The sequence below is a fragment of the Mus caroli genome, unplaced genomic scaffold (assembly GCF_978045245.1).
Source record: "Mus caroli unplaced genomic scaffold, Mus_caroli_1 scaffold_2, whole genome shotgun sequence".
Classification (NCBI taxonomy): domain Eukaryota; kingdom Metazoa; phylum Chordata; class Mammalia; order Rodentia; family Muridae; genus Mus; species Mus caroli.
In genome coordinates, this window is record NW_028227257.1 from 6,804,434 (window position 1) to 6,876,522 (window position 72,089).

Consider the following 72,089-nt stretch of genomic DNA (forward strand, 5'->3'; position numbering starts at 1 on the left):
CCTGGCCACTGAAGTCAGCAGCAGCATGCTGGTCTTTTGTTTTTGTTTTATGACAGGGTTTCTCTGTGTAGCCCTGGCTGTCCTGGAACTCACAAGACCAACTTGGCCTTTGAACTCTGATCCACCTGCCTCTGTCTCCCTAAGTGCTGGGGTTGAAGGGGTGCACCAGGCCCATATGTCCTCTTCTTTCCCAGATTGTCTGAGCCACCCCACCTCACCGTATGACCTGCTACTGGGTGGTACCCTCTAGGTTTAAACACTAATAACAGAGACGTCTCCAGAGGGCAATAATTCAACAACATAGCAACAAACAACAACAACAGAACATGCAGTGTGACTTTGGCTTTGTTATTTAACCTCTCTGTGCCCCACTTTCTTCTACAGAAATGGGAGCGATTAGAGTGCCCACACTATGGGTTGTTGGGAGGTTTTGGTATAACCTGGCTATAGGTGACACCACAGGGCTGTCCCCATGAACAGAGTGGAGTTTGCACATCTGCCCTCTGTATCCTCTCGCCTGTCTAGCACCTGACTCTTCTGGGATGGGCAGACAACCCCTGCCTCATCCACTCAGGCTGTGGTCAGAGAGCGTGTTCAAAGCTATCTTCCTTTACACCTTCTGTAGATGCTCTGAGTGAGTTCACAGAGATGCCCCAAACCCAATTCTCTAACAACTAATGCTCCCTGATTCGCTATGTGTGCGTGTGCCTGTGTGTGTATATATATTCGTGTATACGTGTCTATGTGGGTATGGGTGTCTGTGTGTGTGTTTGTGTGTGTCTATGTGTGAGAGCAAGTGCATATGTATGTGTGTGTGGGGTGCCTATGTGTCTCTGTGTGTGTGTCTATATCTGTGTGTACAAGTCTGTGTAGGTGTATCTGGGAGGGGGGGAGGCCTGTGCATGTGTATGTGCCTGTGTGTCTGTGTGTGTCTGTGTGTTTGTGTGTATGTGTGTGGGGTACCTATGTGTCTGTGTGTGTTCACGAGTCTATGTGTTTCTGTGTGTGTGTGTGTGTGTGTGTGTGTGTGTGTGTGTGTGTGTTGAGGGCTGTGCACTTGCATGTCAGCAGTGGTACAGTCTTCTTCAGTCTCTCTCAGCATCATACCCTCTAGCCAGGGTCTCACACTGAACCTTAGGGCTTGAAGTTTGGGCCACCCTGGCCTCCCAGCACACACACACACACACACACACACACACACACACACACACACACACGCGGTGCTAAGGCAACAGGAGCACACGCAGCCACACCCAGCTTTTCTGTGGGTGGTGGGACTGAACTCAGGGCCTCGAGCTGTGTGGCAAGCACTTTCCTGACTGAGCTGTCACCCGAGCCCAGCTGACCAGGAAATTTAAATTATTTACGCTCAAAACCAACCATTTTGCCTAAGATGCCCTCCAGGCCCTGGGATGCAAGGTGCTCTCTCTCCTGCTGGCAACAATCCGCAGCGCCACCTTCTCATTAGCACCGAATAACAAAAGTCTAACAGCAGCGCCCCTCCCCATCGCTCACAGCCTGCCACCAGCTGAACGGTGTGAAAACGGCTCCGCTCCTGGGACAAGCAACTTCGTCCTTTTTTTCCTTCCTATTTCAAATAAAACTTGCCCACCCAAGCATACAGGCCAGAGGGAAGTGGGGTGGGGTGGGGGTGGTCTGAGTGGCAGGTCCCGTCCAGGACTTGGGGGGGGGAGGAACCTAGAGGGCTGGATATCTTGATTGTCCCTCCTCCTGTTTTCCCTCCCCTCCCCCTCTCCTCCTTTCCTCCTTTTCTTCCCACCCCCTTCTCTGGAGAAAAGGCTGCAGACTTACCGAGTCACACAGAGAGACACAGCACGTGTGTGTTGGTCGGCACAGTGTGGCTGGGGAGATCTGAAGATGCGCTGTTGTTCATTTCTTCCAATGGGTGCGTCATCAGCCAACCAGCCAGGTCTTAGGGTGCCCCCTCCCCATACAGAAGAAGCCCAAGAGCAAATATCACCCCTGCCCCCCCACCCACCCAGGGCTTCGGATCTGCTGCTGTCTGCAAAGCGCCCTGTCAAGCCTGTAACTGAAGCTGTGACAGGTGCCCTAGGTTCCCAGATACCTGTGTGGTTTTTAACCCATGCATTTGGGGGCTGGGGAATTGTTTCAGAGGTCAAGAACCAGGATGGCTCTTGCAGAGGACCTGAGTTTGACTCCCAGCACCCACAACACTAGGCAGCCCACAGCAGTGTGTAACAGCCCCAGGGGATGTAACACCCAATTCTGAGCTCCCTAGACACCAGCTTTCATCTACACAAAACCATGATGAAATACAAATTTGTATTACACTCACACACACAATATTAGAAATTCCGACACTCGGAAGGCAAGGGCATGTAGATCTCTTTGAGTTTGAGGCTAGCCTGGTCTATATAGTGAGGTGCAGGTCAGCCAGGGCTACGTTATGAGACCCTACCTCAAAATACCAAGCAAAAACAACAATAATAATATATTTTAAAAGCCATCCGGCCGGGCGTGGTGGTGCATGCCTTTAATCCAAGCACTCGGGAGGCAGAGGCAGGCGGATTTCTGAGTTCGAGGCCAGCCTGGTCTAGAAAGTGAGTTCCAGGACAGCCAGGGTTATACAGAGAAACCCTGTCTCAAAAAAAAAAAAAAAAAAGCCATCCATTCAGCGCTCCCATACACTGGTCTCTTTTAGTATCTTGCTAAGAATTCACAACAGATTCTTTCCTGCATAAGCCAGTGCTGGGCAGAGGAGGGCTCATGCTAAATGATCTACCAGGGGCCTACTGAGTATGGACTCCTCGGGGAGAGCTCCCGGAAGGCTGTGCGTGCTCAGGATAGGGTTGAGTCCTGTCTTCACTTCTTGGATGGGCAGGGACCTCTGGGTGGTGACCTGATGCAGTGGACAGCGCTTTTGTGCAGCCCGGAGAAACCTCACTGGTGATCCATCAAGGCAGAGGGAACAGACCTTGGGAAGTCATAGTGACTTTAGGTGCCACTCTCTCTTCATCCCCCTCTTAGGGTCTGGCCCATGGCCTTAGCCTTCATCTTCCTGAGATTCAGCAAACTCCACAAGGCTTCCCATTGGCTGTGCTCCAGTTACATGGCCTGAGACTGGAGAATATAACACTCTAATTGGTTAAGGCCACAAGTGCAGGCTCAAAGAGGATTCTGATTGGTTAGTAGGCAAGGTCAGTTCCTGGGACCACAAAAGCAATTTGTTCTCTTGTGGAGGAGGAAGGGAGGTGGGGACAGGCCTGGGAGAAAGGAAAGCTAAGTTTAAATGGCTTTAAGGGGGAATATGGGCAATAAGGGGGCAAGCAAGGTGCCAGGCACACTCTTCCCCCAGGTCACCCGTTCCCAAGGAGATGTTGCCTCCCTCACAAATTACCCTAACATCCAGCCCAGTTGAGTTTGAGCTTTGCCCTATACACAGTGTATTCCAAAAGCAGTGACAAGGATAACCGTGGAAAAATGCGGCTCTGGGCTGAGGGAGATGGCTCTGTGGTAGAAGCACTTGCGGCTCTTCCAGAGGACCCGAGGTTAGTTCCCAGCTCGCCCCTAACACCTGTAAATCCATCTCCAGAACATGCGCCCTCTTCTGGCCTGCTCCAGCACCTGCGCACTCTCACGCTCTACTTCTCTCTGATTATTCTTTATCAGACATTCACATTTACCTTCTGTGATCAATGAAATAGCTATCTTTCCCGGGGAGGGAGCTTCAGGAAACAGATTCTGTTACAGTGACCTGGAGAGAGGGAAGATGAAGATGGGAAGGCTTCTGTAGGGTGGAGCCCAGGGCTGGAGCTGAATATTGACACCCCTGCAAAGCTGTCTCCTGCTGGCTTGTCTCCAGTGCTTAAGTGATTCATCAGCCATCCTGTCCTGATCAAGGAGCAATGATCAAGGTGATGACCCCCCCCCCCGGTCTACCTATCTTGACCTACCTTGGTGTTTGTGGAGAACTCTCGACCCCTTCACTGCCATTAATGAGTCTTAGAGTAAGGGGAAGTCAGGGGCCACAGCCCTTGCCCTCCTTGAGAGCGGGACCTTCAGTTTAATTATGTGGATTCTAAGAGCTCAGAGGAAGTTAATGAGAATCTTTGAACCAATCCTTCATCTCCACCCCCAGCCCCTAGGGGAGAAACTGGCTTGTCCTCTGTAGAGACAAGAGCTACAGCGGCCGCGCACAGTTTCAAAAGTCCCGTTTCTCTATTTGTTTTCCGTATCTCCGAGAGACGGTTGGGGAAATGAGTCACGCTTCGCCCAGAAACATGCCCCAGCGAGACTCCCTCCTGCACTCGGAGCAAGTCGCTGTCCCTGGGCTGAGATGCAGTGGGGAAGGGGCAGGTCCTTTTTACCCACCTGGCCGACATTGCTCTAGGGATGAACAAGGAAGCCACCCTGTCCTGTGAGGTTCTCATTGCTTTCCAGGGTTGTCCCGGCCACTGGGCCTCTCCTCGGACCTGAGACCTATTTTCCTGCCTTCACGTGGGTACAAAGTCCCGTGTTGGAACTGTGACATGGTGTTTCAGACCCACAGAGCCATCCCTGCCTTACTAGAGAAACATTTTATGAGTTTGGGGTTGTTTTGTTTTGTTTTGTTTTGGGTCGGGCCCTGTTTGAGGAGGTGAGGGATGGAGGGACATATTGGTTTAGCGTGTGTTCTTTGGAGATGAAACTCTCTTCTTTGAAGTTTAAGACCAGTTGTAAATCCTTGAAGTTCATCCTTTTATATTAGCATGTTAACAAGCTTTGGAGGCCTGACAGGCTGACAGGAAAGCCCAGCTGGGTTGCTCCTGAGCGCCCCCCTCCCACTTAATTCAAAGCAGAAGCAGGCCAGGCTGTTTACGAATGCGGCAGGAAGGGGCTGCTTGGTGATGAAGCCATCGGGCCTGTTGCTTTCTCCAGACGGAGGCCCAGTTGGAATCAATTAAGAAAGGAAGTCACCGTCCTCTCACCACTCTCTGGAAGAAACCTTTGCCCCAGATGAAGTTCAACAATGAACATGGAAGAAGAAGAAGAAGAAGAAGAAGAAAAAGAGAAGCCCCCGCCCACACACACACCCCAAAATGTGTTCAACATGAATTTAGGTCTTTGGTGATAAGGATGATCCAAGAAATGAGGTTCTGATTCTCATGTATGAGAGTCATGTTATGTGTTGGCTCTGCTGGGAGCAGGAAGAGGGCACACGATGCAGGCCAAAGCTCTCCCCTGGAAACCGAGGTGAGAGCTCTGTACAGGAATCCATCACGCATGTGAGCATGCGCAGCCTCTGGCGAGCAAGTCAGAAGTGGCCTCAGGAAGGGCCCTCTGAGTTGACCTGCTCTGTGCCTGGCCTGCCCCGCACCGGGGATACGAAGGAGAGTCATGGAGCCAAACAGGTTCTCTTGGGCATATGGCACTCCTGGTGGCATTTGTGAGGGACAGAGATGAGTCCAAGTGCAGCCCCGTGAGCAGCATGGTTTCCCAAAGCATTCATCCAGACCCTGCTTGATCGGCAGTGCTCAAAGCTGTCATCTTTGGGATACCTCATGGGGTACCCGGCTTAGGGAAGGTCCCCAGAGCGCCCAGCGAGGTCTGTCCGCTGTACCTCACCTTTCCATTCACAACATTCACTTTGCGGCTCCTCCTGTTCCCCTCACAGTGAGGCAGACTCCCGGTATGCCACCGGAGTTTCAGGCAGCTTGGTTGCTTTTTCAGTTTGAAAATAAGGCACCTCCCTGTGAAGCAGCCTCTTCCAGACATGGGGCTGAGTCTCTTGAAGCCTCAAACTTGTGGTTGTTGCCAAAATCCCACGTGTACCTGGTTAAGGGACCAAAACATCCTACCAGAAATGTAAACAGTCACAGTGGAGAGTCGGCTCATTGGAACCATCTTGTGGAGCTAGAAAACATTTCTCGGAATGTGTGTCACAGTCTGAGTGGGACCCATTGCCGGGCGAGTGTTTCCGGTGACTTTTGGTCTGGACTGAACTCTAGGATCTTCCTCAAAGCCTGGCAGCAATCCTTCCACTCTGGTTCCTGTGTAAAAATAGGATAGCATGCCCTGTCTGGAGGGTAAATTTGAGCACTAAATGAGAACAGGTCACCAAGTGGGTGTCTAGTAAGTGACAGCCACTAAGGCAAGGCACTGTGGCCTGTGGACAATGACAGAGTCTAAAACAGACTTGCTAGAAAGAATGCCACCTCAGTGTACCCTGGCAAGGATTCTCTTTTCATTCACCACTGATGGTAATCCTTGAACCAAGAAAGGCTCATGCAGGACAGATGTCAGCAAATGAATGATGAAGATGGTTTGAGGATTCTGACCACAGGGACTAACTACAGAGTGTGCATGTATGTGTGCATGTGTCTTACTAAAAATTTGTATTGCAAGACTCTTCTTCTTGTTCTTCTTCTTGTTCTTCTTGTTCTTGTTCTTCTTCTTCTTCTTCTTCTTCTCCTTCTCCTCCTCCTTCTCCTTCTCCTCCTCCTCCTCCTCCTTCTCCTCCTCTTTCTCCTTCTTCCTCTTCCTCCTCCTCTTCTTCCTCATCTTCCTTTGCTTCCTCCTCTTCTTCCTTCTTCTTTCTCCTTTCTTCTCCTCCTCCTTCCCCTTCTCCTCTTCTTCTTCCTCCTCCTCCTCCTTCTTCTAGCAGCAAGACAGAGTCTCACTATGTAATTCTGACTCTCCTGGAACTCACTATGTAGACCAGGGTAGCCGAATACCTCTGCCTCCCAAGTGCTGGGATTAAATGTGTGCACCACTATGCCTGGCCCAAACTCTTTCTTATACATAATGGATCAGCTACTTCTCTTGCTGCTGTAACAAAACACCCGAGGGAAGTAACTGAAGGGAGAAAGGTTCATCTGGGCTCACAGCTTCAGAGCTCTCGGTCTGTCACAGCAAGAAAGACGCAGCAACTGAGAAGATCCGTGGTGAAGATCCGTGGTGTCAGGAAAGGAGCTGGTGGTAAAGGGATTTTATTTTCTGCGGTTTATTTATATTTTGCAGATTGGGAAGCAGCGATTAGATACAGCCTTTAAGGCCCACCCCCAAGCGACCCACTTCCTTCAGGGAACACACACACACACACACACACACCAGAGTTTAGGAATCTCCTGAAACAGCTGGAGACCAAGTATTCTAACATTCGAGCACATGGGGCAATTCTCAGAAACCATAACATATGGTTTAAAAAAAAAAGTTAATACTTCCACAGGAGCGTGCGAAATTCCCTCCTGCCAATTGTTTTGACACGTTTTTAAAGATTTATTTTTTAGCCGGGCGTGGTGGCTCACACCTTTAATCCCAGCACTCAGGAGGCAGAGGCAGGCAGATTTCTTAGTTCGAGGCCAGCCTGGTCTACAGAGTGAGTTCCAGGACAGCCAGGGCTACACAGAGAAACCCTGTCTCGAAAAACAACAACAAAAAAGATTTATTTCTATTTCTGTGTGTTAACCTTGCCTACATGTATGTCTAGTGCCTGTGGAGGTCAGAACAGGGTGTCGGATCCCCCTGGAACTAGGGTTGAGGTGTTTGTCAGCAGCCAGGTGGGTGCTGGGAATCCAACCCAGGTCCTCTGCAAGAGCAGCCAGTGTCCCTCACTGCTGGGCCCTCCCTTCAGCCTCCCAACAGTTCTGAGTGCCAAGTAGGCCACACGTATAGACTTGGGGACTGTCCCCACTTAAATAAACACTTTTTAAAAATGGGGTCAGTGTTCTCACTCAGATCCACTCAGATGAGTCTTGCTTTGCCGCACAGGCATCAGGACTTAAGCAGTTTTTTCTCAGCCTTCAAGGGAAGGGACTGCAGGTACAGCCACTTCACCCTGCTGACTGTACATCTTCAACAACCTTCCTGTTTATCCATAAATTCTACCTCATTTTAGTAGAATATTTGGACGTTTTGAATAGCAGGAAAAACTACAAGGATAATTCTAAAAGCCCCTATACACTGAACTCTCCTGAGATCCCTGTACCCCACACTTATGAGAGTCCAAGTGCCCCACACTTCTGAGACTCCTGTACCCCATTCTCCTGAGGCCCTATGATCACACTCCTGAGACCCAAAGTGTTCAGCACTCCTGAGACACCTGTACCCCATTCTCCTGAGATTCCTGTACCCCACACTTCTGAGACCCCGAGGAATGTCCCACACTCCTGAGACTCCTGTACCCCATTCTCCTGAGCCCCTATGACCACACTCCTGAGACCCCGAGTGTCCCACATGCCTGAGCCTCCAATGACCATACTCCTCCTGAGGCCTCACACCCAGCTTCTCTCACTACCACCTGCTCACTCCCATGACGAGCTTACCCTCCCTCATGGGAAGCCTTCTTGATGTACTGTGATTAACTGAGGCCAGACCTTCTGATCTGAGACAGAAGTGGCTTCCACAGGCCTGTGGGTTTGGAACCTGGGCTCCCAGGTGGTGGCACTATTTGGGAAGGTCATGGATCCTTTAGAAGCTAGAGACTCGCTGTAGGAAATGTGTCTCTGGGGGTAGGTCTGGAAGTTACACAACTCTACCCCACTTCGGATCCATTCACTCCAGATACAATGTAACCAACTGTTTCGTGTTCCTGCTGCGGAGCCTTCACCGCCATGATAAACTCACCGCCATGATAAACTTTCTCAGACCACTGGGAAAAATTAGAACCTCCCCCACTTAAGTTGTCCTTGTCAGGTAGTCAGGGCATCTAGACAGACAACGGCTACACTCGGGGAAAGACAGGAGTGAGGTGGAACCACGCACTGGGACAGGATGGGTGTCTAACCTGTGCATCTCATACCACTTCTTCCTGGGGCCGATGTAGACTGCTCTCAAGGCGCACAGGTCCTCTTTCCTTATCTTCAGTGACCCTGCGTGGAACGTGGCTCTCATTTGACAGGTTTGTCTCTGAAGTCCCAGCCTGCTCCCCAGAGTAGCAGGACCTGGTTGTCTGCATGTGCAGCCTTGGTACAATGTAACCAACAAAATTTATACAAACCACACTGTCCTTTCAAAAGTGAAGATTTGACAACCATTTATGTGCTGAATGAGAGCCGAGCTGTGTCTACCCGCCCGGGGTGTTTATATTGGCTTTACAGCCAGCCACCCCCACAGCACCCCCGGAGGACCCCAACTGGAGACCACCAACCCTGCATATCCTCTCAGCACCAATTAATTCACCCTGAGGGTGGGACACAGTGAGTGTCTGCCCCCACCTACCATCTCTGAGGTCAGGATTACAGAATCCCAGCCCCTCATGGCGCAGCACCATGACATCTTCTTAAACTCCTTTCTGGACAAAGCCCAACATTGTGGTTGGTGTTTGATGGCTAGGTCCTTGATAGAAAGCCAGCGCCCAGGGACAGACTCCCGTGCAGCCTGTGTCCTCAGGACCTGGAACTGTACCTGGTCCCAAGCATACACTTAGCACAAAGCCTTCCCACAATGCAGCCAAAGGCATCTTCCCCATAAGCAAGCTCACTGGACTCTGTAAGCTTCAGCATCTTTGTCCATACCTGTTCCTGGCATGTGCTTCAGTCACGGGGATGGGTTTGGCTCCTAGAAATCTTGGCTGTATCAGTGCTAGACTGTGTCACCAAGCCCCGTGCTTGGACCCAGATTCCCCATAGAAGGTAACTAACAAACAAGGTGGCACCGTGACGTCAGGGAGGCCTTCACTGTTCCCTCCACTACCGCTCTGTACGTCTTCCCAGCAGATCTTCAGTGTTCCAAGCATTACCAAGTATTGGGTGAGTGTGGATGTGACCACCCTACTCAGTTGCCAAGACAACGGGAGATGCACAGCAGGTGTTAAAAGGAATATTCGGAACACAGCTCTGTGTCTAGATATACCTGGGGCTCTCACAAGGCAGGTCAGAAGGGTTTACTTTTGTTTGTTTGTTTGCTTTTGAGACAGGGTTTCTCTGTGTAGCCCTGGCTGTCCTGGAACTCACTGTGTAGACCAGGCTGGCCTCAGACTCAGAGATCTGCCTGCCTCTGCCTGCCGAGTGCTAGGATTAAAGGCGTGCATCACCTCCCAGCTTCTGCTTTTGTTTTGTCTTTTGTTTTGGGTTTGTTTTTTGTTTTTTTTTGTAAATTTTTTTTTTAGACAAAGTCTTACAATGTAGCCCAGGCTGGCCTTGAACTTGAGGCAAATCCTCCTGTTTCAGCTTCTTAAGTGGGAGGATCTTAAGCATAAGCCACAACCAGGTTGGCCTCAAAGCAGGCTTTTTGCTTCCTGAACCTCAGTTTCTTCACGAGAGACGTAGGATAGCAGTCTCTTCTTTACAGCATTATAAATATTCAGGGGGCTCCCGATCGTTTGAGTTGAAGCTCAGACTGAGATGTGTGAGACACGAGTGCCTCCGCCCTTTGCCACATCCCAAAGGCAACTGCTGACTAGATCCTAGCCCAGTGTTGCAGTCCTGATCATAACACCGAGACAACAAAACCTGTGCTTTTCTTTGGATATTTACTTGGAAGCAGACATTCAATGTGGCAGCAAAGGGTGGTTCCAGAATGGCTCAGCAAGTCTGGAGCCCAGCTCTTGTCTCTTGAGCTACAGACTTCCATTTTGTCTTATTTTCTTTTGTTTGTTATCATTGTTTTTGTTGTTGTTTGCTTGCTTGCTTTTGGTGTGTGAGTATATATATATATATATATATATATATATATATATATATATATGCATGTGTGTTTGTATGTGTGTATATGTGAGTGTATGTGTGTGTGATTATATATGTGTGTGATTGTGTACATGTGTGTGAGCATGTATACATATGTATGTGCGTTTGTGAGTGTGTATATGTGTCTGTGTGTATGTGATTGTGATTGTGTGTGTGTGTGAGCATGTATACATATGTATGTGCGTTTGTGAGTGTGTATATGTGTCTGTATGTATGTGATTGTGTGTGTGCTGTTTGACACCAATGCCTAATCTCCCAACTCTGTATTCATTCCTGTTTGGTTTTGCTGTGTTTTCTGAGACAGAGCCACTGCAGTCAAGCTATCTGAACTCCTGACTCTCTCTACCTTCCTCCTCTTCCTCCTCCTTTTTTCTAGAATGACACACATGTGCCCCACTCCTGCCCCTGCCCCATCTTCCACACAGCACTTTAGAATAGCCTCTCCACCATAGTTGTTAATTTCCATCACAGTGACAAATAGCTGAGGTCATCAGCTTACAAAGAGGGAAGGTTAGTTTAGCTCAGGGTTTCAGGGACATCTGATGCTGTCACTTGAAGTCTGTCTTTCTCCAAGCAGGCCCCACCTCCCAAAGATTCCATAGGCATTTTTAAGCATGCATGCAAATGTGCATACACACACACACACACACACACACACACACACACACACACATACACACACATACACACACACACATACACACACACACACACAGAACAAAAAAATCTCCAGAGACTTAGGGGAAACTTGATGGCAACCATGCTGTAGCAAACATTTGCAGGATGGTTACCTGTGAAGAGAGAAAGGAGAGCATACGTGCATCGTGCGTGCATGCGTGCATGTGTGTGTGTGTGTGTGTGTGTGTGTGTGTGTGTGCCTACAATGGAGGTCCAGTTTCCTGGCAGTGGGCAGCAATGACTCTCTGGAGTGCTGGGAGTGTGGAGAACATGGGAGAGGTGAGGCCCAAGCGAGTGTTCACAGTCATTCCTGTGGCGCTGAATGGAGAAATAGAAGGCAACTATCTCAAGGGTCATCATGGTTCTGAAGCAACAGAGCGATGGGACCCAAGTGACTTAACCAAGCATGTAGTCATGGACAGTAAGGTCACAGCTCTGCAGCTCTGACCTGGCTCTGTTGGTTCCTGCCACCGCTGTTGTTTGGGGTCTAGTACGGTGTTCTTAAAAAGCATGTCAGTTTGATCATCTGACGAGGCCAGAGGCAGCTTTTGCCTTGTGCTACACCTCAGTGCTGGGGTCCTACAGTGCCGTGTGTCCCCACCGCAGCAGGCTGGCCTCTTTGCTACACGGCCCCTCTCCAGGCCCCACCCCAACCCCCAGCCATTTCCAGTAATGTAATTTCATGCTCTGAGGTCTGTCCCACCCTCCTGGCCTCTGGTTCCAGAAAGAGTGCGTTCTGGGAAAGACAAAACACAGGCCCGTGTAGTTCCAGCCAGCACCGGGAAGGCTCTCGGTCCTGCTCCTGACAAGGGCCAATCCTTCATGAGCTGCAGCCTCTACCAGACCCGATTGGAGCTTCTCCCTTCAAAATAAGCCACCTTTGGAGAAAGAAGGAAAAAAATCTTTAAATATTTTTATCTATATTTCATTTGCATTGGTGTTTTGCCTGCATGTATGTCTGTGTGAGGGTTTCAGAGCATCTGGAACTAGAGTTATAGACAGCTGTGAGCTGCTGTGGAGATGCTGGGAATCGAACCCAGATCCTCAATAAGAGCAGCCAGTGCTTTTAAACTACTGAGCCAACTCTCCACATTCCCTTTTTTTTTTTTTTTTTTTTTGGTTTTTCGAGACAGGGTTTCTCTGTGTAGCCCTGGCTGTCCTGGCACTCACTTTGTAGACCAGGCTGGCCTCGAACTCAGAAATCCGCCTGCCTCTGCCTCCCGAGTGCTGGGATTAAAGGCGTGCGCCACCACGCCCGGCTTTTTTTTTTTTTTTTTTTAATGACCTAAGTTCCATCGTGTTCTTCTTCCTCACCCTCTGTGTCCAAGATGGCTGCCTTCTGCCTCCCTCTGTCTGCCTTCCAAGAGATATTACAGGGTTGGGAGGGACAGACAGGGACAGGAAGGAGGCCAGGTCACACTACCTTATGGAAGGCAGAGTAGGAATACATGCTCAGAGAGATTGCCCTGAAAACAGCCTAAATGCCCCTCAGTGCAGAAGCAGATAAACAGGCTCGATGGGTAAAATACTTTCCAAGCGTCAGGGCCTGAGTTAGGATCCTCAGGACCTAGTGCTGGAGGGCAGAGGCAGGAGGACCCATGGGAACTGCTGGCTGGACAGCCTAGCCCTAGCAGTGACCTCCAAGTTTAGTGACCAGCCATGTTTCAAAATATACAGAGGGGGAGGGGGTGGGGGGGCGGGGTGGGGAGGTGGCTCCACAGTTAAGAGTGTGCAGAGGACCTGGGTTCAGTTTCCAGCACCCATTTCCAGGGCTTCTCAACCACCTGCAGGTTTAGCTCCAGAGGGTCGGATATTTCTGTGCCCTCAGCTGATACATACACAAAGAGAGCGCACGGGCGAACATGCATGCAAATCGTTTTTTAAAAACATTGTAATAAAATGGTGTTTGGGGTAGGGGACGGTGGGAAGTGAAGGTGGGAACTAAAACTCGGTGTTTAAATGACCAGGAGGTCAAGTGTTCCCTAGAAGTAGGGTTTGAGGTTGGGCCATCAGTGGTTCACTCATTAATAATAAAGACCAAAGTTCTCTCTTGTCCTGCTATCTTGGTGAGGCAGGAGAGTGGGGCAGAGTGTAAGGCCTGGGAGAACCTTGGCAGAGGTCAATTAGAATATGGAAGAAACCAGCTGACAAAGAAGAGAGCTGGAGTTCACTAACCCATCCACCCTCCTCACCCTCTCAGCCTCCTTCCAATCCCAGGCCAAGTATGGAGTCACTGTGGTGACCTACGGTGAACTGCGGTGACCTGTGGCTCATTTCAGATTTATTATCTTTATTTTACTCTATGTGTTGTTGTTGTTGCATTTGTTTGTGAGTTTTTGTTTTTTGTTTGTTTCACTCACTTTTTAGTTTATTGAGACAGGGTTTATCCATGTAGCCCAGGCTGTTCTGGAACTCATGATGTAGACAAGGCTGGCCTTGAATGCAGAGACCTGTCTGTCTCTGCCTTCCAAAAGCCAGAATTAAAGCTGTATGCCACCACATCCTGCTTATATGACTATTTTTGCCTGTATGTATGAATTTGCATCACATCCGTGCCAGGTGTCCGTGGAAGCCAGAAGGTGTTGGATCCCCTTAATGGGTGGTTGTGAATCACTGTGTGGGTGGGAGCCAAACTGAGTGCTTGAAGTAAAACTTTTGGGTTTCTTTGGAGACTCAGTTGTGTCAAATGGTGTTTTTGAAAGAAAATATTAATTTTATGTATATGAGTACACTGTAGCTGTCTTCAAACACACCAGAAGAGGGCATTGGATCCCATTACAGATGGTTGTGAGTCACCATGTGGTTGCTGAGGATTGAACTCAGGACCTCTGGAAGAGCAATCAGTGATCTTAACACCTAAGCCATCTCTCCAGCCCTGGTGGGTTTGGTTTGGTTTTGTTTTTTTGGTTTTGTTTTGTTTTTTGAGTGCTGTCTTAGGAGAGGATGTTTTGCTGAGGCAGACACTTGACAGAATGGATGATGTTTGGAAAGAGGCTAAGGAGAATCCAGCAGACTGAACAAGGCTCTCTCATTGGTTCACCTTGCAATGCTTTGCTGGTCTTTGCTGATCTTTGTGACTTTGTAGAGAGAAAAGCACCAAAGAACTTTTCGTGGTATTCTGGCTGCTTCTTGCCATTTCTGAAGGCCTGTGCAGATTCAGCAGGGCCTCTCAGTTTCTTCTGGGTCGAACCACCTGCTACTGATTCGTGTTTTGATGTTTTGGATTGGACTGCTGATATCCTGACAATAAAGCTTGAAATTGCCCCAAAGAACAGGTCCACATCCCCCTTGTCCATTAACCTACCTCTGGCTGGTAGGCTAGAAGGGAGTTTGAAGCGTTTGAGAACCCTAATTAAAGTAGGTTTTGAAAAATCTAAGCTTACAGGTGCTCTAAGAGAGCAACAAGTGCCCTTAACCACTGAGCCATGTCCCTAGCCCCTGTGGCCCATTTCAATGCTAATGCCCACCCCTGGATGGAGACTAGGTGAGAGAGAAAGAAGGCTAGAGGGGAAAGGACTGTCAGTCAGACTTCTTCCTGTCATGAAGTGGCACCCTCTGAACTGGACACAGTCATTGCACTTCTGAGCATATAGCAGCTGTGGTTGCCTGCACAGGATCAAACCTCAAACCAGTGTGGGTCAGGGAGGGGTTTGTGAGGCTCATCCCCTAGCTAGGAGCTGCTGGCAGTTGAGGGCTATGGGGGGCAGTGGGGAAAGAGTCAGTTTTGGGGAACTACGACCATTACCCCATACCCAGCATGGCTATCTGGGCAACACTAACTGGACTTGGTTGGTTGTAAGAAACAATATAAGAAAAAAGTACACACACACATTACACAGATACACAGATACATACACATATACACACATACATACACACATATATATACACACATATATACACACATATACACACATATACACATACACACACATATATACATACACACATACACATATATACACACATATACACAGATACATGCACAAATACACACATACATACACATACACACATGTACACATGTACATACACATATACACACATACATATACATACACACATGTACATACACGTATACACAGATACATACACCCATATACACATATATATATACATACACACATACACAGATACATACACATATATACACATGTACACATGTACATACACATATACACACATACATATACATACACACATGTGCATACACATATACACAGATACATACACACATATACACACATATATATACATACACACATATACACACACTTATACATATACACACATCTACACATACACACATATATATATATATATATATATACATACACACATATACATACACATATACACACATTCACACATGGACATACACATATACATACACGTATACACATACAGCACACATACATATACATATATATAAAATCAGGGTCTGGCGAGATGTCTCAACAGATAAGAGCGCTTGTTGCTCTCACAAAGGACCCAGGTCCAGTTCCCAGCACCCACATAGCAGCTTCAAGCATCTGTAACTCCAAATCTAGAGGAACCAAAGTCCTCCTGGCCTCAGAGGGCACTGGGCACACATGTGGTGCACAGACATACATTTGGGCAAAAACACTCACACACATAAAATAATAAAAAAAATTTAAATGCAGACAGGTATGTGTGTGTGTGTGTGTGTGTGTGTGTGTGTGTGTGTGTGTGTGTGTACAAACATACATAATACACAAACACTAGTGTGCACTTGCTATCTGGGAACAGATGAAAACCCTGCGAGCATGACAGACATTTCTATGAGAAAAATACAATGAAAATACGGTTTTTGATATCCTAGTCAGGTTTTCACTAATAAATGCTTTTTAATTAAAAGGAAATCTGTTCTGGAGGTCAGTGGAAGAACCATGCCAGGCTAGGGCCTCTCAGAGCCCTATCTAGGTTGGGGAACCCTGGGAGGCTGGCACCCTTTCCCCAGAGCATGAGCTGAGAGTCCCCAGGAGGAAGCCACTTGCCTCCTGGGAGCTCTCCATCCCTGTTCCCTCCTTAGGCAGCTGGAGCCCTGATCGAGCAGCTGTTTCCTTCTGTCTTCTTCTCAGGGTTCCACCTCACTGAGGGCTGAGCAGGAAGATGGAGCAGGAGGATGGCTTCGGATGTCCCCTCCCCAGCTAACTAATGCTGTCAGCTGTCCACTCACAACTCCAACTCTGGGAGGGGCCTCCGTTACTAGGGCAAATGGTTGGTTGCCAAGAACACAACAGCTGCTACCCTACTCACACTGACGGAGCCCAGCCCCAACTCCAGCCGCCCCCCCCACCACACCTCCCAGCCCCACAAAGAGGCACAGGGACATGGGGTCTGTCCTCTGTGATGGAGACATTGCTGAAGGTGAAATTGTGCATCCCTGTCCATGAAGCAGCTCCCTAGCCCGCTCCACCTCCCTAAACAAACCTCTCCACCCTCCTATCAGTCACATCCAAACACTTGATCCAGTGCTGTGAGCCAGGGGGAAAGCTCTCCTGGTGGATGGATGGTCTGGTGAGCATTGGGAGAATGCCCCTTCATGGTCACCACATGGTGAGACAATTCTTTCCCAACTCCACAATCTCAAGAGAATGAGGCAAATAAAACGCAGAGGACTCAGGCCGAAGGATTCAAGTACAGAGTGAGCCATTGCGCCCAGTGCCCAGCTGTTGGCTTTACTCGGAGATGTTTTTCTTTCCCAGTAAATATCATTAGCAACATATGTCTTCTTTTCTTTCTGGAAAAATGAAAAACGCAGGTAAACTGGACCCATCTTTTAATACAGTTCTTTTCTTATTCTGAGTTCAGCTGTCTGAGATCCACAGCACCCTTTCTCCAGAAGGTGGGATTGTATGTGGCAGAAACCTCTAAGACCTGCTCTTGGGGGTTGGAGCTGCCACGTACAAAGCTATGAAAAGGCTGGGGCAGAAGGATCCTAAGTCCAAAGGCTGCCTGGGCTATAGAGTAAGTTCAAGGCCAGCCTGGGCAACTTAGTGAAGCTCTGTCTCAAAATAAAAAGTAAGCTGGGCCTTTGGTCTCAGGACTCAGGAGGTAGAGGCAGGAGGATCTCTGTGAGTTTGAGGCCAGCCTGATGCACATAGTGAGTCCTGGGACAGCCAGGGCTACAGAATGAGACTTTGTCTCAGAGAAGAAAGTGGAACAAAACCAAGAAGTAAAAAGAGCTGCAGATAGGGCACTTGTTGGGTTCCATGCACAGACAGGGCACTTGCCTGGTACCCATCAAGTCCTGGGTTCCTTCTCTGGAAGGAAAAGGGAAAGGAAGGAAGGAAGGAAGGGAGGAAGAAAGGAAAGAAGGAAGGAAGGAAGAGAGGGAGAGATTGTAAGGGATAGAGGGAGGAAATGACACATGGGACATTCGCATCAATGCTGTCTGTGACGAGCAGGACCTCCAGGTGTGTCCCGGGGGAAATTGACAAACCAAACCCACCCCAGGCCACGGCCAGAGCCTCAGCAGAGACACAGACACCTCTTCCCCTCCGTGGAAGGTGGCAGAAGAATATGTTCCTCTTTCCAGGCTTACTCTTTACTGCCGAACAGATGCTGAATGTGCCCCCTCTAGGTAAAAGAGCTCCCCGCATGCACGGACTGTCTGACCCACAGCTGGCACCAAAATGGTTTTGCAATATGAAATCCTCCCTATTAACATTAGTTAGGTGCAGCAACAGGAAGCATGGAGGATGCCGGCTTCTCTTTGCCCCGCACCAGACACATTTAGCCCACCATGCACATTGGTCAAACCCCACAAGGGTGTTTACACATCTCTGTTCCCAACAGCAAACATTTATGGAGAAGGGAATTTTATTTGCGATGTGGCCTCAGGTGTGTCTTTTGGGAGTTTCTGGGGCCAGGAAAGAAGGTAACACACGGCCCCAGAGGCCACCCCTTATCAGCTTCAGCAGTGTAGATGTGTAAGTCTGTGCTGTGCCCAGGCATTCCTGACCCGTGAGGACAGCAGGGCATGCTCTGGGATGAGGCTGATCCTGTCCCCGTGGGGCTCTCTGATGAAGCTCTCCACCCTGGGGCTCTGCATCTGCAGCCTGGGACTTCCTCTAGGCTGCCTTGTGGTCCCACGCTGTTTCCAGTCTCTCCTCCTGCTATCCCTTTCCCTCCTCTTTAGTTCCAGATATCAGCCCAACACTCTGCTGGTCACTATCCCTGCCTCTTGTGCTTCTGCTCTCTCCCTAGGACTCTATATGCCATTCTGTTTGGGCATCTACTTCCCAGAATGGCTGAGCCACATAGATGCCCATGTAGCAGGTGCCAGGGACTCCTCCCAGAGGGGCCCGACCAAACCAGCAAGCTTCCATCTTGCCCTATTGTTGTCTCACAAAAGACCCAAGCCTCTGTGTGCTCCTACTGGGCTCTGGGGTCTGATTACTGTGGGCGTGGTACCTCAGTCACCTCCACAGCCACCCCAGGTGGAGGTTCGGATGAAGACTGAAGATAAAGGAAGAGACCCATCCACAGTCTCGAGGGAGTTGCGGATGAGGGTGGCCGGGACACTACAGCCAAGGTGTGCTATGCTGAAGCCTGGAGCCTCATTTCTGAGAGACAGGGGACTCTTGGGTCTCCCCCAGCACTGTGTTCACTGGTGGTCTTTAGTTGGCTTTGTGGAAGGATAGAAGGTGGCCATGGTTGGGACCCACAACTCCCCACACAGATGCACGGCTCCATGGAAAGAGCAGACAGCCGTGGGTTAGAATGTCCTCGTGTTGTGGTGGGAGACGGTCCCTCTTGCTTGATGATGCTGCAGGCAAAGAGAAGTGGAGTCTATGCTTCCAAAACAACCAACATCCATCCCAAGTGCCAGCAACTGGGCTCACTAGGTAACCAAGGTAGCCCTCAATGTGGGACGTTGTACTCCAACATGCAGCAGAGTACCTCATAATTAGTAAATGCTCACTAGCAAGTGCTAGACAGATAGGTAGAGAACAGATGGATGGATGGGTGGATGATGGATGGATAGATAGATGGTGGATGAATGATGGATTAATGAATGGAAAGAAAGAAGTGTGGGTAGATGGAGGGAAGGAAAAGTAGATGGGCAGACATATAAAAGGCTATTGAGGATTGAGCAGGGTGAGGCCTGCGCAGTAGTAAAGTCACTGAAGAACACGTGGTGTGTGTTTATGATCGGCGCAGGGGTGAAGGGTAGCGACCACCCTGTGGACTTTTCTGTGTTGGAAACAGGAGCTGTTGGTTGTTTCCTTTCTGCAAGCAGGCCACTCTCTCTGCTCACAGCCTGGTTCCTGAGACTGCCTCAACCCCACCCTCAGCCTCCCTGGTACACAGGAGGATGCAGGCCTGCGAGCCAGAAACCCAGCAAGGAGAGTTGGGCGAGAGGCTGACAGCATCAGTCATAAAAAGCTTGAGGCTCGGGCAGAAAAGTAATCATCTTGTAATTGACTGTTTACTAATGGAATCTATTAATTTATTGCCATGAAAGAATCAGCTAATTTGTGGTTAATGGTGTTTAAAAGATAAACAGCATAGATTAACTCTCGGAAGCACAGCCCCATTCTCAGGATCTGTGCACACAGAGAGCTCTCAACGTGGGAGGGAGTCCAGGCTTGGCTGGATGGACATCGGGGTCAACGATCAGAAGAAAGTGGGGCGGCGAATTCACCTCCACCCACCCCCCATCATACCCAGAGGTGCTAAGCTCTCTGTGTGTCTGTCCCCTTCAGAAGAGCACATCCTTGCTCTGAGACCTAGGGGACCAAGCCCCATAGCAGTCCCCACCAAATGCCATCTGTCCCTCCTCTGAAGCTTCAATCTCGCCCCAGGTTGTTCTCAGTCCACACTGGTCCTCCCCCACCCCCCACCCCACCCCTGCAGTCTTCTCAGCCCCACTCTGCAGGGAAGAAAACTGGGAGACCAGAGGGTAACACAGGTACCCAGGGTCTCTCACATGGCATTGGAGGCTGGGTGAAAGGAAGGAATGCAGAATAGCCCTGGCTGGCCTAGAACCCACTGTGTGTATCAGGCTGACCTTGAATTCAGATAGATTTACCTGCCTCTGCCTCCCCGGCGCTGAGATGAACGGGTGATTAAAGCCACCACGCTAAGCCTACTCTCCCTTTTCCACCATCTTGTCTCCTTCCTCTCCCCCTGTTGTGTGCATTGTTGGTTTTAGCATCGTTCTAAATAACGTTGGATTCTGAGAAGGAAGTAATGCATTTATTTGCAATAGCTTCCTGGCCTGTGCCAGGATAGTCTTACAGACCGTCAATGGTACAGAACCTTCAAAGATTCTAGCCACAACCCCCCCCCCAAACACGGGAAGCACCTGGTGCTGATGGAAGGTGCCATCTGGATGACCACTGTCACAGTGTCACAGGCTGCACTTGGGTAATACAAGTATTGCCACTGCCGGGGGAGCCTCCTCTCTCCAGCAATCCTCCAGCCTCCCTCCCTGCTGCAGGACACCTCGAACACTTGGCAAGGCTCATAGGGATGGAAAATAGGACCTGAAACCTGAAAGACAGGGCACGTTGGTTGCTGACACCTCAAAGGCTAGGGACTGGCAGCTAGGTCAGAGCCCCACAAGAGCCTTGGACACTGACCCATGGGGACACCGTGTCCAACCGGTGTCTTCATATCTGGACTGGCCAGTCTGGGGCTTCCTTCACCAATGTGTTACCTGGAGCCATTCCTTCCCCTCTCTGGGCCTAGGGCTGAGAGTTCCCCTGACTAACATCCTGATAGGTTCCTGAGTCTGATCCTGAATTGAGACCCAGGACTCAAGTTGGAGGGGTTTTACTCCCCCCTCCCCCCAAAGACTGGGCCCCGACCTGGGCGTGAAAGGGCCCATCAGGCCTGATCACTAAGCTCAGGGAAGTGCAGAGACTCGCAGATCCAGGCCTGGGGACAGGGTCTGAGAACCTGGGTCACGATAACCCTGTCACCTTGGGATGCTTCAGCCTGTGATTCCTGTGCCCAGAAGCCACAGTGACAGGTCTGTTCTGGGAGCCAGGGAGGCAGGCGGGGGTTGCATCTGGGTTTGTGTGAGCTAGAATGAATCACTAGTTCTCACATGATGCTCTGTCAGAGCCTCCTCTGGCCCTCTGAGGCCAGTTCCACATCTCTGCTTCCTGTCTTCACCCCTTTTAGGCTAGTTTGCTGGTCATCTGTCTGTTCTCTCCTCTGTACTCTCAAGCTCAGAACAGAATACAGTAATGCCCTGGTAAATGCGTCCCATGCTCCTGCCTCTGTTTCCTGATGTCTTTGCTGTGCTACCCAGACCTCAAGGTAAAAGGTCTCACCGCATGGCAGGAGACTGCCTCTCAACGAACTGCCTCCTACTCAGGGAAAGAAGAAAGCTCTCTGAGCAGGAAGTCCCACTTGGTGCCTAACCCAGTCTTTCATGCTGCTACTCAAGTCAGCTTCTCTGAATTGTTCTTCAAGACCTAGATTTCAGGGGCTGCAGGCAGGGAAGCCATTCACCCACCCAAGGGTGCTCTTACTTGCTTCCTGTGAACACAATTCTGCCTCTTGGAGTCTCTTTTCTTGTCAAGACCCAGAACAAAGCTCTTCTGGAAGTGCGGGGAGGGGCGGTGGGGGGAATAAAAAAATAAACGGTCTGTTTAATCACCCTTATTGTCAAAACAGCGGCTGGGCCAAAATACCTGGGCTCTGACTCACCGCCTGACATCCTTGGTGCGAGGCAGCAGGAAGTCCCTGCAGGCACATCCTGGGTTGACATTGGAGGCTCTGGTCCACATCCTGACTCCTCCTCACTTGAGCAGAGCTGAGATCCAAAGGAAGATGCACACAGGCCCCTTGGACGTGGCTTTCTTACATTCGCTCCTCAGTCACAGGAGCTCTCTCTCCCACGCAGTCACAGGGAGATGCCCGGCCTCCTCTGCACGCTGGGACACCCCGTTTTGACTAGAATCCTCCCTTCCCTCGGTGAATGATTGACTCTTGGAAACACTTCTTGCTACTTCTTTGGGTTTTCCTTTGTCCTGACTCTTGTTTTTCAGGAACGTTTGTGTTCCTGTGGTCAAATCCTTCTGTTTCCTGGCCCTGCCTATTCTTTCTAGAGGGCTCCATTGGGGGTCGAAGGCTGTGAGGACTAGGGGGGAGGGGGATAGAGGAGTCTGCATCATGCCTCCATACAAAGGAAGAGAAATGCTAAAGGAGGAAATAAGTCCCTGAACTGGAGATGCATTCATGACTCAAACTTCTGGCTATTGGTGCTAAATAACTGCTCACAGATTTGAATAAAAATTAAAAACAGCTGGCAGGCACGTGCACTTCCAAGCCAGGTTTATAGCCACAGGGTCATTTGTTCATCCTGTAAATAGGTCTCCTCTCAGGTGGCTCTGAGGTTCCATGGATAACAAATTAGACTTTTCCCCCCACAAGACAGGGTTTCTCTGTGTAGCCCTGGCTATCCTGGAACTAGTAGACCAGGCTGGCCTCAAACTCACAGAGATATGCCTGCCTCTGCCTCCAGATTGGTGAGATTAAAGTCATGCCCTGCCATACCCAGCTAATTAAGGAAAATATTTCTCAGTGATGTAGTGCTTGCCTGGATTGCACAGGCCTCCCCACACTCGTCCCCTGGGAAAGAAGAATACAAGACACTCAACAGGTTGAGACTCCACAAATATCAGGGTATGGTGGCGCACACGATTAACTCAAACACGTAAGAGGTAAAGGCAGGCAGACCTCTGAGTTTAAGACCAGTGTGGTCTACAGAGTGAATTCTAGGGCAGCTAGGGCTACACAGAGAAAGCTTGTCTTGCAAAACTTAAAAGAAAAAAAAAACAAAACAAAACACTTTTCAAATAGACAAGAGTCCTACTGAACAATAAAAGATGGCCAAAGACACACAGCAGCCAAGCAGGGAAGCTAAACCGCAGATGGGATTTCAGGAAGTGAGCCTGGGCCGTTCGTGAGAACACTCGCCAATTCATTAGTAACCAAGCAACTGAAGTATGGACTAATGACATCGCTCTTCACGCCTTTCGGAGCTGTGATATTGAAAAGGAACAGTAGCTCACAGCGTTGGCACCGCAGGGGACGCCATCCCTTGACGGCAATGGCACGTGGCACTGAGTTCTAGAATATTCGCTGAAATCTTTTAAGATGTACACTTTTTATCTCAGTGTTTTTATTTCTAAGGAATTACTTAAATTCTGTATCCAAGGCAGGAAATCCGTGCCCGCATTTCACACGGGAGAATGTGAGGCAGAGCACAAGTTTGCCATAAGCAATGAGTGAGAAACTCTAGAGCATACACAAATGGCACAATCTCAGGGCACTGAAGAAATGAGCATCATAGAAGACAGCATCTGGGGATGATACTGTACACATACAATCTGCACACATGATGATACTGTACACATGTGATCTACATACATGATGATACTGCATGTATGTGATCTGCACACATGATGGTACTGTATACATGTGATCCATACACACAATGGTACTGTACACATGTGATCCGCAAACATGATGATACTATACATGTGCTATCTGCACACATGATGATACTGTATACATACAATCTGCACACATGATGATATTTTACACATGTGATCTGCATACATGATGGTACTGTCCATACGTGATCTGCATACATGATACTTTACTATCTCTACACATGATGATACTATACACATGTGATCTACATGCATGAGGATACTGCACACATGTGAGCTGCACACATGATGGTACTGTACACATGTGATCTGTACACACAATGGTACTGTACACATGTGATCTGCATACATGATGATACTGTACACGTGCTATCTGCACACATGACGATACTGTACACATACAATCTGCACACATGATATTATACACGTGTGATCTGCACACATGATGGTACTGTCCACACGTGATCTGCACACATGATGCTACTGTCCACATGTGATCTGCACACATGATACTTTACTATCTCTACACATGATGGTACTGTACACATGTAATCTGTGCACACAATGGTACTGTACACATGTGATCTGCATATGTGATAGTACTATACACATACAATCTGCACACACGATAATACTGTACACTTCACTGAGGCAGGAGGATTACCAAGAGTTCAAGGCTGGCCTTAGCTATAGAGTGAAACCCTGTCTCAAAAGGGGGAAGGGGCCCTAGAGAGATGGTTCTATGGTTAAAAGCAGTAGTTCTTGCAGAGGATCTGGGTTCCGTTCCCAACACCCACATGTCAGCTCACAGCCATTCATACTTCCAGAAGATCCAAGGCTCTCTTCTGAGAGGCACCAGGTACACAGACATACATGCTGTCTGAATACTCATACACATAAAAAAATCCAAATAAAACTTAAAAGGACAATATTCCAGTCATATAAAGAATTAGAAAGCCAAGCATGGTGGTATACGTCTGTATTCACAGCTCTCACGACAAGGGGGAGGGGAGGGGACCAGAAATTCAAGATCAGCCTCAGCTACAAAGCAAGTCTGAGGCTAGCCTGGGCTACATGAAAAAAAAAAAAACTGAGGTCACAGGGCTGGAGAAAGAGCCCATCAGGTTGTAAGATCATATTTATCATACTAAAATTACAAAACATAAGAAAGCAGAAAAGGAAACTAAAAATTACCCAGAACCCACTAACTGTCATTGGAGACCTGCATCCATCCACAGCCTCCTAAGTCTACGCGGTCTTATAGTTCATGTTTTATTGAGTTATTTTTGATGTGCTGAGGGAAACTGAGGCCTCCCACATGCTTGAGTGATCATTCCCCCACTAAGACCTGATCTCTGTCTTGGACTTCTTGGTCCTGAGGTGTGTCATTTTTTGTTGTATTTTGTTTTAGTTTTTGAAGATTCATTAATGATTGATTGATTGATTGATTGATTGACTAAGTTTTGTTGCCAGCAGCTACATCAGTAGTCCACAACTAGGCCTGTAACTTTATCTCCAGGGAATCTGCTGCCGCCCTCTTCTGGTCTCCTAGTATACCTGCACACATGTGCATACACACACACACACTCACACACACACACAAATAAAAATAATCATAGAAGAAACGTCCTGTCCTCATCATTGACGATCTACAAAGTGCATACACACAGACATATTTGTGGACGGACACACACACACACACACACAAGCCCATGTGCTCAGAGAACAATTTGGAAGAAATCTTCACCAAATTGTTAAGAGCAGTGCTCTTATGCAGATAGAATTACGTCTATGTGTGTTGTGTTGTGTGTTTCCAGTGATAGGGACCAGGATTGTAGATGCAGGTAGGGGCTGGTGAGAGAGAACACAGGCTGATGTTGCATATAGCGCTTGTCGTAAACTTTGGAAACAAACTCAGTGGTGCTTATCAAAGGTCTTAATGCGTCTGACTCTTCTCACCAGTGGTTTTGCTTCGAGGAATTTACCCTAAGGAAAGAGTCTGAGAGTGGTGGACAAGGATGCCCATTGAGGAGTTATTTACAATCCTGGAGACTTGGAATGGGCGTAAAGAACCAACAATAAGGGATTGTTTAGAGACTGGCTGGCTTTATGCTGAGCAGCCACAGAGAGTGATGTTGGATAGAGAGACAAAATGCTCACCGTTCCAAGAAAGAAATCAGAGGGTGGAAGCTGGAGCAGGGTGCTGGAGCACGCCCACGCATGTGCGAGCATTTAGCCCCCAGCACCTCAATAAAATAAACGCTGCAAAACGCAGTACTACAGGTGTGTGCAGAGGTCGAGGGGTGAGCAGATTCTGAGTGCTGTTTCCTTTCCTTTCCTGTGATCTTACACTTCGTAACTCCATTGTGATAAATACAACATCACAACAAGACTTGTTCTTTTCAAATGTCATTCTTTTTTCAATATTTAACTTTTGATTGCATTTGCAGTGTGTATGTGTGTGTGTATATATATATATATATATACATATACATATATATATGAATATGAGTGTGACTGTGTGAGTGAGTGTGTATGTGTGTGTGTGTGTGAATGTGTGTGTGCATGAGTATGTGGGTGATGTGTGTGAGTGTATGTAAGTATGTATAAGTATGTCTGTGTGTGAGTGTATATGTGTATGAGTGTGTGAGTGTATGCACAAGTGTGAGTGTGTATGTGAGTGAGTATATGGATGTGTGTGTGAGTTGTGAGTGTTGTGTGAGTGCATGTGTGTGTGTGTATGTGTATGTGTTGTGGTACATGTCTAGACCTCAGAGGACAACTTGCAGGAGTCAGTTCTCTCCTTCCCCCGTGTGGGACCTGGGGATTGAACTCAGGTCATCAGCCTGAGTGGCAAGGACCATACCAGCTAGGCATCTCACAGCCTGGTGGTCCCTGGGCATCTCACAGCCCAGTCGCCATCTCAGCTCCCATCTTTTTTTTTTAAGCATCCCAGACCAGTTTGGTGGCTCATACCTTTAATCCCAGTACTCAGGATGGGGAGAGGCAGGTGGATCTCCGAGAGCTTGAGGCCAGCATGGTCTATAAATCAAGTTCCAGGACAGCCAGGACTACACAGAGAAACCCTGTCTCCACAAACAAATGCTTGCTTGCTCGTGTGTGCGAGCGCACACACACACTCCCCAGATCATTCACCTAAGGAGGAGTTATTCTCATTGTAGATCCCAGTGTCTAGCCACCAGGCTGTTGGGGCCCATGCAGGATCATAGGTTTGCTTGGAGGATACAGAGCATGGTTAAATCTGTGCCCGGGTCACCCTTTCTGGTGCCACTCGCCTCTATTAGAAGCTCTCAGCTCACTCACCCCCACTTTCATCCTCAGTGGGCTGAGAGAAAAAGCTGACCTGTTTTCTGCCCTGGAGGTGCAGGGTATGGAGCAGGCCTGTGGTCCAGCCGGCCTTCACAGCCTGATTGGCTTGGTGCCGAGACAGAAATGTGTGGCAATCCAGGTCAGGGTGGGAAACAGGCGGCTGAGTGGCTAGAGTTATCAGAGGCTCTAGCTGCTCTGTACCCCAGCCCACCCCCTGGCTGGAGCACATTTAAAACCCTAAAGTCCGAGTGTTGGTGACAAATGTGGGCCCCTGGACAGAGGCTTAGGAAGTCACTCACTCAGGTCACTGTCAGCCAAGAAGCAAGCAGAGAACACACAGCGTTCAAGTGTCCATTGTCGGGAACAGGGACAGTGGGGGCTGGGAACTTTTCAGAAGGAAGTGATTCTTGCTGGCAGCTTCCGTAAATACTGGATGTGGGGGAGAGTTCTGGCCTCAGCAGCAGGTTCTTAGAGCTCTTTCAGGACAGTCCAGGCTCTTTGTCTCTTCCCTCTTCCTCCCCTCCCTCCTCCCTCCCACTCCCATCCATTGAGTTCCCACCCCTTGACTACGGTCTGTTTAGAGCTGAGTTGCTCTGAAGAGCAAACGGAGCAGGTGCCTGTCCGCAGGACATGGACAGCACAGTACAGCGCCAGGTACCAAAGAGTTACAGGTGCTCCAGTGGCCGCCAGTCCTGGGCAAGAAGACCCATCCCATCCTGGACACTCCTGAGTGTGAGGCGCTCTCCTCTCCCCCCCCCCCCCCCCCCCCCCGGCACTGTGAGACACTGAGCACAATCTATCCCACACTGCAGGGGACTCAGCACCATCCTGTCAAGGTGCACAGAAAACAGGCTACACTGGACTGCGTGTGAGGGGCCACAGCACTGCTGTGACATCAGAGGCAGGTCAGGCTCCCAGTGGCACAGAGCTTAACCACAGCTTCAAAAATGAACAAACTCTTAGCTAGGATTTGTTGTTGTAATAAAGAACATAACCAAAGGCGACTTGGAGGGGAAAGGGTTTATTTCACCTCACAGCTCTCAGGTCAGACTCTGAGGGAAGTCAGGGCAGGAACTCAAGGCAGGAACCTGGAGCAGAGGCCACGGAGAAGCGCTGCTCACTGGCTTGCTCCCCGAGGCTTGCCCAACCTGCTTTCTTATAGAACCCAGGACCATCTGACCAGAGTGGCACTGCCCACAGTTAGCTGAGCCCTCTCATATCAATCAGTAATCAAGAAAACATCCGATAGGCCAATCTGATGGAGGGAGGCATTTTCTCTACCCAGATAACTCTAGGTTGTGCCAAGTTGGAAGAAAAGAAAAAGCCAATCGGGACAGCAGAGAAGAATAAACTTGCAAAACATGCATTTGATAGAGGGCTGGCATGCAGGATATAAGTAATCCCCCAACATCCAAAAAAGGGAAACTGAGTCAACAACAAAAATGGGCAGAGCAGGAGAATGGCCACCTTGCCCAAGAGTGCAGAGGATACAGAGCGATAAGGAGACACCTTCACAGAACCACACAGACCCCACTGTGGGGCTCACTCAGTTGGTTCCTGCCCAGCATGCACAAAGCCCAGGTTCCATCCCTAGTCCTGGGTAAACCAAGCAAGGTGGTGCACACCAGTCATCTCAAACATAGAGAAAGGAGGGTCAGGAGATCCTTCTTCAACTACAGAGAGTGGGGCAGCCAGGGCTACACAAGGACAAGGAGTAAATTTGGGATACAAGACTTGTCTAGCTCATGCAAGGCCCCAGGTTCAACTCTTAACATCACAAAAAAAGTTAAAGTAAATAAAATACAATTCAGAGATTAAAAGAAAGACTGAGCCCTGTGTGTGTATCACAAGCTTTTGTTATAATTTGCTTGGTGGAGGAGGCGTCTCCCGATGTAGTTCAGACTGACCCCAAACTTACTATGTAGCCCAGATTAGCTTCGAACTCATGTCAATGCTGCCTCGGCCTCTGCATCCAGCATGTGCATTCGTGAGGCTGGAGAGCTAGCTCGGCACACAAAAATGATTGCTGCCAACCCTGATGACCTGAGCTTAGTCCCCAGGACCCAGACTTCCACACACACCATTGGACAAGTGTGTTCGCGTGCACGTGTGCATGTCACCCACTGACAGATAAGAAAATAAATGTAAAATAAGAAAAATTTGAAATGCTTTTTTATTCATCATTATCCTAAGGGCAGGAGGACATGTCTGAAAAGCTGTGGCTGTCCTGGCTTCTCTATCTCCTGCAGAACTGTGAGGCTGTCTTCCTGTAGCCTCACCACTTCCTATTTTCTCTCTCTTTCTTCAGTAGAAGGAGGGGAGGGGGTACAGAGTGGGAGAGGAGAGGAGAAGGGTAAGGGAGGGAAGGGGAAAGGAAGGGGAGGGGGAGGGGGAAAGGAAGGGAGAGAAAGGGAAGGAGGAGGAGAGGGGAAGGGAGAGAGGAGGAGGTTACAGGGAAGGCAGGAAGAAGAGGAAAGAAAGAAATTTGTCAAGATGGCCTTCCCACAGGCCCCCAGACAAGGTCTTGAATCAAAGTCAGAAGTGGAAGCAGCAGTGTCCAGCTCGCTCCGGCTCCGGCTCCGGCTCGGGCTCCGGCTCCGGCTCGGGCTCCGGCTCCGGCTCCGGCTCCGGCTCCGGCTCCGGCTCCGGCTCCGGCTCCGGCTCCGGCTCCTGTTCCGCAGTGGCTCCTTCTTTGCTGTCTCAAGTCTGGACCTGCAAACACAGGCTGTCACTGGCCCAGACAGCTGCCTTTTAGGCCCTGAGTAGGACTCCTTTTTGGAGGCTTTTGAAGAAGACATGCCCTTTTCCTCCTAAGAGGAAGGCTCTTCACACCAGAAGAAGCAGGTAACTGTTCCCTGGACTTCGCCAGCTCTGCCGGGATGGACTGGAAAGGGACAGTTAGCATGCTCTACAAAGAGTCGGTCCTTGCCCTGAGGTCAGTGGGCTAAGCACTGTGCTCTGTCAGTCCCTGGGGGAATCAAGGCTGTGGGTCCAACTCTGCAAATTCAGACAGCAGGAAATGTCACCCAGCCACCTGATGCCCTTCCAAGTGGAAGAGCAGAGACGGTGAGCAAGGCCCACCTGGAGCATGCAAGCTGAGTGGCTGCCAGTCTCTGCATGGGACAGGCTCTGGCTTGCTCCTGCTCGGCCTCCTCATCATGCCTGCCTCCATGGGGCTTTAGATCCATGGTCCAGGCTCCAGCAAAGTCTGATTAACCTACGGGGTCCCCCCCCCACAACTCTCTGACCAGGTTCAGCCAGCATGGAATTCCTTCTTTAAATTATGTAAAGAGTCCTTTGAGTCTCCAGCACCTCCACACTGATGGGGTTCGCCGAAACCTCCACACGGCCGGGGTCCACCGAACCCCCCCTCCCCGTCCGCCAACCCCCTCCTCCCACAGCCAGGGTCTGCCAACCCCTGCACGGAGCACCTCCAGCAGCAACATGGTTCACCTTAAGAGTGACTCCAGCCGGGCGTGGTGGCGCACGCCTTTAATCCCAGCACTTGGGAGGCAGAGGCAGGCGGATTTCTGAGTTCGAGGCCAGCCTGGTCTACAAAGTGAGTTCCAGGACAGCCAGGGCTATACAGAGAAACCCTGTCTCGAAAAACCAAAAAAAAAAAAAAAAGAGTGACTCCACTGAATCTTCTTTGTCATTTGACCAACTTTTCCCCTTCTCTCTTTTTTTTTTTCTCCTTTAAACTCTTCTCCTTCTTCTTTAATTTTTTTAAAAAAAAAAATTCTGTTGTGCATGCTAGGAACTAAACTTGGATCTTTTCTTTTCTTTTCTTTTTTTTTTCTTTTTCTTTTTTTTTTTTTTTTTTTTTTGGTTTTTCAAGACAAGGTTTCTCTGTATAGCCTTGGCTGTCCTGGAATTCACTTTGTAGATCAGGCTGCCCTTGAACTCAGAAATCCGCCTGCCTCTGCCTCCCGAGTGCTGGGATGAAAGGCGTGCGCCACCACGCCCGCCTGGCTGGATCTTTCTTCTTAACTACTAAGTCTCTTCAGCTCTCTGTCCCTACGACGTACCCCCTCAGCACCACGGTCAGACGTACTCATGGTCACTCTAGGTACCAATGGATAAGCGACCTTTGTACCGAAGCCAGTGTCTCCATGCACCCTGGATCATGGAGTCAGACTGTAAAACCAGTGTGCCTGGTCCCAGCGGCTCCCTCAGAAACACCTCAGGAGAAAAAGGAAGACTGTAGAGTTTATGTGGGCGGTTACCTCAGACGCTCTTACTGAAGGGTAAGTGGTTGCCTCAAGACTCATAGCAGAGAGCAATAACCATTCCCCTGGCCTTCTAACATGAAACGTTCTCCTGAGGCAGAGGCAGAAGATGCTCGTCCACTGGAGGTTGGTTTCCTGTGATGAAAGAAGTTTACCACGCAGGTCTGCGCTCTGCGCAGGAGCCCAGGGATTGGCCCTCCTCACAGGCCTGGGCTTGCCCTCGGTGGACAGCCTCCTCTTCTTTCCAGCTTTTAAAGGCACAAAGGGAAAACACTCGCAGTTTCTTTCCCGCTGAAAGCTGTGTGCTCAGCCACACACTCGGGGCCTCCAGGCCCCATAGAAAGGGACCTGGGAGCTGGCCTGGGACCCCATCCCTCAGAGCCCACAGCGGTCACCCTGGCTTCCAAGAGCTCTGGGCCAGGTGCACCGCTGGCACCCTGACCTGGCACATGCCAGCACTGCTCCCGCATGAGTCACTGCTTTTAGGGGTTGAAAGGAAGCCGCCTATGGGCCAGTTAAAGGTTCCTGACACCAAGGAGTGACTGTGAAGCTGAGAGCGCAGCAGCAGTGGGGTATAGGGAATCGGGTGGGGGAGGTGGGAGGGGGAGGAGGGATGAGAGGTAGGAAGAGGTGAGGGATGAGGGGATGGGGATAGGGGGATGGGAGGGGGTGGAGGGTTTCGGGGAGGTGGGGACTAGGAGGGGCATAGCTCTGTCCTAGGACTTTCACTGACCTACGTTCATGCCATCGAGACCACCACAGCAAGACTTTATTTGGAAACACAGCAGCGCACAACTAAGGTAAGAATATACACGGGGATGCTCTGGAGGAGGCAGGGCCTGCAGTCCCGAGAGCATGCTTGTGAGGAAACACAGAGAAAGCCAAGCAAAGATGCCGCTGAGACGGAACAGCATGCCTACTGGCCAACGACCACCACGGCCACCACACGCAGGAGAGGGTCAGCCTCCTGAAGAAACCAACCTCCAGTGCCAGGGCTTTGGGCATCTGTCTTCTCACCCTCTGAGGGAGTCAGTGTGGTTTACGTGAATCCACCAGTGTATGGTGACTTACAAACGGAGCCATGGAAGCTGGCACAGAGAATGGTCCATATGCCACTGTTGGGCAAAATGACCTATAAGAAGTAGTGATCACCACCATTACCACCACCATCGAGAAGTAGTGGCCATCACCACCATCATCACCACCATCATCACCACCATCATCACCATCACCACCACCATCATCACCACCACCACCATCATCACCACCACCACCACCATCATCACCACCACCACCACCATCATCACCACCACCACCATCATCACCACCACCACCATCATCACCACCACCACCATCATCACCACCACCACCATCATCACCACCATCATCACCACCACCATCATCTTCATCACCACAGGTGTCAGTGTGACTGAGTGTTGGATGTTAAACACTGTGCACAGCTTCTCTTTTCTGAGGCAGTGAGGATCAAGTCCAGAGCCTTGCACATGCTAAGCACAAGCTCTGCCTAGGCTACTGCCAGAGTCCTACACACCCTCCCTGGACGGGTCCCATGATTGTGCAGAGTAGCTTCCATTTTCCAGACCTGAAAACTACGACCCCAGTGGAAGGAGAGCGTTCCACAGAGTTCTGGACGCAGACATCAAACCCTACTCAGCACGGTTGCTGGCTCGGTGACCCTCTTCTCAGGAGAGGATGGCTGCACCTTGCTGGACCCTATTTAATACAGCCTATTCAAAGACCAGACCAAGCCGGGCGATGAACTCTCACACCTCTAATCCCAACACTTGGAAGGCAAGGCAGGCAGATCTCTAAACTTGAGGTCAGCCTGGTCTACAGAAGGAGTTCCGGGATAGCCAGGGCTACACAGAGAAACCCTGTCTGGAAAAACCAAAACCAACAACCAAACAAAGACAGAGCAAATGCAGAAGCGGAGCCTGCAAACCACCCCCCGCTGCTCAACCGTGGCTGTGTTTAGCTTCCAATAAAGTCAGTGCAAGGGAGGACTCATGGTTGTCTGTACAGAGAAGGCTGTGACCATCCAGCAGGCAAAGACAAGACAAGAGGTCACCGGCCATGGTGGGCACGGTGATCCACAGCTGATATCCTAGCACTTAGGAAGCTCGGGGTGCAGAGGCTCAAGGATCATGGCTGGAAGCCAGCCTGGCCTACATAGCAAACTCCAAGTTAGCCTCAGCTATAAAGCCAGACCCTGCCCCAAATAATAAAGAGCTGGGGGTTTAAAGTGCTTGCTGCCCAAGCCTGACAACCTGAGTTCAATCCCAGAAACCCAAAATAGAAGGAACAAACTGGGCTGGTGAGATGACTCAGTGGTTAAGAGCACTGACTGCTCTTCCAGAGGTCCTGAGTTCAATTCCCAGCAACCACATGGTGGCTCGCAGACATCTGTAATGGGGTATGGTGCCCTCTTGATGTGTCTGAAGACAACTGCAGTGTACTCAAATATACAAAATAAATCTTAAAAAAAAAAAAAAAGGTACAAACCAACTTCCAAATGTTGTCTGTGACCACCGCAAATACATCACTGCACAGGAATATGCATATGTTGTGGTGTTATGCCCCCCCCCCTCCACCTAATGTGTGAGCACACACACATCGTGATCATCGTTGTTGTAACAGTAAGAAACCTTTTTAAAACTCAAGATGAATACCATATCGATTTTCTGCCATAGCATTCCTAGTTAAAGAAACATTTCATCTCAGCAGGTCAAAGCTTGAGCCAACCTAGCTGCCTACCCCAACTGGAGCAGAGCTAAAATGTATTTGAAGTCTTATTTTAATCGAAAAATCAATAAAGCAGTTTGGACCCTGCTCTGCATTTGTTTGGGGGTATTTTTGCTTTTGAGACCGGCTCTAGCCTCAAACTGACTATGTAGACAATGACAGCCTCCGACTTCTGGTCCTCCGACCTCCATCTTCTTCCTGAATGCTGAAACTATAGGCCTGCGGCGCCATGGCTGGCTTAGGGAGTGCTAGGGATGGAACATGGGGTTTCACACATGCCAAGCAAGCACACAACCAACTGAGCCACAGCCTTTAGTTTTAAGTCTTTTTTTTTTTAATTTATTTATTATTTCATATATAGGTACACTGTAGCTGTCTTCAGACACGTTTTCTTCTCACTCCAGCCCCGCTCGGTCCAGCCCCGCTTGCTCACTGTAGCTCTCTTCAGATGCCCCAGAAGAGGACATTGGATCTCATTACAGATGGTTGTGAGCCACCATGCAGGTGCTGGGATTCGAACTCAGGACCTTCGGAAGAGCAATCAGTGCTTTTAACTGCTGAGCCATCTCTCCAGCCCTCTAGTTTCAAGTCTTAAGCAAGTAAACTTAAAGCCTGTGGACAGTAAGGAAACTGTTCAAATCCTCACAGCAGGAAAGAAAGCTAAAATAGGGCGGAGCCCCAAGTCCTCACACTGGCTGTCTAAGTACTTCCTCACTGGCTCCCCGGGATATAATTTCGGTTATCTGGAATGTTTAAACAGACCCCACGAATATTTCAACAAACCGTCCACATCAAATCTTGGGCAGCCGCGCCCTTGGTCATAGCATCTGGTCCCGGAAACTCATACTTTCTTCTTATTTACTTGCTCGGAGGGCCAGGAAGAAGAGGATGCACTCAGCAACTATCAGTTTTCACTTTTGCAAAACAGCCTGACTGGTGCCCCCAGGGGAAGGAGGTGCCTTCTACTAGGAAGAGAAAGAGGAAGAAAAAGAAAAAAAGAAAATCATTTGCAAATGACTAAGGTGCCAACAGAGTCACTCTCTTCCTCCAGCCTGGAGGGAGTCCCCACAGGGCAGGGACACCTCCTCACCTGCTCTCCTCACTTCCCTTTAGCAGGACTGTATCTCTGGGGCACAAAACACTCCTCACCAGGCTGGGGGTGTAGACTGCTGAGCTCAGGCTATGCTTTGCCAACTGTTACTCTGTAGTGTACCTAACAGTGCCTTGCAGGCTGTGACTTGCCCTGCATTTTTACTTGCAAGTTTTGACTTTGTTTTTTTTAATATATTTTTGTGTGCGCATACACGTCTCTCTGTGGATGTGTGTGCATGCCTGCTTGTCTGTGTGATTGGAGACCAGAGCACCCTGCTCTGTCACTGCCTGTTTCTTTGAGGCAGGGTCTCTCTGTGAACCTGGTATTGGAATAGTCTCAGTTAGTCTGGAAGGCCCAGCAAGCCTCCAGTCTTCACCTGCCACCTTAGTGAGGTTATAGGCTATGTGTGGGCTTCCTGGCTTACTATGTGGGTGATGGGATTTGAACTCTGGTTGTTGTCATTGAGCAATAAAAGCTCTGACCCACAGAGCCGTCTCTGGTCTCTTGATTCTCTTTTGAGCACAAACAGAAGTTGGATGGTCCTGCCCACTAGTGGACCTGTGACCACCACCAAGGCACAGACTGCTAGTAACTTGTTCCTTAAAAAGATGAAAGGCTGCCGCCTTATAAACTTAGCATAGTAAAGACGGGACCACGTAAGCACACAGGCAGATTGAAATCATATCAGGAAAGCCAGACATAAGAATTTCCTGGACACCAGCTCAACCTTCCGTGGATCCTGTAAAGTCTCCTAACACTGAGATGGTGATGACCCCAACAACCACACTGTGTATGGGGGCACCAAAAGGCAGGGTACTGCTGGTGACCCTGGGGCTTCAGTTCAACTCTGTCCCCATTGTTCTCTCAGGCAATGGCTAAATTGCCTTTGTCAGCCCAGCTCACATTCACAGCTCGCCCCAGCAGTCTGTACCTGGAGGCTCACCCCAGCAGGCTGTTCCTGGCCCTGCCCTTCACACCTGAGCCTCCACAGCCCACACTCCTTGCTTCTGCCCTTTGACACCATTCTGGGACTCAGCTCAAAGGTGTGAGGCTGAGGCTTAACTCTTCAGAGGTGCCTGCCGAAGACCTCCCTCCATCAGGGTTCATCTAGCCTCCTTGCTGGCAGAACCTCTGTCTAGTCAGCTCTCTGCCTCTGCCTTCTTTGGGATTTCTTTAACCTCTGTAGTTATTCCATAACCTACACACACACACACACACAGAGAGAGAGAGAGAAAGAGAGAGAGAGAGACAGACAGACAGACAGAGAGACAGAGACAGAGATAATTGATTTACTGTGTGATATGTGAGCTGAGGGTTCATATTAGCAATTAAGATTTGAATGAAAGACTCTATTTGCCTCAGCCTTGACCAAGGGAAACCAGGATAAGTTGCAAACCACAGGCTATGAAGCCCTCCTAGCTCACGAACTCATTGTTACTGGATACATTCTGACATTGTGGAAAGACAACTGTGTCTCTGCTTCTGACAGACAAATCATTGATGTCAAGACTAACTGTGCTGGAACGTCCTGCCTGCTTGGCGACAGACATTGTAGACGTGACTGTCAGCACCTTCCCAAGCCCTGTCCCTGTCCTGTCCATGCCCCGCCCCCCCCCCCCCCCCCACCTGTTGCCTGCAGCTTCCCTTCCCTGCAGGCTCTTTCCTCTGATTCTCCCAGGTGATTCATTGCAGACACTCAGGGGTCATCATAAATGTCACCTTTTGGACAGGCACTCTCTGATGGCCACCCAAAGCAGCTCATCTGGTCCCTCTTCCCCATGCGCCGCCCCCATGCTGGTCAGGGCGCTCTTCTGGGGTCTTTCCTGCTCTTACTCTCTCAACAGCATGAGGAAGAGATGGGGTCTGGCCTCTCCTCAATCCTGGAATGCTGCTCTTGGTTCCCTCTGCTCCTCTCTCGTCTAGAAAACTGAGAAGGCAGGAGACCGACGCTGGCTGGAATCATCGAGCTCTCTAGGAGAATCTGGGCAGCAAGAATTCAAAGATATGGGCCAGTGAGATGGCTCAGTAGATAAAGGTGCTTGCTGTCAAGCCTCTTGACAAGTGTTCAATCCCTGGGATTCACATGACAGGAGAGAACTGACTCCTGCAAGCTATCTTATGTCCATATGTGTGGACGCACATTCACACCGACACACACACACACACACTACTTCCCTATCTAAGTTGAAAAAGTCCTGACATTCAACCCAAAACCTAGGACAAGATTCCTAGATTTCTTCATGACCACTCTGAAGCCACCTCCTTGCCCGCACCCCTCCCCACCCCAACTGTTCTTAAGTCCGGGACATAAAGGGGTGACAAAGGGCTCTGGTGTGGCAGCTTTGGGAGAAGGGGGCACAGTGTGGGCTAGTCGTGCTGTTGCAAGAGCAGGATCTATGAAAACCACCTGCCTTTCAGGCCTCTGCTTCCTTCTCTGAAAACAGGAGCCCTGGGGAAAGGGCAGAGCAGGGCAGGGCAGGGCAGGCTCTATGCACAGCACTCAGCTCTCTAGGTCTGCTGACATCTACTGGGTCTGCCTTAGAAGCCTGGGGGTCTCTTCCCGTTCTTTCTCCTTTGGCTCTATTTGCATGGGAAACAAGCCTGCCACGCTGGTGGCCTCCCAGCCGAGGAGTTCGTTTAAAACTATTTGAAGTACAGTTTGCTGCTGAGGTTGAGATCCGGGCTTTTATTTTTATGAGATTTCACCCTTCTTCTCCTCCTCCTTTTCCTCCTCCTCCATCCCTTTATTTTCTCAGAAAAGAGAATTCATCTTTTGCCAAGGGGAAAACAAAAAACCGTCTGTCCTCCCAAAGAACAGTTGGGGCTCGCTGAGCCCAGGAGGCGGGTGTGGGCCGGGATGGTGGCAGAAACCTGGCTCAGAGGAGAGCTGGGTGGGCCGAGGGACACAGGTGGAAAGCAAAGTCCTAGGGCCGTGCCTAGAAATGAAGCCAAGCCCGACCTGACACCCCCCGGCTCCACCTCTGAGGACCCCTCACCTTCACATTAGGCCAATCCCATCACTGGACAGCCTCCTCATCTAACCCAACGCCTTCTCTGCATGCTATGGTGATTGGCTGATGTAATTCAGAGCTACCAATGCCTTCTCTGGATGCTATGGTGATTGGCTGATGTAATTCAGAACTAAGCCAATCATCATGTTAGGTATTGTGTGAGCTCAGACATTGGTCAGGAGGTGGTCCAATCAACATTGCTTTTGTTTCAAACCTGGAGAATGCCCTCTTTCTCCGTTATCCAATACCTCATTTATTCAGCAAGAATGAAGGAGTAAGGGCTGAAGAGATAACTCAGAGGTTAAGAGCACTGACTGCTCTCTCCGAGGACCTAGCTTCAGTTCCCAGCACTATATCAAGTGGCTTACAACAGCCTATAACTCCAACCTGTAACTCCAGTTTCAAGGGATCCAATGCCCACTTCTGGTCTCTGCAGGCATTACACACACACACACACACACACACACACACACACACACACACCTTTAAAAATAAATCAAATAGTGGTGGCCTTATGCCTTTAATCCCACTAAAATAGCGGGTTGGGGCAGAGGCAGGTGAATCTCTCTCTTGAGTTCGAGGCAGTGAGTGAGCTGCGATAACCAAAGCTATACAGAGAAACCCTAGCTCACAAAACCACAAGACATTTAGATAAATAAATATAAATTAGCTGGGTGAACATATGCCTTTAATTCTCTAATTCCAGCACTTACTCCACCTTGAGAGGCAGAGAGGCAAACTGAGAAACTGTGTCTCAGAAAAAAAAAATAATAATAATCTTTATAGGGATAAAGGGGCCAGCAGTTAAGAGCACTGGCTGCGCTTTCAAAGGACCAGAGTTCAATTTCTAGCATGCACATGACAGTTCTGTCTGTAACCCCAGTTGCAGCCAGGATCTGACATCCTCACATAGACATACATGGAGGCACAACATCAATGCACATAAAAGAACAAAGTGGGAAATAAAAAAAATAAATAAAAAAATAAAATAAAAAAGAATAAAAGGCCAGATTCCAGAACTAAGTCCATCTGGCTCCAAAGCAACATCTAACCTGTAGCCCATAGCCCGACACAAAGTCCCAACTCATTCGAAATGTGAGCCTCTGCTCTTCTTTGTTTGATTCTTTTGTAGCTCGATTGTATTATAAACATCTTTAAAATGTGCTTATTTAGTGTGTGCATGTGTGTGTGTGTGTGAGAGAGAGAGAGAGAGAGAGAGAGAGAGAGATCAGAAGAAGGTGACAAATCCCTTGGAACTCTTAACTACGGAGCCACTCCAAGGGCATGATTCTTGAGCATCTAATTTGTAGACGACAACTCATGTTTCTCTGTCAACAAGTCGGATACAATTGCCAGTCTTGTTACTGCCACAGCTAAGCTTGACCCAGGCATTAGTAGGGACCCAGGCAGTACGACAGGTCTCCCAAATGGAAGCAGTGCTGCTAACTTATGAGAAAGGCCTGGCTTTCTACTTCTCTCTGGATTGTTTTGTTTTGTTTTGATTGATTGACCTTGGTTTTAGGAGCTGCTGCTGCTGCTGCTGCTGCTGGATGATGATGATGATGATGATGATTTGAAGTAGGGTCACTCTGTACAGCTAGCCTAGAACCCACTCTACGGTCCAGTCTAGCTTCAAACTTACAGAAATCCTTCTCAGTTCTCAAGTGCTGAGATTACAGATGTGAGCCACAGTATGCCAGACTTACAGTGCTGCAAAGACCAAAAAAAAAATACAGTTGAAAACGATTAGATTTACAAATGTACTTAAACTCCCACCTCCCCTCCCCGCCCACTCCACTCCCACACCTGCATAGAAAGGGTGCTGTCAGAGCCCTGAAGGAGCATGCCTGCATTCTCTCTAACCCGTTACACCTCTGGTGCTGTCTCCCCTTGGGGTTTCCTCAGGAACGGAGAAGCAGTGACTTCCAGAAGCCAAAAACCTGATAAAGCAGTGCTGCTAAAGCTATGTGGTAGAGATTCTGAATAGCAGAGGAGAGGGAGAGGGAGAGGGAGGGGGAGGGGGAGGGGGAGGGGAGGGAAGGGGAGGGGAAGGGGGAGGGGGAGGGGAGGGGAGGGGGAGGGGAGGGGAGGGGAGGGGGAGGGGAGGGGAGGGGAGGGGGAGGGGGAGGGGGAGGGGAGGGGAGGGGGAGAGGGAGAAATGACATGCAAGTCGGGGAATGTGAGAGAGAGGGAAAGATGCTAGCTAGCTTAGATGCTAGATGCCAGAGAGTAAGGGACCGTTCAATAGAGGAGAGAGAGAGAGAGAGAGAGAGAGAGAGAGAGAGAGAGAGAGAGAGAGAGAGAGAATGAGAGAGAGAGAGAGAATGAGAGAGAGAGGATATCTGGGTTTTAAGCTCCTGGATCTGAAAGTGGATCTACCTCCTGGACTTGTCAGAATGGGGGCCAGAGAACTACCAATTTTATTTAAGTCAGTTTGAGTTGAATTTCGGTCAAAATTTATGAAAAAAAAAAAAAGAACAACCCAATTACAATATGAAATAGGTCATGTTCCCAACACATAGAAACAATAAATATTTGTGAGGTTGGAAATGCTAACTGGCCAAATTTCACCCTTATGAGTATCACATTATCATACTGCACCTCATAAATATGCATAAATATTATATGTCTATTAAAAGAATTTTTAAAGGTCATGAATTTTCATATGCTTATCTGTTGTTTTTTCCAGTTACTTAGAAAATGAGATTTAACCAGTTTTATAACAAAAACACATTTTTAGAGATAGCCGCGCTTCCTTGCCTTTGAAGCAGCTGGCTCTGGGCTCCTTCCCCAAAGCCCAAGGCTGGAAGCGGTCAGAAACCAGTCCCTTGACGCAGGACTGTTCCCTAACCTCCGTGCCCCCGGGGCCTCTCAGGCCTCAGTTTCTCTTTCCGCAGCAGCAGGATTCCCCAGAAGAGGTGGGTAGCACCCGAGGCTCAGGAAAGTTCCTGGGTCAGGGTTAATTAAAGTGTAGAGCAAGCCACAGATGAAAGCGGCTCACAGGAGGCTTTAACAGCCCTCATAAAGAATTTCCCTTCAATTACAGGATGATTTTCTTCTCACGGCATTTCCAACCATCACCAAGCTGTTTCCTGGGCCGCTTTCCATGCGGCTGGACCTGTCTTTCTGGAATTGCTGCATTTCCCCCTCTCAGACACTTAGAGGGAAGGCGGTAGGGATGAAAGGAGGGACCGGTGGAGACACAGGAGTAATGGCAGTGAAGAAGTATCTGAGATCTGCTGGAAGTGTCCTGCAAGCAAGTGTCCAGCCTCAGCCCATAGGCGTGCCGAGGCCCCATGTGAAAAGGGAGGACCCCCTTCCTTCTACACACACACACACACACACACCTGATTAGCCAGGCTAGCAAACACCTCCTGCCTCAACCTCAACTAGCCCTTCACACTTGCCCCATATCAGTTGGCCTGCCCCATCCTCTACATTCCCAGCATCCCTTGTTCTCAAAGCAGGAGACCCAGTGCTCACTTGCTGGGAACCCCCTTCATTTCATTCTTCTGGACTCTTCCTACTGGCCCTGAGCGCTGGGAGGGTGAGGGCAGCCTGCTGTGGAGCTGCAGGCAAATGAATAGCAAATACTCAGAGAGACAAATCGTGACAAGTTCACTGAGTGTTCGAGACACCCCCGTGGTCTCCATGCTCCAGACAACACCCAGGATGTGAAAGAATACTCATATTCTTAAGTACTTTCTTTCACAAGACATGGTCCTCCCGCTGGATAGCCCAGGCTAGCCTCGGACCCTACTGCCTCCTGCCTCAGCCTCCTGCGTGTTGCGATTCCAGAAATAGACCATACCCAGTTATTAGCTACTGTCCTTACTGTTGAAACAAAGTAGATGACCAAATGGATTACAGAAAGGGTTTAATCTGGCTCACCGGTGGTTCCAGAGTGTAATCCCGCACAGAACGGAAGGCAGGGCAAGCAAGAGGCAGCTGGTCACATACTGTGACCCTAAGGTCAGGAAGCAAAGGGTGCCGCTCGCCTTTAATCCCAGCACTTGGGAGGCAGAGGCAGGTGGATTTCTGAGTTCGAGGCCAGCCTGGTCTACAGAGTGAGTTTCAGAACAGCCAGGGCTATACAGAGAAACCATGTCTCGAAAACAAAACAAAACAAAACAAACAAACAAACAAACAAACAAAAAAGGAAGCAAAGAGCTTTGCTTTCTCCTCACTATGTGACCTGGGAGCTCAGCCCGAAGGATGCTGCCGTTCACACTAAGGCTGGTTCTTCTTAAACGAATCTAATCTAGAAAACCCTTCACAGACACAGACCCGTCTTCAAAGCGAGTTGCGATCCTGTCATGTCAGCCAACTTTTGTACGCCCATTTTAAACATGATCCTGCAAAGACTCAAAGTTGTTCTGGGCGTGTGGGCTGTAGATAGAAGGCAAGTGGCCAGATGTGACCCAGGAAATATTGTCTGCTGACCCATCAGGATGTGCTGGACCCCCTGTGGACTTGGAAGTGTGGTAGACACTCCTTTGTCAAGTCTGTTTTTACTTCTGCAGGGATAGAACCCTTGAACTGAAGACAGGCACAAGGTTTCTTCTTAGGGGGAAAAAAAAAGACTAGTCCTTGGCTTGGACTAGCTCAGTTGGTAGAATGACTGCCTAGCCCGCAGAGGGCCTTGGATTCAATCCTAAACTTCACATAAATTGGGTATAGTAGCACATGCCTATAATCCCAGTACTCAGGAGGTAGAGACAGGAAGATTGAGAGTTCAAGGCCTTCCTCGGTTTTGTAATAAATTCAAGGCCACCCTGAGCTACATGAGTCTCTACCTAAAACAAACAAAGTTTTAAGATTTTTCATTTTATGTGTACAAGTTCGGCCTGCACATATGTGCACCAGATGTGTGCAGTGCCCTTGGAGGCCAGAAGGGGGCGTTGGATCCCCTAGAAAGAGAGTTAACAGTTAGTTGTGAGCCCCCGAGAGGATGCTGGGAACTGAACCTGGATCCTCTGGAAGAGCTCTAAGAGCAGTTAAGAGCACTCTTACCTGCTGAGCCATGTCTCCAGCTTCCCTGTCTAAGAATTTTAAGACTGTATTCCCAGACGCCCTTGAAGCTAGGCAAGACATGATGTGACTGTTTACCTAACAAGATACAGGATGAGGCTTCTGGAAGGTTTTCTCAAAAATGCAGCAAGTGCTTAGCTCTTCCCCGTTTCTGTCTTGTTCCTTTTTCCTCCTAAATCTGGGATGCATGTGTGTGTGTGTGATGGCTAGAGTGCCAGAGGCCATAAAACCCAAGAGATATGTTTGGGCAGTGGAGCAAAGGTGACTGCAGCTCTGGACCCTCCCCTGCCAGCCCCTAGGGCATGTGAGAGAAGTAAAGGCTGGTCTGGTGGGAGGGAGCCTGTGTGACCCAGGGCTTCACAGTTCCCTCTAATGCAGGGGGCGGGAGTGGGAGCGGATAGGACTGCCACAGCCTCCTGAAAAGAGGACCTGCAAGCTCTAAGTGGGTCCTCACCTGCTCCTCAGAGGTGGCCTGGGTGTGGGGCCTGGAGGTCAGGCAGATCCTTCCCTTTGTATCTGTGATTTATCCATGAACCAGGGGCTGATGGGACCACACCAGCTGGATGTGCATATGCTTAGGAAGGAGCCAGAGTCTCCAGATGTGGTTTTAAAAAGCAAAAGGATGGTTCATGTGACCTTAGCTGCTTTCTCACAACATTGCTGAGAGATGTGCATGTGTGTGCACATACACATATGCTTGTGCAAGGATGTGTGGCTTGAATACATGTGTGTACACCTGGCTATGCATGTATGAGTTGCACATATGGGTGCACATGTGTACAAGCATGCAAGTGGTGTGCGATTGTGCAAAGGTGTATATGTATGTATGTGTAAAAGTGTGCAGACATGTATGGGCATGGTTGTGTGGGCATGCATTTTTGTGCATTTGTGTGTGTGTGTGTGTGTGTGTGTGTGTGTGTGTATGCATGCATAGGCACTCCTGATGTCACTACACTTCATACCCTCGTTGTTCAATGTGCATCTCCTAAGGACATGCTGACACATAATGACAACTTTCTTCACTGTTTAATGCAAAACATGCCACCTACATAATACAACAGCATCACAACATTGTCTTAATTCCAGTGTAATCATTCCCATAATTCTACGGGATAATTCTATGCTATCTGCTGCAGCCAGGCACATCCCCGTGTCCCCAGCTGTCCCCAGCATTATCCTTGGCACTCACTTAGCTGTCACATCGCCTCAGTCCTTCTGTATCTGGTCCTCCCTGCTGTCATTTCTCATCTCCTCTTTTGCGAGGTGAGCATTTTCCAGTAGTCTAGGCTTTTGTAGGACATCTCTGCCTCCCCATCCCCCACACAGTGTTGGTGATTGAATCCAGTGCTTTGACCATGCTAGGCAAGCGTCCTGCCACCGAGCTCTGCCCCAGTCCTGTGGGCCAAGTGATTTTTAGCAACATGAACACGTGCAGCCTTTGGGAACCTGGCTTTTCATCAGCTCTGAGTGTTGATTGGGGATAGAATCAAACCCTGTAGCAGCAGGACCGAGGAGGCCTATGGTTAGTGGCAATATAGACCCTTTCAGAAGCCTGGCTTTCTCCCATTGCCAGTTTAAATGCAGGACAGTCTGTAGGGGGCTCCACAGTAGGGAGACCCAAAGGCGGTAAGGAGGGTGCTCCATCTAGGACCTCAAGGACAGGGACAGGTGGCCCAGCTGCCTACAGCCTGACTGTCCAGTGCCCTGGAGAGTCTAGCAGCCCTCAGAGAGGCCTGGAAATGAAGAGACTGGGACCTCGGGGAAGGAATGGTATCTGGGGTCACACTGCCACCAGCTGCCATGAGAACGCAAGCATCCTGTCCCAGGCTTGCAGATGTGGCTGACAGTGGACTTTCTGGTCCCTTTGTGAGACTTCCTGAATTTTGCCACCTGCACTTCATTGGCTTTGTAGCTTCATTTTTGAATGACGTAAAGGGCCTGAGATGAGCTGCCCAGCATGCAGAAGGCCTGCTGTCTATCACTGTCCTACATACCCAGGTATGGGCTGAGTCCCTGTGATTCTAGCATCAAGGAAATGGAGACATCAGAACCCCAGAGCTATCTTTGGCCATACAGAGATTTCAAGACCAGCCTAAGAGGTAAATATGTAGATATAGACCAGTGGCTCTCAAAGTGTGGTCCCCAGACTGATAATTCTCTTTTTTACTCTTTTCTTTGTTTGGCTTTTCGAGTCAGGGTTTCTCTATGTAGCTCTGGCTGTCCTGGAACTCACTCTTTAGACCAGGCTGGCCTCTAACTCAGAGATCCACCTGTCTCTGCTTCCCAAGTGCTGGGATTAAAGGCGTGCGCCACCAACGCTCGGCTTCTGCTTTGTTTTGAGAATTTTCTTGAAGTGAACATGTTGGGTTCTTCCCCAGACCAGTGAACCCACCACCCAATAACCTGTGCCTCTCCAGGTCCCCGGGTGATTCTGACGAAGGCTGCACCCGGGAATCCCAAGGAGGAGCAGCAACCTAGGGAACGCTGGGCAGGTCTTGGAGCCTTCCCTGAGCAGAGGGCTGACTGGCCCAGGAGCACAGAGCACATGCACACAGAGAACTGCTCCATGAGCCCTGAGATGAACTGCCCAGTGGCACCCAGAATGTTTTGCATCAAAGAATGGCAGGCAGGATGGGGTTCTGAGCAGAACGGTTCTTCACCCTCCAGCCCCCTGTGCTGCCTCCCTGTTCACAATGGGAGCCTACCGCATTTAGGTGGGGGATGGTTTTGTGTACTGTGTATTCAGATGCTAATTACTGCACCCCGAGATCTGGGTGCAGTCTGACTTTGTGTCTGACTTTGCTATTGTGATTTGCTATTATTATGAAGCACTTTCTGACTGGGTATTTTTGTAAAACATTGGTCTCCATTATCTTCTGATTGGGGTGGTGTATGTGTGTGTGTGTGTGTGTGTGTGTGTGTGTGTGTGTGTGTGTGTGTGAGAGAGAGAGAGAGAGAGAGAGACAGAGAGAGAGACAGAGAGACAGAGAGACAGAGACAGAGACAGACAAAGACAGAGATATTTGCCATGAGAGATTTACCATGAGCCATTCTCCATGAGCAGGTGCCCAGGAAGGTTTTACCATGAGGACACTGATGGAGCAGGAGCAGCCAGGACAAGACTAAGAAGGCAAGAAATGGGCACATGGCTGGGAAATAGGCCAGGCCAGCATCCTCTCCTTAGAAAATAGCTCAGAATTTTCCCAGCTTAGCACCTGAAGCTTTTAGTAAAAATACCAGGCCTCTGTGTTATTATTGGGGAGACAAAGGGAACAATAGAACAGTTCTCCACATTTACTTTGTAACACTTCTTTTGAAAACTTCAGAAAATTCTAGTAAAAACCAAACTATCATGGGAGGAAGCTCACTGCCCTCCCAGCCAGGGGGTTGGTAGCACACACCTTTAATCCCAGCACTCGGGAGGCAGAGGCAGGGGCAGGGGCAGGGGCAGGGGCAGGGGCAGGGGCAGGGGCAGGGGCAGGGGCAGGGGCAGGGGCAGGGGCAGGGGCAGGGGCAGGGGCAGGGGCAGGGGCAGGTGGGTCTCTGAGTTTGAGGCCAGCCTGGTCTACAGAGTGAGTTCCAGGACAGCCAGGGCTACACAGAGAAATCTGACTCGAAATCAAACAAACAAACAAACAACCCAAGCAAGCAAACAACTACAACAGCACAATCACACTGCAGTATTTTTCCACAGGACTATGATTTAGAGTTCTATTTGTCTAGGCCTGTGAGATGGTAAGGATACTTGGCTGCCAAAGCTGACAGCTCGAGTCTGATCCCTGGGACCCAATGGTTGAAGAAGAGAACTGACTCCAGCAAGTCTGATCTCCACACACATGTGCCATGGATGCACCTATACATTATCTGTCTGTCTGGCTGGCTGTCTTGAGACAGGGTTTCTTTGTGTAACCCTGGCTGTCCGGGAACTAGCTTTGGAGACCAGGCTGGCCTCAAACTCAAAGATCTGATTGCCTCCCAAAGGCTGGGATTAAAGGTATACACTACTATCACCCATCTGTGATTGATGTTGTTTGTTTTTGAAGACAGGGTTTCTCTGTGTAGCCTTGGTTGTCCTGGAACTCACTCTGTAGACCAGGCTGGCCTCAAACTCAGAGATCTGCCTGCCTCTCGGCCTGCTGAGTGCTGGGATTAAAGGCGTGTGCCACCACTGCCCAACTTCTGTGATTGATTTTTTAAAGTCAACTTATTATACTCTGTGTGTGTGTGCACATGTGTGCACGCAGAAAAATCTCTGCACCAGGCATGATGGCAATCCTTTAATCCCAGGATTTAGGAGGCAGAAGTAGGCTGATTTCTGGGTTCCAGGACTGCCAGGGCTATACAGCGAAAGCCTGTCTCAAAAGCAAGCAAGCAAAACTACCCACAGAAGGGAGCCATCTCTGCCACTACGTACATCTGAGCAAAGCGGTGGCTCTCTTGCCGACTCTGCATGGTTCTCCCCCCTCTTACAGCTCTGTGCTGTCTGACACTTGCTGCCTTGCTGTTTTGGTGTTGTTTATGATAGTCACGGGTGTCAAGTTATACCTCAGCCCTTGTCGGTTGGAGGGGGTTTTTCATCCCCAGGGGGACTCCTGATGATTCCTGGGATATTTTTCTCAACCTCACCAGGTGGTATCACTAGTGAGACCAGGGATACAATTTAGCATCCATAGCACCTAGAACCTCTTCCCCACAGCCTGACCATACATAGGCCAGTATAGGTAAGGATAGATGCCCAACCCCCTTACAGAAGAAACAAAAAACAGGCCACCATTCCTGCTGTGCAGTCCCTGGCTGCTCTCTGTCCATCAAGCTCATTTCCCCACCACAGCATCACCTGCTTACAGCTCTCAGGCTAGAGAGATGGCTCAGGAGTTAAGAGCACTTGCTGCTCCTCCGGAGGACCTGGGTTCAATTCCCACCCACACCTGTCTGGAACTCCAGTTCCAGGGAATCCAACAAGAGTACACGCAGCACACATATATGCATGAAGGCAGAACATCCATACACGGCAAAATAAAAGCAATAAATAAATAAAAATACTTAAGTCTAATGACTGGGGATATATATATATATATATATATATATATATATATATATCTCAGTTAGTAAAGCATTTGGCTCACAACTACGAGGCCCTTGGCTTGATCCTCAGAGGTAGCACACACACCTGCAATCCCAGCATGTTGGTGACAGAGGCAGAAGAATCAAAGTTTGAAGTCCCTCTCAGCTACACAGTGAATCTGAAGCCAGCCTGGGCTTCATGAGACCTTGTCTCCAATAAACAACAAAATTAAACTCAGCAATCTCTCAAGAAATATATTCCTGAGCCAGGCGTGGTGGCACATGCCTTTAATCCCAGCACTCAGGAGGCAGAGAGGCAGAGAGAGAGGCAGAGAGGCAGAGAGGCAGAGAAGCAGAGGCAGGCAGATTTCTGAGTTCGAGGCCAGCCTGGTCTACAAAGTGAGTTCCAGGACAGCCAGGGTTACACAGAGAAACCCTGTCTCGAAAAAAACAAAAACAAAAACAAAAACAAAAGCAAAAACAAAAAAGAAAGAAAGAAAAGAAAAGAAAAGAAAAGAAAAGAAAAGAAAAGAAAAGAAAAGAAAAGAAAAGAAATATATTCCATGGCATCAAGTCCATACTGCATGGCTTCCAACGCCAGCTCCCCCTGTAGACCCATTCACAAAACACAGTGTGGTTTTAGCTAGGAATCCCCACGTGGGGTTTCCTCTCAGAGAGCCCCTGCCAGCTGCCCCTGCCTGGGTGGACCACAGGGTCTTGCACAAGCCCACCTGATTGGCAGGCATGAACAACCCCGCCTGGGGAGCTTTCAGGGATAATAAAAGGAGGGGAAACAGGATGCGACTTCAGTGTCTCTGGGCTCAATGTGGAAATAATCATTTCTAAGAAAAACAACAAATTAAAAAAAATTAAGGAGCTTCCTGCTGCATGATTTAAGATCTGGTTTGGCTGGAATTACATCAAAAGGCATAAAATACAAACATTTCACAGTGTCTCTCCCATCTTTGTCTCACACACACACACACACACACACACACACACACAAGCGGGGGAGGGAATCATATCAAAGCTGAAAAAGAATTTCAAAGTCACCAATCCATCCTGGCTCAAGGTGGGACACTGCAGGTGAGTAAGGGACTCCCCTGTCACCATAGCTGAGGTTGCTGCCTTGAAGGCTAGGTTGGGGCACTTGCAGGGTGGTCCCTCACGCAGAGCCCCTGAGGCAGTGGGCTGCCCTTGGAAGGGATCCACTCCTCTGCCCCCTCCTTCTGCCCCACAGAGCAGATGTGCATCCCATCCAACCCCATACCACAATCCAAATAAAGAAACCGAGGCACAGACAAGCTAAGTGGCCAGGCTAAGCCATTCACCAGGCTAGAGCTAAGACCCCTGCTCTCTCCTAGTCACACAGGAAGACAGAATGTGACCCCCCCCCCAAAAAAAGATTCCTTTATTTTATTCCTGAAACTTGCTTCACTGGGCCAAAGGGACTTTTGCAAGGGTCTTCAAGTGGGAGGTGACCTTGGGGACCCCAGGAAGCCTAATGTTGTCATAAAGAAGCAAGCTGGGCATGTGGCTTAGTGGCAAAGTACTTACACATAGCATGTGCAAAATCCTGGGTATGATCCACTTGCCTCTCCTCCCTGGGGAGGGGCAGTAAGAGGGGGGATTCTATTACTATGGAAGTTTGAAGGGGAGGGATGGGGCCATAAGCCAAGAGGTATGGCAGCTTCTAGAAACTAAAAAGACAGAAGTAATATAGCCTTGAAAGGAACGCAGCCCACCATGCCTTGAATTTAGCCCAGGAAGATACATCTCAGCGCCCTGACCTTCAGAACTGAAAGATACTATACTTGTATTGTGTGGTGTCTTTTATAGCAGGCAGAGGATCCCAGAACACACAACCCAGGGCCCCGCACCAGAGAAAGCTCTTGGCTTCAGGAATGAGTTCTCTATTTGAGGCATACACTTAACCCTCTATCCTGAAGAAAGCCCCATCACGTGTGGTGGTGATTTTAGAGCTGTTGACCAGAGCCTACCAGAAAGTTTTAGTTCTTTAAGAAAACTGCCTCTGAGCCAGAAAAAATCCCAAACTAGACCAACTGGGAAAAACGTAAAACCTGGAGCTCGGGATGTCCGGCTGGATCCAGCAAGGTAAGAGGTTTACCCGAAAAGCCTTCCCAAGCATCTCAACTCTGTGGAAAACAAGGGCTACAGTCGCTGGGCGCCACTGCTCAGTCAGTCATTCTGTCGCAATCTGAGGTGCTTTACTGTTTCCAAGGCAAAGGAGAAAAGAACGGACCCCGTCGGGGAGCTATCCCCCCATCCCCAACCTGGTCCCTGATATCCCGGAGGCTGTGCTTTGGGGATTGGCTCTGAAGCAGATACGGAGTTTCCCAAGGGCTGGGGACCATCTACAGCCGGGTTTTAAGCTCAGTTTACTACGATAAAGAGAGGAATGAAACCTTTCCCCCCCAGCCCAATGGGCAGCTCACATGCAGATGAGAGGCGGAGCTGAAGGGATAATGGAACCCCGGGAGGTGATTGTGGCCCTTGACGTCACGCTGACCTTCATTCAGAGAATGATTTAGGGGCCCCCTCTCTGGTGCCAGGCTGGGTAGGAGGGACAGACAGCGGTTTGAGCTTTCAGAGGCTGTGATGGGGGCTTCAGAGCTATCCTTCTTAGGGCAGAGTGAGAGGAGGTTGGGGGCGGACATGGCACACGGGTGAAATAGGTGGCAGAGGAAATCGTGATAAGAGAACCTGAAATGTCGGCCCCTGGTGCGTCATTTATTCCAACAAATAAATATACCCTTGAACCTGACATCACCAAGTCAGTACAGTGACCTGTAGCACGCCACAGGGGGAAACTCGTCAAAAGTTCAGGATCCCGGGACCCCACCCAGACCTGATGAGCTGGACCCTGATAATAAAAGGATTCCCCCCAGTGACATATGGGTCATCAAGCCTTGAGTAAGACACTGCTACCAGGTTCATGACTATCTGAGTCTAGATTTACAAAGCAGTGGCCTGTACCAAGCAAGGGGACATGTGAGTGGGATAGGGGAGAAAGGCAGACCTATCTATGAGCAGGAAACCATAGAGAGGAAGCAAAGAGACCCAGGGTGGCTGGAGAAGAAGGAGGAGTTGATGAACCTTGGAATTGAAAACCAACCCAGACGGGCTGGAGAGATGTCTCAGCGGCTAAGAGCACTGACTGCTCTTCCTGAGGTCCTGAGTTCAATTCCCAGCAGCCACATGGTGGCTTACAACCACCAGTAATGGGATCCGATGCCCTCTTCTAGGGTGTCTGAAGACAGGGACAGTGTACTCACATACATTAAATAAATAATATTTAAAGAAAAGAAAGCCAACCCAGTCTAACATATTCCAGGTAGTACCTCCTGGCAGGTTGGGAGACAAGAAAAGACAAGATCTCAGGCACTGATGCACAATGTGGGGATGCCACAGACAGAGTGATCACCTCTCAGAAGCCCTTTGCTGAAGTCCTTACTGAATCAAATCTCCACAAAAGCCATGCTCTCTGCACCTTCCTCTGAGTTTTTGCCTACACTGTGCTGGAATTTGAGTAGTGGCCAGTTTCCTTTAAATACATGTATGTTGCATTTAACCCCGGGTGACCCTGGATGGATACTCAAAAGCCCCACAATTGCACAGGCTAACTAAGGGCTCTTGTGTACCACCCGCTAAGGGGGTGGGTCCTGGGGGTGGGAGGTGTCACCAGCCTCTCTGGCTGTTCACCTGCAAACCTAGCAGCCTGAGCAGCCTCGGACTGTGGACACATTAAATCCACAAACGAAGGGCACCTTTATAGGCACGGTGGAGTGGGCTTCATAAACACAGTTATCTGAGCTGCCAGCCACATGCATAATTCACTCCTTTATCTGTATTCTCCTTGCAACACCTCTGTGGCAAGGCTCTTGTTCTGCCTATGCACATTCTCTCCCTCGAGTGGTTTACCCCAAACTTAGCAGTACATTTAGCCTTTTATAAGAATGAGAAGGGAGAGGGAGAGAACAGAAGAATCGAAGTGACAGACCTGGGGAGATGGCTCAGCAGCTAAGAGTATGTGCTGCAAGTCTCTCAAGGGACCTGGGTTCAGTATAAATCACCCATGTGGTGACTTACAGCCATCCACAACTCTAACTTCAGAATGCAGTGTACCTCCTCTGGCACACATGTGGTACACATACAGTGTATGCAGGCAAAACACTCATGCATAAAATAAAATGACTACATCTAAAATCACGTTTAAAAACAAACAGGTGCTGTGTACAATTTCAGTCCATACACATGGCCCCCAAGAGTTATATATTATTGTTCCTATTTTTAAAAAGACAGCATTGCAGGCACAGCTCAGTTTGGTAGAGCAAGCAGACAATCAAAATGTAATACAGCCCAAGTAACAGGGGATGGAGAGGTGGCTCAGAGGCTAAGAGCATTCACTGCTCTTGCAGAGGACTGAAGTTTGGATCCCAACACCTCTCTCAGGAGACTCACAACCCTGTAACTTCAGCTCCAGAGAATCTGGTAGCTCTAGCCTTCAAGGGCACCTGAAATCATGTGTCCACACAGACACACACACACACAGACACACATATACACGTAAGTAAACATGAAACAAATCTTTAAATAAACCTCTAAAAGTCCGGCACAGTGTAGCACAGGCCTTTAATTTTAGCACCAGGGAAGTAGAGGCACGCTGATCTCTGTGAGTTCAAGCTCAGCCTTGTCTACAGAGAGAGTTCCAGGACATCCAGGACTATGTAATAAGGCCCTTTCTATTAATAAATAAAAAGGATTGAGCTGAGCATGAATTAACTTGGCTCTACATTTACAACAACAAATAACTCCATTTTTAAGATCTTATGACAGCCAGGCGTGGTGGCACACGCCTTTAATCCCAGCACTCGGGAAGCAGAGGCAGGTGGATTTCTGTGTTCAAGGCCAGCCTGGTCTACAGAGTGAGTTCCAGGACAGACAGGGCTATATAGAGAAACCCTGTCTTGAAAAACCAAAACAAACAAACAAACAAAAAAAGATCTTACGATAAAGTTGTTTTGTTTTAAGAGTTTTGTTTTGTTTTTTTATGACAAGGTTTATGGGCTATTTTTGCCCATACAGAAAGCTGACTTCAGGATGGCAGATACCCTACCTATTTTCACCCAAAAGCGATTAAGCTTCTAATTCTGCTGTCTGAAGGGCAGAGAATAAAACTGAACATCTTCTTCTAATGTGGTTTGTGTGTAAGACTTCGGCATGCGTGTGGAGATCAGAGGGCATCTTTCCAGAAGTCAGGTCTTGCCTCTGTCCTTCGTGTCTGAAGCTGAATCTCCTGTCTCTGTGGTTACACCATCGTCCAGGCTGGCTGGCTGCGTGCTGTGGGTCAGTTTCCTGTCCCTGCCTCCCATGGCCCAGTAGGAGTGTGGGGATTACAGATACGTACCCCACATCCTGCTTTTAATGTGGGTCGGGGGATCAGATTCAGGTTGTCCCACCCCCAACCCCCAATCTTGCTTTGCGTTTTGAAACAATCTTACAGTTTAGCTCGAACTGGTCTCAAACCAGTCATCCTCCTGCCTCTACTTGTGAGTGCTAGGATTATGAGTATGCACTGCCATGCCAAAATAACCCCCTGATATTTGAATTCATTTCCTTTTTAATTTTATTTTATTTCTTTTTGTGTTTTAAGACAGGATCTATGTAATCCCGGCAGTCCTGGATCTCACTGCTTAGAACAGGCTGGCTCCTAACTCACAAAGGTCCACCTGCCTCTGCCTCCTGAGTGCTGGGGTTATCAGCAATACTTATTTTTTCATATATAATTTATTTATTTTTATTTTATATGCATTGATGCTTTGCTTACATGTATGTCTGTATGAGGGTGTTGGATCTAGTTATAGACAGATGTGAGCTGCCATGTGGGAACTGAACCCTGGGCCTCTTGGAAGGGCAGTCAGACCTCATAACCACTGAGCCATCTCTCATTTAAGCCCAAATACTTAAATTTTATTTATTTATTAATTTATTTTGGATTTTTTGAGACAGGGTTTCTCTGTATGGCCCTGGCTGTCCTGGAACTCACTTTGTAGACCAGGCTGGCCTCGAATTCAGAAATCCACCTGCCTCTGCCTCCCAAGTGCTAGGACTAAAGGCATGCGCCACTACCGCCCAGCAAATTTTTAAAAACTTACTAAGGACTGGGATATAGTGGCTGTACCTTTAATCCCAGTACGATGAAGGCAGAGGCAGGCAGATCTCTGTGAGTTCAAGCCCAGCTTCATCCACAGGGAGAGTTCTGGGACACTCAGAGCTACATGGAGAAGCCCTGCATCAAAGCAAACAAGCAAGGGCTTGCCAAGGGATACCTGTGGTAGTTGATGGCTGCAGTCTTACCTAGCACTTGAGAGCCGGAAGCTGGAGAATTGCCGTAAATTCAAAGCCAGCCTGGGCTTAAGAATGAAAACTTTCAGCTGGGCGGTGGTGACACATGCCTTTAGTCCCAGCACTTGGGAGGCAGAGGTAGACGGATTTCTGAGTTCGAGGCCAGCCTGGTCTACAAAGTGAGTTCCAGGACAGTCAGGGCTATACAGAGAAACCCTGTCTCGAAAAAACAAAACAAACAAACAAAAAAGAATGAAAACTTTCAGGGCTATACAGAAAAGCCCTGTCTCCGGGAGGGGTGTGTGTGTGTGTGTGTGAAAACTTGTCTTAAAACAATACAAAACTTGCCGGGCGTGGTGGCGCACGCCTTTAATCCCAGCACTCGGGAGGCAGAGGCAGGCGGATTTCTGAGTTCGAGGCCAGCCTGGTCTACAAAGTGAGTGCCAGGACAGCCAGGGCTACACAGAGAAACCCTGTCTGGAAAAACCAAAAAAAAAAAAAAAACAATACAAAACAAAAAACTAAATGGTCAAAGTATGATGTTGATATTGCAAAAGTATGATATATGATATTGCAAATGTTGGTCTTTCTTGACGGTTCCATATGACTCAACATAACACGTCTAGGGTTTATGAATTATTCATTACTTACCGATAAATACTTTATAAACAAAAATATGCATTGTTAAGTTATGCATGCACGTGAGTGAGATTGGTGAGACGTGACTGTGGGTAAGAGGATGGTGAGCTCATACCCATCATACTGGCTTCAGGGATACCTGAGTTCAGTTCCCAGCACCCACATCAGGCAGCTCACACCACCTGTAAGCCCAGCCTCAGGGGATCTGGCACCCTCTTCAGGCCCCCCACACTGGCAAACTCACACTCAGGCACACCACACTTAAATGTGATGATGATAATAATAATAATAATAATAATAATAATAATAATAATAGCTATCATTATCATCATTATTATTATTATTTTGTTTGTTTTTCAAGACAGGTTTTCTCTGTGTACCCTTGGCTGTTCTGGAACTCACTTTGTAGACCAAGTTGGATTTGAACTCAGATATCTGCCTGCCTCTGCCTCTGAAGCACTGGGATTAAAAGTGTGTGCCACCATGTGTGGCTAAAAATAAAATTTTTACATAAAAGATTAGCCAAATTAGTGAGTGAAGGGGGGAAAAAAAAAAGACAAAACCAAAACCAACCCTTTTTATTGGGTTCATTGCTAGTGCCGTTTGTCAGGGAGAATGTTCCAAATATACAGGCTTGCAGGCTAACTAAGAACTGAGAATTCATTTCAGCCCAATGCAAGGGAAGCCAGGTATGGTGGGCACTCCTTTAATTCCAGGACAAAGGAGGCAGAGGCAGGCGGATTTCTGAATTTGAGGCCAGCCTGGTCTACAGAGTGAGTTCCGGGACAGCCAGGGGTATAATACAGAGAAACCCTGTCTCGGAAAAAAAAAAAAGAAGGAGGAGGAGGAGGAGGAGGAGGAGGAGGAGGAGGAGGAGGAGGAGGAGGAAGAAGAAGAAGAAGAAGAAGAAGAAGAAGAAGAAGAAGAAGAAGAAGAAGAAGAAGAAGAAGAAGAAGAAGAAGAAGAAGAAGAAGAAGAAGAAAAGAAAACTAAACCAAATACTAACAAAACAAAAACAAAGGAGAGGGGGGAAGGGAGGGAGGGGTGAAAGGGCAAAAAGAATATAATGAAAATTGCAACATATTAACATTAGTGACGGGTGAGATGGCAGGAAGGCAGTTGGTAACCCGTTTAAACAAAGAAATGTGTTTGATTTTCATGTCTAGAAAACAAACCAAGAGGAGACAAAACATGTAGCATGTGGGACCTTCTAATCATGTGCTCACGGTACATTAGTAAGCGGTATGTCACAGGGCCATTTCCTAAAGAATGGAGCCTCCCTTCTTCCTGTCCCACTCCCTCTGCACCTTGTGGCTCTCGTGGGGGCGGGACCCTTGGGTTCCAGATGGCCCAATTGCTTAGCCCAGAAGTGGTCACCTGATCGCAGCTGAGCCAATGGGAACCTCTCTTGAGTCCAGGCTTCCTTGAGCTGCCAGCAGGCCAGAGCTTGGGACTGTTCTAGCCCCAGTGCAGAAAGGTCAGCCTCCTGCAAGCTGTCACTACTGTTCCTGGCAGGAGAACATCGCAGGCTGACCTCTGTCTGTCCCCAGACGATTCCAGATGCCCCACAGCACTCGCAGCTCGTGGCTTGGCTATCTGGCCCAGGTTGGTTTGGGACGCATGAGCAGATGATCACATTTGCCTTTAACGCTGAGTTGCTGTCACCCGGTCTTCTACAAGAACACCACTAAGTAGACAAAGTAGTAGACACCGTTGTGCAAGGACACGACTTGCTCCCCAAATCTTACCGGAGAGCTTCGTGGTACCCAGAGAGGAGAAGTAGGTGGTCCACAGGGCTCCGGAACCCCTGACACTTGCAATGGTGGTTTCTGTTTACAAATCCATCCTTTAAATGGTGTTATCCTGCCTCTGTCTCTTCGCAGGCCTGTAATTTAGTGTCACCTTTTTACACGTGTCCATGTGCCTTGGAGTGCCTGTGGAGGTCAGAGGACAACTTGAAAGAACTGTTTCCCAAAACCCTTCCTTCCACCATGAGGGCTCTGGGGATCGCACTTAAGACTTGGCAGCAAACGCTGACCCATCTCACCAGCCTATAAAGCACCCTTAAAAACCAAGGAATATTTGACGAACTAAAGTTCCCTTCTAAATCCTCCTCCTTCCCTCACATCTTTCCTCCCTCCCTACTCTTCTCTCCCTCCTCCCTCTCCTCCTCCTCTCCTCTTCTCCTCCTCTTCCCTCCCCCACCTCCAGGACCTCACTTTGCAGTCCTGGCTGACGTGGAACACACAAGTGTTGGAATTAAGTGTGTTCTGTCATGCCCAACATCCTACTGAGGGTGACAGAACTTGGAACAGGATATTCCCTCCCTTGAAGAAACCACATATTGTGAAAAGAAGATTAAAAATAAATAGGTCTGGAGAGACGGCTCAGAGGTTAAGAGTATTGGCTGTTCCTTCAGAGGGTACAGGTTCAACTCCCAGCACCCACAGGGCATCTCCCAACTGTCTATAACTCCAATTCTAAGGGACCTGACACCCTCACACAGACATTCATGCAGCCAAAACACCAATGCACGTAAAGTAAATGAATAAATAAACCATATTTAAGTCAGTAAACAAAGACACTTGGCTTCAGCTACACTCAAACTGCTAAGAAGTTACATCTCTCTCCCTGCACCAGACCCAAGCATAAGAGTCAGCTAGAGCCGGGCGTGGTGGCGCACGCCTTTAATCCCAGCACTTGGGAGGCAGAGGCAGGCGGATTTCTGAGTTCAAGGCCAGCCTGGTCTACAGAGTGAGTTCCAGGACAGCCAGGGCTATACAGAGAAACCCTGTCTTGAAACCCCCCCCCCAAAAAAAAAGAGTCAGCTAGATGGCTCCACAGGTAAAGGAGATCACACCCACCAGCACACAAAGAAAACCTACCTTTGTGTAATTTAATTTTTATGTGCCTAAATGCATATCTGTTTATTCTATGTGTACAGTATCCTCAGAACTCTGGCATCCCCTGGGACTGGAGTTATAGACAGTTGTGATCCATTGTGTGGTGCTGGGAACTGAACCTGGATCCTCTGGAAGAACAGCCAGCGCTCTTAACCACTGAGCCATCTCTCCAATCCCTGCTTTTATATATATATGTATGTGTGTGTGTGTGTGTGTGTATGTATGTATATATATATTATATATTTAATATATTATATTTATATTACACATTTAAGATATTAACATATTATATTTATATTATATATTAAATGTATAAACAAAATAGTTGTTTTTTTTTAGGTGTCAGCAAAGTTTTAGATTTTCAGAAAAATAACTGAGGTAGTCCAGATTTGCCACAAAACCCCAGTTAATCTGGTGATTAACATCTCGTGAATATAACATTCCTGAACTAATATTGATTTTGGGGTGGGAGGAGATATCAGGGTCTTACTATATGAACCAGGCCAGCTTTGAACTCACAGAGATCTGCTTGCCTCAACCTCCTGATTGCTGGGGTCAAAGGCATGCGCCACCACATCCCCTTGCATACATCATAGCTAAAGTCAACACTTGATACAATCAGTTTTCCCTGGCTCAGCATTTCATTTAGGATCCTGAGTTTCTTTTTCTGTGGCTGTGATAGAGAACCCGGGACAAAAGAAACCCCAGGGAGGAAAGGTTTATCAGGGCTCTTGGTCCAGGTGGACAGTCCGTCCCTGCAGGAAGTCAGAGCAGTGTGGCTGTGGAGCAGCTGCTCAGAGAGTCCACAGCCAGAAGCAGAGAGTGATGGCTGCCTGCTGCTCAAACATAATCCAGAGTCCCAGCCAGGGAACGGTGCCACACCATTTGGATGGGTCTTCCTGCAGCAGTGCAAAGCCCCAACCACACAGCTTGTAAATCAGCTGTTCTGAGTTATTCAGCTGGGGGCAGCAGGGGGTGGCGGGGTGGGGGTTTTACCTTGCCTGCCCTGGGGATTTTAAACTCTAATAAAATTGTCTGTGAGCTAAAGAAAAGATGGGTCTTCTTATGTCAATTATCCCAATCAAGATGACCTCACAGGCATGCCCAGAGGCCCTCCTTCCAGGTGAGTCCAGACCCTGTCAGATTGGCAATTAGCTGTAATACTGGTGATCCCCTGTGACATCTCCATTGGCTGTGACTGATTCTCAGATTTCCTTGGCTTTGGTGAACTTCATGACGTAAAGGACCTGGCGGGGTGTCTGGAGTCTGCTCTCAGCTCTGAGTTGGGATACTCTTCTCACTGAGAGATGGGGGTGGGGGTCTGGGAAGGCCAGGCTGGACTTTCTCACAGCACAGCTCGGGACACTGGTTAACCTCCTCTGACTGGGCCAGCTTCCCCACTGTTCACTTTCTTTTCTGACTCTTTGATTCCTTATAACTCGTCTTAGCTTGAGTCATTCAGCCCGGGGGTGGTGGCAGCCTTTACTCCCAGCACTTGGGTGGCAGAGGCAGGTGGATCTTTGAATTGGAGGGCCAATCTGGTTCTTCAGAGTGAGTTCCAGGACAGCCAAAACCCAAACCCAGACAAGACAAAACAAACAAGCAAACAAACAAGCCAAGACCACCACTAACAATAACAAACCCCTCCCCCATATATATATATATATATATATAAAATGTATGGTTCTTCAGGACAGGGTTTCTGTGTAGCGCTGGCTGTACTGGAACTAGCTCTGTAGACCAGGCTGGACTCAAAGTCACAGAGATCCACCTGCCTCTGCCTTCCAGGTGCTGGGATCAAAGGCACGTACCGTCACCACCAGACAGATTTACTTTCATTTTATGTGTATGGATATTTTGCCTGTTGTATTTGCATCATGTGTATGCAGTGCCCATGGAAACCAGAAGAGGGCATCAAATCCCCTGGAACTGGAGTTCTAGAGTTTGTAGCTTTAAGGGTGTGGTGGGACTCAAATACAGGAGCTCTCCATTGCTGAGCCATCTCTCCAGCTCCCCAAATGCTATTTTAATGGTCGTGCACACCAGAGAAGTGGAGGGAGGAAGATCAGAGTTCAAGGTCCTCCTTGGGAACACACTGGACAGGGAGGAGATCTGGATTCTTTCTCTAGTCTTCAATACGTTGGACTTTGTTCCCTTCCCTCAACTTCCCCAACCAACCCTTAAACCCATTTTCTGGAAGTGTTTTGTAGGCTATGAGTCCAGCTCACGCGCAGAGCACTTGCCTAGCAAGTGTCAAGCCTTAGGTTCCATTCCCAGCACAAAAACAAACAAACAAACAAACAAACAAAGCTAACAGGCGTTTCACACCTAAGCTAGCTGAAGCAGGCGAGTGTGGCTCAGATCCTTGACTACGATTGTGTCTAAAGTTGTAAAGTTGGCCCGGGAGGTGGTGGCGCATGCCTTGGACTCCAGCACTTGGGAGGCAGAGGCAGGCAGATCTCTGTGAGTTCGAGGCCAGCCTGTTCTGAATTGTATCTAAAGTTAACAACTGGGACACACAAAGAAAAGTTGAAAGCAGCAGATAATTGCAGGGCCATAGTGCAATTGGATAGTGATGTCCTTTTCAGCCACGTGAGACAGAGAATCCTTTTCTTTACCCACGCCCCAGTGGCGCACAGTTTCTGTCGATTTACCATTGAACTTCACACAGCTCCTCTAGTTGGGCAGCTGAGAAATCCTAGCAGAAATCCTTTCAGTACTAAGGCAGGGCTGTGAGAGTTCTGAATGGCAGCTGCTGGCTCTGGCCTCTTTTTGGCTTGTGAGAGGGGGAAGAGCACTCTCGGGTTTGCCTGCACTCTGGGGTAGGAAAGAATCTAGGAGGAGAGCTGACCAGCATGCCACTGTTGGCACCAGAAATACCAGGTTACAAAGGGGGGAAATGCTAGCAGAGATTGATTCGCTCTAGGGTTCAGGGTGGCAAGCTGTGCGCGAGAGGCTGATGAGGCCCGGATTGGGAGGGAGCACAGACTTCAACCTGACCAGCACCAAGCTGGCTCTCTTTGGGCCCTGGGTAGCTTCTGCTTCCAAAAGGAAGTGTTTAGGGCAAGCCACTGCATGATCAATGGACAGCCCTGCTTTTGGCTCATCCAGGGAGGATGACTCAGACCCCAGTGGCTCTGATTTATTGCCTACAGAGCAGGGTTCCATGATGATGTGCGGGGCCTCATTGTGGAAAGCAGAATAACGAATTAACCATTCCAAGCGATCAGATCATTTAAACACACCCGGCTTCCCGCATGCAGGCCAAGCTGGCGTCACCTCTGGAGCTCACCCCTGGGACAGTGCACTAGCCAAAGCCCACCCCTGAGGTGTGGACTGGGGCTGTTCGGGCCATGTGGCTCTGCAGGAGCCTCTTCCTCTCTCACTTCACAGCCGCTGCCACAGTAACAGTGGACTCGATGCTGTATCTGCCTGTGTCTACAACCTGCACTTCCCAGAAGGAGGATTACTGGGCACCCTAAGTACTCAGAGGCCACAGACTGCACATCTCAGAATGGATAGATGTTGCCTAGAACATTGATACCCTCCCCTGCTATGGAGAATCAGAAACAGACTTAGCACAGGCTGTCACAATGGGCTAGTCATTAACAACATGGTTTGGGATCTCTTCCTTCTCTTTGAGACCTGTATAAGAGGATCTGTGCTTAGCCTTGTGGGTCTGAACTCTTCAAAACCCTTGCTATGTGGCTATCTGTCTCTCTACGGTCTTAATAAATCCCTTACTCAAAAAGGCCATCTGCCTTGCTGTTCCCTGCTGAACACTGAAATCTAAGGTCTTACATTCTGTCCTACTTAGCTTGAACTGTCAACTTGACTCAGCCTAAAGTCATCCCAGCAGGGAATCTCAATTTAGGGATTTCCCAGATCAGATTGGCCTGTGGACATATCTGTAGAGCGCTGTCTAGATTGTTATTTTGACACAGGAGGCCCAACCTTCTGTGGGTGACACTGTTCCCTAGGCATCTGATAGTAGGCTGTATAAGAAAGCTAGCCAAGTAGCTAAAGAAATGGCTTAGCAGTTTAGAGCACTGGCCGCTCTGTCAGAGCAGTTCAATTCCTAGCATCCACACCATGGCTTACAACCTTTTGTCAGTCCAGTTTCAGGTAATCCACCGCTCTTTCTTGGCCTTATCAGAAACAAGGCACACTAGCAGCACACAGACATACAGACATACATAAGGGCAAAGTGCTCACCATACACACAAAAGAAAATAAATACATTTTAAAATTTAATTGTATCTAGTGTAATGCACTTGGGTGTTTTGACTGTATGCATGTCTGCACACCTGTGCACTCATGTCTGACACCTGTGGAGGACAGAGGAGGGCATGGGTCCCTCTGGTGCTGGAAATACAAATGGTGTGAACTGTCCTGTGGGGTGCTAGGAACTGAGTCTGAGTCCTCCACAAGAGGAGCTAGGGCTCTTAACTGCTGAGTGGTCTCTCCTGCCCCAGTAAATGATTTTGGGAAAAAGGAGGTCACCAAAACTGAGTCAGTGAGCAAGGCAGGAAGCAGCCGTGGCTTCTGCTCCCAAGCTCCTGACTGACTACCTGTCCTGACCTTCCTCATGATGAACTATGGCCTAGAAGGGTTAGCCAAGTAAGGCCTTTCCTCCCAAGGCTACTCCCAGCCAGGGTGTTGTATAACAGCTGAGTGAACCTGAGCACACTGCACACCTGGCCTGGGACTCACATAGAGACCAGGCCAGTCTCAAACTTAAATCCCCCTGCCTCAGGTCTCTATTCTCTTTTTTTTTGTTTGTTTGTTTGTTTTTTTCGAGACAGGGTTTCTCTGTGTAGCCCTGGCTGTCCTGGCACTCACTTTGTAGACCAGGCTGGCCTCAAACTCAGAAATCCGCCTGCCTCTGCCTCCCAAGTGCTGGGATTAAAGGCGTGCGTCACCACGCCTGGCTCAGGTCTCTATTCTCAAAGCCCACACCTGGGGTTGGAAATGTGACATCATCCCACCAAAGTCCTACTTTCTGCTTTCCCATTCAAGTTACCTCAGCCTCGTAACAAGACATCATACTCGCAGGGGTCAGTTCACAGCCGAGTCCACTGACATCAGGCGGCTGCTGGCTGTGGTGGCCATTCAGTTGGTGCTTGCTTAGCATGCTGGGAACCCTGGACTTCTACACAGTGGTGTATAAACTGGGCATGGCGGTGTATTCCTGCAACCCTGGAACTCAGGAGGTGGAGGCAAGAGGATGAGGAACGTGAGGCCAACCTGGACCTAATGAGGCCCTGTCTCAAAGCAACAACAACAACAACACCTCCAAACTTACTTAAATCATGATCCCACTTCAGTCTGGAGAAATGACTCATATGGAAGCCATCTGAATACCCCTCAGGGGCCAGCTCAGCCCAAGTCAGGAGAAGGTCTCTCCCATCCACAATGTCCTGTCAGTGGAACGTGACCAGGAGAACCCTGATGGCAACACTCCCAGACCAGGTAGACCATGTCCATGTCTGTCTTAGAGTGAGCCCTGTGGTCCTCTGGGTCTCAACAGTGCCTAATTCTTGCACACATACACCATCCGGGAGAGGGATGTTTAGAGTTGTCATAACTGAGGGAGGAAGGGTGAGTGGTTCCTCATGAATAGTTAGGGATGCTCCACATCCTCACAGGATGGTCCCCACCAAGTTATCTAGACAAACTGTGATGGTTTGTACATGCTCGGCCCAGGGAGTGGCACTATTAGAAAGTGTGGCCTGTTGGAGTAGGTGTGTCACTGTGGGTGTGGGCTATAAGATCCTCCTTCTAACTACCTAGAAGCCAGTCTTCCACTAGCCACGCTCAGATGAAGATGTAGAACTCTCTGCTCCTCCTGCACCATGCCTGCCTAGATGCTGCCACATTCCTGACTTGATGATAATGGACTGAACCTCTGAACCTGTAAGCCAGCCTCAATTAAATGTTGTCAGATAGTGGCCTTGGTCATGGTGTCTGGTCATGGTGTCTGTTCACAGCAGTAACACCCTAACAAAGACACAGAGGTCAACAGAACCCCGGGCTAGAAGACCTGCTTTGGTTGTGATAGGTCTCAGAGAGAAGATAATACAACCTGAACAGCCAACTCTCCACAAAGCCAAATCTCAGAGAGCCGCAGCTGGCCACAGGGCAAAGAATTTCCACCCACTATGGCCTTGCCAGAGAACACTGTGAAGTGTTCATTAAGAATGCCTTAGCATGGTTTACGTGGTGACAAGGGCTTTCTCTCTCCCATAAAGGAATCGCTAAGATAAGTGATAGTTTCATTGTTCCTCAACAGCAGAGGCTCTTTGCATCTTCCAACTTCTTCCTCCTGTCACAGGCAGTGGCCTGGCCAGTCGGTGTCTCACTCAACAGTGTCTTAAAAACTGGGTCGATGGCCAGGCGTGGTGGCACACGCCTTTAATCCCAGCACTCAGGAGGCAGAGGCAGGCGGATTTCTGAGTTCGAGGCCAGTCTGGTCTACAAAGTGAGTTCTAGGACAGCCAGGGCTATACAGAGAAACCCTGTCTCGAAAAACCAAAAAAAACCAACAACAACAACAACAACAATAACAACAACAACAACTGGGTCGGTGAGATGGCTCAGTAGTTAACAGTGTTTTCCTCAAGCCTGATAACCTGAGTCCAATCCCTGGGACCCCATGATCAAAGGAGAAAATCTCCTGTAAATTGTCTTCTGATCTTCCCATACATACTATAACATATGTATGCCACACACATACATTCAGAGTAAATAAACAGATGCAAAATAAATCAAGAAAAATCACAGTAATCCAAGTCAGACACGTCTGTAATCCTGAGACAGGAGAGCTGGAGGCAGGAGGATTCTTATACAAGACTAGTCTGAGTTACACAGTAAGCCTCAAAAACTCTGAAGCCAACCAGCCAATCTCTGCAGCAGAGGAGCTGGGTGACCTTATGAGCCCCGTTCCCATTGCCAGAGAGGAGACTCTCCAGACCCCACCCTTGGGTCTCTGACCCGGGCAGAAAGAAACTTCTTGGCCCCTGGAATTCTGGAGAAGGTGGATTTTGGCATTTGTCCTTTCTGCTATAAGAGGAGGCTTTTTTTGACACGAACTAAGAGGAAGAAGCTCTGGTAGCTTTTTTGAAACGGCCGCTAGCTCTTTGTCACCCCTCCCACTAAGAGATGGTATCTCTGTGCCTCTCGTGGAATCCGGGGGCCGTGTCGCTGCTCGCAAAGACAGAGGAAAACATGGGTGATGCGGTGAGGCTGCATGGCTCAGAATCCAAATGAAGTGTGTCAGGCCCCAGGCTAGTGCTTTCGAATGTCAGTCCTTGGGAAAGGCACCGTCATATGAGGAGTCCAACTCTGAGAGAAGACACCAACATGCAATGCCCATTGCAGTCAGCCTTCCAGCCATGCCCACTAAGATTCGATGTCAAGAGAGTCCCTGGTGCCCTCAGTCTAGCCTACCTGCATAATGATGCTACAGGAACGGAAGAGTCGCTCAGTAGAGCTTTATTCAAAGTGTTGCCCTAAAGAGTCCATCTAGTGATAGAGCTTTGGTTTTCGGGTCCTATATTTTTGGGTAACAATTGCTCCAGTAGATATCTGGACCACTAACCAGGAGATGCAGTTGTTAACGGTGGCCAGTGGGAGCTGACATCATTCAACACCAACATGGCAAACCCTAGCAACCCTGAGAGATGGAAGAGAGGTGAAGGGCATTTCAAGGACTTGGCTGATCCTAGTGGGATAGGGACACTCAGATTACGGCTGTCCCTTGTCCTGAGACCCACAAACAAGTTGCACACAGCAGGACAGCCTTGTAATATCAGGAAAATGAGTAAGAAACCATAGAGATGGCCCAGTGGTTAGAGGCTCTGGCTGATCTTGTAGAGCACCCAGCTTCAGTTCCCAGTACCCACACGATGGCTCACCACTTTCTGTAACTCCAGTTCAAGGGCATTCTATACTCTCTTTTGGCTTCCACAGAAACTGCACACACATGGTCAACAAACACACATGAAGGCAAAACACCCACACACTTACAATTCTAAAAAACAAACACTTTTTTGTTTGTTTGTTTGTTTGTTTGTTTGTTTGTTTTGTTTTTCGAGACAGGGTTTCTCTGTGTAGCCCTGGCTGTCCTGGAACTCACTCTGTAGACCAGGCTGGCCTCGAACTCAGAAATCCGCCTGCCTCTGCCTCCCGAGTGCTGGGATTAAAGGCGTGCACCACCACGCCCGGCCACACATTGGTTTTTAAAAGTCATGGAATGCTTTGAGTAGTTTGAGTGACAACTGGGATCAATGATTCATAGTACCTCAAGTTGGGACCCAATCAAGAATGGATCCCTGATCGCCTCTCCACAAGTGAGCGAGCTCTTCCGTGGCTCCCGCACTCACCACATTTTACAGAGTTTTATGTGATTAAGAGTGAAGCCTTGGAGCCGGGCGTGGTGGCGCACGCCTTTAATCCCAGCACTCGGGAGGCAGAGGCAGGTGGATTTCTGAGTTCGAGGCCAGCCTGGTCTACAAAGTGAGTGCCAGGACAGCCAGGGCTATACAGCGAAACCCTGTCTCGAAAAACCAAAAAAAAAAAAAGAGTGAAGCCTTGGGATGAGAGCAGCCTGGATTCAAAGCCTCACCCCTCTGCACTGCCTGGAAGAGCTCATGGGCAGAGTGACTGCTGCTTCTGCTTGCTTGACACTTCTCCCCTTCTAGAAAGGCATCCTGAAAAAGGAAAAAAAAAAATCCAAATCTTCAAGCTTTCCTGGATACCCATCCCTTTGTAGTTTGACTTCACAGCCCACCTTTGAACTACCTTGCAATCCTCCTGCCTCAGTCTCCTGAGAATTAGAATTACAAGTATGCCCCACCATGCTCGGCCTACTTATACTTTAAAGAGCTGAGAGAGTATAAACAATTAAGGTGAACTTGCGTAGTAAGTGTGAGGCCCTGGGCTTCATCTGAGGGAACAAGGAATAAAAGGAAGGTAGGGCAGGAGGGAGAGAGAAATGGAGGAAATAAGGGAGGGGGTGGGAAGAGGGACACTGGAATGCAGGATTATGGACGTGGATGCTCCTCACCTTGCACACAAAGGTGTGAATCCGTAAATGAGTTTGCACCTTCCTTCCTTGGGCCTGAGAGCCTGTGAGATAGGCAGGCTGGGGACGGTGGCCGCTGTGTCTCCTGCCCACCTATAGGACATCCTTTTAGGTGTGGTGATAAAGGGGACTTTGTCTTCCAGTCAGCCAGGGAACCCACTAAGGTCTGACCCTGAACTTCAGCTTTCAAAGACACGTTGTCTCATGTGACCCTGCCATGTTACATGACACGCCGTGACATCGGTGGGAAGTCCACAGCTTCCCAGAGTGTCAGAGCGGGACACACTCTTGTAGAACACAGACAGTTCAAGCAGAAACCCTAATCTTGTGAGACTTCTCTCCCTAACACCCTCCCCGTAGCTAGCAGAGCCTCCCCACATCTACCAGCTCTTGTGGCTGTCCACTTAGAATCTTTGCAACCTGTCTGAGAGAACATAAGACCTGAATCAGCTCAGCCACAACCAGCACTCTCACCGCGACCTCAGTAGCTCATACCACCAGAGCAAGGGCCAGAAACTCCTGTCTGTCCCTGAAACAGGCCTACCTGCTTCTCATGGAGGTCCCTTTGTGTGCTGTCCCCAAAGCCTGGACACTGGGCTCCTCTATTCTCCTTGGCTTGCTCCCTTTCTGAGTCACACAGGTCTGAGCTCAGGAGGGCACCTCTTTGGGACTTCTTCCTTGATGCCGCACCCCCCAGCACACACCCATTTCTTTGCTGTGAATCTGAGTTCTAACTCAGCTCTGAGAATTTTGATTCCATGAGAGCCAGCAGCTAGCAGCCTAGAACAGTTAGGCATGCATCTGGTCCCTGCAGTTTCATGAATGAATAGATGAATGAATTCATGAATGAATAAATGAATGAATTCACGAATGAACCATAGACAGGGACCTAATCCTGCCTTTTCCTAAATCCTAAACTGGAATGGGCTACATTCACAATGAGCACCCCAACATTTCGCAAATCTGTGTGTGACCTTTGGGAAAATGCAGCGGAGATGAAATTTAATCTCTCCGAGGAGTTGAAAGTCTTGCCCTGGAATTTTTTAAAATAAATTTGGGTGTTTTGGTTAAAAAAGCGTGACAAAGAATAAGAGCCCAACATCTGTTCCCAACAAGATCAGTTTACTCCCAGTCTCCTTAAAAAGTGACAAGTCAGTAAGTAAGATGCCATGACTCACGGGGTGGGGGTGGGGGGGATGGTTAGTGAGAGACACAGAGAAGGAAGGGATAAAATGAAAGGAGGAGGGAGGGAGGGAAGGCAAGAGAGAGGAGAGGGGGAGAGAGATAAAGAGACAGAGACAAAGAGAGACAGAAACAGGGAAATTGAGACCAGAGAGAGGGACAGAGAGACAGAGAGGACAGAGGGATGGATGGAAGAGGAGGAACGAGTGACAAAGCTGGAAAGAGTTAAGACTGAGGAAGGAGAGAGACAGAGAAGGATAGAGAGAAAAAGAACAAAAGTGTCAGAGAGAGAGAACCAGGAGAGACAAAGATATTGAGAGAAACAAAGAGCCGGGCGTGGTGGCGCACGCCTTTAATCCCAGCACTTGGGAGGCAGAGGCAGGCGGATTTCTGAGTTTGAGGCCAGCCTGGTCTACAGAGTGAGTGCCAGGACAGCCAGGGCTACACAGAGAAACCCTGTCTCGAAAAACAAAAACAAAAAAAAAAAAAAAAAAAAGAGAGAGAGAGAGAGAAACAAAGAAATGAAAGACAGAGATGGGAAGAGGATGGGGCAAAGATGGAGAGAAAAAGAACCAAAGAGACAGACATGAGGTGAAGAGACAAAGGGACAGAGAGAGAGAGAGAGAGAGAGAGAGAGAAGCTGGCTCAGGCCCTCTGCCCGGCCAGCCACTGGCTCTGCACCATGCCCTCCTAACCAATCTTAGACGGCATCTCCAGCCCAGTTCTAATGTGCCTCACAGAAGCCGAGGCTTGCCGGTATGCCCAGGTGAAAGGGCATATGCCCATAGAGAAGCCAACCTCTGCCCCAACCGCTGCCGGGCTCTTATATTACAAACAAAAACAGCAAAACCTGTTGTGCTTTTTCAAACCAGCTGCCTTTATAGCACACAGACACATGGCTGAGACACTCCCCTGACCCATTCTGTAACCACACGGGAAAGCATTCAGTAGAACAGGACTCTGTGCCTGGCATCCCTGGAGCCAGCGTCTGCTCAAGGCCTGCTCTTCTAGAAGGTTCCAGACTGTGCTACACCCAGGCCACTCGCCATTTCAATTATGCAGATGGTTGGAGAATTATCTACAAGTCTTTGCTGCCATCTTCCTTGGTTAAGGAGGCCACAGCAGTGACCAGTGGAGTCTGACGTCAAATAGAGGTGGATTCTGCCAAGGAAGTTTTGTGTCACTGCTGTGTATGGAGAGTGCCTGGTCCGGTGACCCCAGCTGCTAACAGCTGGATGACCCTAAGCCTCACTATTCTTTTAGGTTTTTCTTCTTCTCCTCTTCATTCACTGGCATGTTTAAAGCTCAGCTTAGTCAGTTCTTTCCCTTTGCACAGAGGGGCATATACGAGGACAGACAGACAGGACTGCATATATTCACATATAAACTCCAGCAAGGTAGGTATGCTGGTGAGGAAGATCTCTCAGAGAAGGTGATTTTAGGGGAGGCCCAAGGGAGCTCAGGGTTAGCTGGGGGCTTGGGAGAGGGGGCAGAGCAGGCTATGATCCTGTAGTCTGAAGGATACTCAGTTAGAGAAAAGGATACCATTTTCTCCTGGTCATCAAGACAACAAGGTGTGTGTGTGTGTGTGTGTGTGTGTGTGTGTGTGTGTGTGTGTGTGTGTGTGTCTGTGTGTGTGTCTGTGTCTGTGGCTATGCGTGCTCGTGCATGTGAGTGTGTGCGTGTGTGTACAGTGAGGGGGGACGGGTGTCACAAGAACACAGGCAAGTGAGTCAGGAACAAAGAGAGACTGTGTTCCTCCTTCCGTATGTCGCCGTGTCTGTGACCTATCTGGCCACCCAGGTTCCTGTTGATGTAACCCCCTGTATCATGTTGACCTCTTTGAAGGTGGAAAAGTGGCCCAAAGGCTGCAGGAAGAATAGAGAGATCAGAGAATGTTCCTTCTCCAGGTCCTCACTGTACGATGGTCACATGATCCCTCATCCAGCCCAGGATGCCTGGTTCTCCCGAACCACTTCTGTGTCCCACCCCCAGCACCAGCCAGCACTGGCACCGACAACCCCTGACAACTGCTCCTGCTCTAGTTCACTCTAGTTCTCCTGGCAGCCTCCGGACCAAGGTGAGACAAAGGAGACAGGAACTAGGGAAACGGAGGCTTTGTGAGTTCAAGGTCAGCCAAGGCTACAAGGTGACCTTAGAGGTGGAGAGAGGCGGGGGAGAGGAGCAGGCGAGCAAGGGTGTGTCTCGCACGGCAGCTGGAAAGGTAGAAAATCAGGACACTTGGTGTGATGCAGAACCAGGCACTGCGCCTTTAAGAAGCAAGATCACTGCAAGGAGTAAGCTTTAGAGAATCAACTTTGAGTCCAGGTTATATAGGAAGCCCTGCCGTCATCTCTAGTACAGAGGGAGAGAAATTAGTAACTTTCAGTCAGCTTCTAGGGTATTTTCACAACAAAATCCAAACAATAAAGCTATTTTCTAAGCTTAATTTCGTGTGTGCGGGGTACTTACTACAATGATCTAGATATAAACTGGGCAGTAGTTGCACATGATTTTAATCCCAGCACTCGGGTGGCAGAGGCAGGTGGATCTCTGAGTTCAAGGTCAGTCTGGTTTACAGAGTGAATTCCAGGACAGCCAGGGCTACACAGAGGAACCCAGTCTTGAAAAACCAAACCAAACCACGATCATCATCATCATCAACATCATCATCATCATCATCCAGAAATAGCTATCTTAACCTTCAAAGTACATAGGATGCTTGTTTCTGAAATAATAAGCTTTAGCTTAAAAAATGTTAATAGCACTCGAGGAAAATGAAGGCTGTATACATCTAAGTGTGCATGAGAAGGGTTTGAAGAAGAACACGGAAGTGCCAATGTGGACAGTTGCCTCTGAGCAGCGATACTTAGGGATAACTTACCAGCCTGGATGCTGGGCTATGGGGGCACACGACATTATCACCTGTATAAGGAATTTATTGCTTGGGAGTTGGCTTGGTCATGTGTGTGTGTGTGTGTGTGTGTGTGTGTGTATGTGTGTCTTGTACTTTTCAGGGGAGGTTGTTTGTTGTATTGAGCTGGGTCTCATGTAGGCCAGGCTAGCCTCCAACCTACTAGATAGCCAAGGATGACCTTGAAGTCCCTGTCCCTCACCTAGACTACAGGGATTATGGGTGTGTACCACCACACCCGGCCTCTTTTTGTTGTTGTTGTTGTTTAATGCAAAAGAAAAACAAGGACCTAAATCTCTGACCAACCAGAGAAGCACCACTCTGCAGAGATTGAGCCTCTCCTCACCTCCACATAAACTGTCCCTTTCCATCTAACACTCCCAGCCTGGCCGCCATGTTCTGTCTCTACCCCAGCTACTCTTCCTGCCCCTGTGCAAACCTTTCCCCCACTGTGACTGGACCCGATGGCCTCACACCACATCCCTGACAGTCACTAATAAAAAGACAGACAGACCCCTGCAGCTCCTACATGACTACAAGACAAAGTAGGCACAAACATACAAAGCTGTTGATTCCCAGCTGGCTCTGAGATATGAACGGGTTCCACCCATGTGTGCCTGGGGCTCCTTAGCTGGACCGGAGAGTCATAGTGGTGACTCTCATGAAGCCCTCCCTGTAGGATGGTGCCTTGGTGTAATAATTGTTGTGGAGC

General features: G+C 48.9%; 1 long non-coding RNA gene across 2 annotated transcripts; it reads right to left on the reverse strand.

Annotated features, from left to right (window-relative positions):
* Positions 1-34,456: 34,456 nt before the first annotated feature.
* Positions 34,457-38,240, reverse strand: LOC110290473 (uncharacterized). Of its 2 annotated transcripts, none has more exons than XR_002377440.2 (4): positions 38,179-38,240; positions 37,016-37,163; positions 34,873-35,051; positions 34,457-34,616 (listed from the first exon to the last, which is right to left on the reverse strand). It is a non-coding gene; the product is annotated as an uncharacterized LOC110290473 (long non-coding RNA). The 2 variants fall into 2 exon arrangements; XR_002377441.2 differs by having other exon boundaries at positions 34,873-35,054.
* Between the last annotated feature and the right edge of the window lie 33,849 nt (positions 38,241-72,089).